Consider the following 72,089-nt stretch of genomic DNA (forward strand, 5'->3'; position numbering starts at 1 on the left):
CTTTGAAACCAAATATCTAGGCATGCTTTTAGTCTAGCAAGGAAAGTTGTAATTAAAATTATGGCCACTAGAAAATTGGTCAGTAAGAACTATAGAGAAAATCATGCTCCCTCTCCTAAACTGGCAAGTTTGACTTATCAGCAAATGGATGAAAGAAGAGAAAAGGGACTAGAATGTAGTGATAAGAACGCATTCTACATAGATAGTGAAGATGAAGAAGATAAAGAAGATAAAGAAGTGGAAGCTTCACAAGATATAGAGCTAGAAGAGACCAAAAATATTTTATCATGCATTAGCCAACATCAGTACTCAAAAAACCTTCAAGATAGAAAATATATCGAAAAGAATAAGGTAATAATATTGATGGATTCAGCTAGCACCCATAACATCATCGATTGCAAATTGGAAAAACTTCTTAATTTCTTTGTATATCCAAGACCAGAATTTCAATTAATGATTGTAGATGGAGGCGCCATAAAATGTTCAGGGAAGTGTCATAATATTAAGTTGAAATATTGGGGAGGTACTTGTTGGTTACTCCCATGATTGCAATCCAAATGGTGGTGTTGATGTTGTATTAAGGGTCTAATGGTTACAATCATTGGGAATAGTGGCCCCTTTCATAATATTTTTCTCAGAAGAAAAGGAAATTGAGCTGAGAGGTATCCAAGGGAAACCCAATAAAGTGATAACCTCTAATAGCATGAAAAAAATTCTAAATACAAGACACCAAGGAATAATTACATAATTGTGTTCACTATATATTCAAACATACAGTCTACTGGATCTCCAAAAAGTTGTCAACAATCATTCTCAGTTATTTGGAGAGATGTTTGAGGGTCTTCCACCTGCCCAACATCATGAACATGTTATTCATTTGGAACTTGGAAATGTACAACCTAACATTAGACCTTACAAGTATCCACATGCACATAAGAATGAGATTGAGCATATGGTTTAAGAATGTTAGAGGTAGACATTTTTTCAACCTAGCCAAAGTGATTTCTCTTCACCAATGGTGACGGTTATCAAAAAGGATGGTTCATGCCATATGTTTCCAAATTACAAACAGCTCAACAATGTGGCAATGAAATATAAGTTTCATATTCTTGTCATTGATAAATTATTAGATGAATTGCATGGAGCAATTTTCTTTACAAAGTTGGATTTTCATTTTGGATATCATCAAATCAGAATTAGGTAAGAAGATATTCCCAAAATAGCCTTTAAAACACACGAAGATCAATTAGAGAAATTTTAAGGTCTAAAATGGGCCTCAAAGCAAAAATGTACAACCAAAATCAAATTTATAAGAGCCATTAGGATTCAAGATGATGATGTTAACCATGGGGGATGATTCGCCAATTTTGGAGTAAAAAAATAAAAAGATTAAAAAAATACTACTTTTTGAACTCGTATTTTCAACTTATTTTCCTATGGTTTTACTCAATTTTTGAATGGGAGCACTCATTGGATGAAAAAAACAATGTAAACTTTGAAACGTGAACTATAAACTCAAAATGAGAACTTTAGCCAAAAAAACCCCAAAAAACATGAAAAACAATGCTAAAACGAAAAGTGTGTACACTGGACCGATGCTTTTTTTAGGGTTAATTTTCAACATATTTAAAAAATGGCAGTAAAACCAATTTTTTTGTGCAAAAAACAATTGTTTTTTAGGAAAAAAACACACTAATGTTTTTGGTAGAATAACATTTTTCTTTTCTGGGTATAATTTCAGCATTTTTTAGTAATGACGATAAAAATAAAATAATGGGATCTAAAACACCTTAAAATTCCATTAGTTTTCATCCATGTTGTTAAACATATAATAACATGACATTAAAGATCGCTAAAATTATAATTGTTTTCAACCATAACATTAAAGATACAAAAAAAAATTGGAAAACTTTCAACCATAGAATTAAAAAACTCTAAGTTTTCAACACATCTAAACCATGGCATTATGAACAAATTACATGACTAAATTAATCAAAATGTCAATACTTGAAGATTGAATGAAACATAAATTATATATCTAAGTTATAATTTGTTGCATTGTAGATATTCTAAACAATAAAAATCATCATAATTAAAACATATAATCCAACAAACATAAAAATGACTCATAACTTCATTTAACACCATATGGAAATCAAAATTTTTATTTCAAGATACGATGCAAACACCAGGTATATAAACTATCTTAAACAGTTATTCAAAATCACTCATATTTGTTTGCACACCATCAAAATTCACATCTTCAGATAAATGACTGGATGCAGATGAAGATGTTCCATATTCTTCTCTTTCATCAACTAGTGCCCCATCTGATTCCACATGCCTGCCCATCATTTCAAGCTTCAAAATTCTTCTGGATCTACGACTGGTTTCGGCAGACTCCCATCTCAACATTGTTCCTTCTGGTAACAACCTCTTTAGAATATCTATCGTCTTGAAGCGAAGAGTTCCTCTCTTTGTTAAATTGTAGTCATAAACAAGTATGTCAATATCCTCCAATTTTAAGAGGTATGTGCCTCGACGATTATATTTGTACCCTTTCTTTTTCTCTTTCGCCAATTTTTTTTATCAACTACCATCTCTGGCTTGTACACACCATTGAATGGGTGTGTATTTGTGGCATACCAATGTACTTCAACACCTGCAACATCTTCGTTTTTTGTACTGACCTTTATAACCTTAGCAATCCAGAATGGATAGCCATTGGGATCTCTATCTACTAGCACTCCTATCATCCAACCCTCCTTAATATCCTATATTGAACCCCTGTGAAGGTCTTTCATGGCTTCACGTTGTGCACGAGATCTTCTGGAACCAATATACATTTCTCTTTCCTCTACCTGTAAAGAATTAATAATACCTTGAGATTGTTGTTGTTGAATAATGTTTCTTTCCTCATGTTCATTTGACACATTTTGTGGCCAAATAAATGGAGTTTTCAAAGGTACATGATAAAAATAGGTGGTAGATATTTTTAAGCCGAACTTAGTAATTGTTATTGTTAATGTTGTTATAATGTATTTGCGTATGTATTTTGTTGTTTTGGGGTGTTATAGCCTAAAGGTCAAGGGACGTTATGTTTTAACCATGAATGTATCTGGTAATAGAAATCAATATAATTAGGCACCCCATTCATTATTTTCTAGTGTATTATGTTTATATGGATGATTTCACTTAGGCTATGGTCCATATGTCATATATGGTTTAATGCTTATCACTTGTTTGTGGTTTCTTTTATATGAACAAAAGTTGTATTCCATAGTTTAGTGAATCTATAATGAACAGTAGTTAATCATATGGTTAATAAGATGATTGAAGCATGTCACTATTGTGGTTTTCATATTGCTTAAGCCTTGCAGACCCCTTATCTTTTGGTAAACACTTTGGATGGGAACCTTCCCTTTCATGAGGGATTGAAAATGGCAATGAAAACTACAACTCCTTTGTTGGATACTTTGTAAAACCCTAACCTTAGATTGAGCCAACAATGAAGGTAGGACCATGCCTCCACCTTCATACATGTCTTTGCCTTCATAAATAGGAATTTCGCATTCCTAATTATGTTTATTTAGTTAATTATAGTTAGGATAGCACATCAACACAAAAGACAATTCAAGACATTACATATTTTTGTATTCATACCTTCTCTTTCCACATTAAGAAGCAAAAGAGGACAAGGAATAAGAGTAAATTTTCAACCTAATTTTAGGTGTTTACTTCTGTAGTTTTTGTGTTAGTGTACTTAGTACATCCATAAGATCATTCATTAGCATGCTTGCTCTCGGGACAAGCTGCCTCCTCTCTCTTAATTTGTTTTGTGTTTGTTTCATATATTTTAGTAGTTGATGTGACAAGTGTGATATTTAATTTTTCCATTTTAACAAAGTGAACTTTAATATATTAATGTGTGCTATTATTATATTTGTGTTGTGGTAACGATTTTTGTTTCTTGTTTGCCACTTTATCACTTTACATATTCAAGAAAATCTAAATTTTAAGATTAAGGGTTGTAAGGAGTAAGTAAGAAAAGTAGAATTTTAAGGGCATGCAAAATTAGTTAAATAGCCAACAATTAAATGATGATTTGCACCACATTCTTGGCCAGTATCCATACCCTTGGATTTAAATAACTTATAACGAAATGAAAGATATCATTTGGTAATTCCTCTCAATCTTTGCATAAAATTTACAATGATTTATTCACTAAGTGATTTATAATGCCTATAATTAAGTAAGAACTTCCCACATACTAAATGTTTTAACCCATTTTATTATGGCTAATCAGAAACCTTTAGAAAAGATGCACCTCTTCATATAGTAATTAGACCCTAATCCCCATTCATATCTTGCTTTGATTAAGTTTTTCAAAAAACATTTACTCTCAGCTTTCCTTTTAATTTGTTATTAATTCATTTGAAGAGTAATCATTGTTGGAGCTAATGTGTTTATTTTAAGTGGATATTTGTTCAATCCTTGATACTCCAAAAGGGACTCTAAAAGAGCGGCATGGCTATGGTGGTATTTAAAAGGGACAATCTTTTGAGACCAATTCATCCTACATCATTGGTTTGTATTACTATATATTTTGATCAATTAATTTAATTATTTATTTTCTTGTTTGAACAACCCTTGCTCTTTCAAAGAGAAAGGATCTATTCAATCTTTCAAAGTTGAACATGTCATATAGGCAATTTTTTGAAGTTTAATATGTTTGAGGGGGTTTACAAGTTGATATTTTCTAAGACTATTCAATCTTCAATCTCATGACATTTGTATTTTTCGAAATGTTTTTTTTTTCTATGAGAAATATTTTTATATTCCATGAGAGAAATATACATGGTTCGGTCCTTGAGAAACTGCTCAAACAACAAACCTCAAAGTCGTTACAAAAATTATTCATTGTAAGCACAACATGTCACATATATGAATTGAACCATGGTGAGGAAGATAAGCCGCCCAAGATAAACCCAATTGACATATCTTTTGAAATGCTTGTTAAGAAAATTAAATAATAAATAACCATTATCAATCAGTTGTTTGAAAAACTAATAAACCCATCATACATAATATATCCTTAACAAAATAATTTTCATAATATATTCTACATTTTACAAGATTGGTTTCCATAATAAATATTAGTTGGAACTTTTCAAGAACTACTTTCAACCAAGTCACAAAAACTTGGCTTTTGCAACCAGGAAAGCATCATTTGTATTTTAGGAACAATTCAAAGATTTTATCCATAATAATTCTTACACCTTCGAAGTACCTATGAATCCTTGCTTTCTCTAATTCTTTGCCCAAGGTTTTATCCATAAGGATAAGTAAGGACACCCATGTCTCAAAGCACTAGATTTTATGAAGAAAGATGTTGGCTATCAATTACTACGCAAAGATTTAAGAATCCCTTAAAAATCTTGGCCCTAGTTGATTAGATATTTTGCAATGTTGAATTTCTTGGCCACTGTTACTCTTAGGATGATATTCTTTCTTGACCATTTATCTAATATTTCCTATGGTCTACCTTTTTAGTATACATAGCATTCTACTTAAAAATTAAAAGATTCTTCACAATATGTTTCCCCACATTTGATAAGTTCGGAAAACAAAGGTTTACCATTATTGTCTAGAAAAGAATGAAGTGCCCATTTACTTGGGATTCATGCCAAAATGTTGAATTTTTTGCTTTGCCTCACTTGCATCAAGCTTTTGTTTCCTCTACTAAGTTGATGTCACACCCACTACCACCACCAGCCCCAACCCCCATGCTTCGTCTTTTTTCATGGATAAAACTATGTACTTAACTCTTAGCTCTTACATGGTGAGCAATATTTGGAGACTTTTAAATGTCTACATTGTAGGTTACAGCATGATCAAGGATGTTAGAATGCAAATCCGCATAGATGTCCTCAATTGTGCTTCGTCTTTTCAAAATAAGGTTCTTACAGTGAATCATTAACGTCATTTTTATCCTCTCCATTTCTAATTATGATGTCACTATCTTTAGTTATTCTCTATTTAGAAATGCATCATATAGTGCATCATAGCACAAAAAAGTTACATGTTGGAACAAAGAGAAAAACAATATAACAATAGGAATACAAGGAATTTCTCATCCTAGATTAGCTAGAATTTCTAGCATATGAGCATGTTCACCAATAACAAGGGATCCAATATATTTATAGGAAAATTGAATTTGGTTTTAACAAGAAAAGTCAAATCTCACTTAAAATGCCTCAATTCACCAAGTTGAGGGGATGGTTGCTCATGAAAAAGTGCATAAGTTGAGGGGATGGTTTCTCATGAAAAAGTGCCTCATAACAATATTTGCACAACAATCAAAATGGATGCTGCATTTTCCACATAAATACTTGTCGTCATTCCTAATTATCCTAGTGTCCCTAGAGGGAGGCCGTTTCCAAGAAAACAAGGCAATTAAAATAAATAAATAAATTTAGCCTAAAGCCATCCCCAAAATGTTGGAGCATCTCCAAAAAAAATGGTCAAATGTTTCATCCTAACCAAAAGTTTCGCATGGAAAAGTTGCAACGCCAACTTTTTGAAGCACAACTTTGACAACCAAGCCTTGGTGGATGATAGGCCATCCCAATACTTTGAGATTGAAAAACAAATATATTGACACCTCCTTAACCAATGTGCTTCAACACCCCTCAGCCCCAGATTTTGTTCAAGCATGGTACAACTTCAAACATGTCATATAAATTTATAAAGATCCTTCACCACATAGATGTAGAAGAGGTTCCAACTATTACTTCTCTAATCCCTGCAAATTGGAGTTGAACCATGGAGTTTCATTTTTAAAAAGTGTTCAAGAATCTACAATGCCTCATACATGGGTTTGTATGAAGGATCTAACTTTTGAGCTCGATTAAGACTGTGCCTGGTATGTCTCTGTGGGTGTTCATGTTCAACAAATCCCTCTAATAGAAAAAGCCTTTATGGTGAATATGTACCAACAAATGTATTCTTTGAGAAATGAAACGTCCAGAAGTCTTGATGCCAAAGCCCAAGAACCATGCAGCCCTTCAAATTGCCATATGAGATAATCACAGAGAACATGCAGCTTACAATTTTTTTTAGCAATGTTGAACTTGAACGCATAAAGGCCTTGGCATTACTAATTATATTCCAGATTTGAGACGGACTTTTAATACCCTAAATGTGGTGAGCAAAAAAAGCACAATGCAACGGAGGTGGATAGTACTTCGATTTGTTATTTTGCAAAGTTAATTTTACCTTCCTGGTATTTGCCATCATGTGAAAAATTTCAGTGTTTTTTATCTCAAGTCTTTAGCTAGAACCATCTAGGGTTCTCTTCAGTTAAGGTCGAGTCTTTAGAAAGGCTATTTTCCTCTATCCTTTTGAGCCATTTTCAATCTTCTTGACCAATCTATAACATGACCTTTAACATTTTTTTAAACTAATTCTTAACTATTGTTTTGTGTCTTTTTATTTCAGCTTGCAAAATGTAAAATGTTGAAACAAAACCTTGAATAGAAGTGATTGAAGATCAGCTTGTGATTTGAGAAAATTAGCATATCTTGGCTTATTATTGTGAAGGCTTTCCTTTTCCTTTTCTTGTTGGTCCAAGTGAGCTACTTTTTCTAGTTTTAAATCTACTAAATTACAAGTTGTCATGAGCTCCTCCACATACTCTTTACAAGGATCTCTGAAATAGAATTCCCCTTGTTTGTTCTTGGATTGGATTTACTCTCAGGTAAACTCAGGTAAGGAGCTGAAACGATCGATGCCAATGGTTCATCTCAGAAAATAAAAGCTTCTTTCCTGAAAAATACTTTGAGAATAAACACTCCTATTATCACATGAAGACAAACTAATTGCTTTGAGATGAATTTATGTATCATGAATGCAATATGACTTCATTAATAAAAATAATTTGAACCATTAACAGTGTTGATGTCACCTAAATTTCCTTTGATCCAATGTAGGCCTTCTCCACTTGCTTTTGAGGAAAAATAAAGGCTTTGGTAACTTCTACAGTTGGAGTGATGAAAGAATTAAAAAAGTGAATGATTGAAAAAGATAGGGTGGTGGATGACTAACCTAATCAAAATCACTCAATGCTAGCATCCTAGTTAGACTAAATTGTGATTTAGGTGATTTGAAAAACAAGTGATTGTCATTAATAATGCAGTTATCAAACAAGAAGGAAATGTGCAGAAGTAAACATTTCTTCGTTCACTTTCACATAGTTACACAGAATAAGAAAGAAAACATCTAATCTCAATTCCCCAGAATCCCAGTGCTCTCACAAAATCGAGGTGGCATGGATAGGACGCTGAAAACAACAGTGGCATGGCAATTCAGAACAAAGAGATTGTAAACACAATACAAGCTCACACATACTAAAAAGACGCTTAAAATAACAGAGGCATGGAAATTCAGAACAAAATGACACTAGTTAGACAAAATTAAATGCTTGCAGCAAAAAGCCCATGCAAAACACCTCTGCATCCCAGTTACCACACTTGCATCCAGGTCCCACTCCATCCTTGAAGCAAAAAACAAAAGATGAAGTCAAAGATAAGCAAAAGTGAAGAAAAAATAACAGATATTAATGTGCTGATTAAACCAAGATTATGAATAATTAAAGGTATGCTGTGCAAATTTATTTTTTCATCTTTTGGCTTCTATACAGCAAAGTATTCCAAGACACAATGATAAAAAACAATAGGGTAACCACAGTAATGGACAACAAGAATCTAAATCACATACAAAGTCTTGAAGCAAAAACAAAGATTGCTTAAGACAGGCAAACTAGGTTGGAAATTGGGACAAGACCCTTGGTCAAAAATTGTCCAAGCTAATGGGAATGTAGATCTAAGGCAGGAAACTAGGCATGTGATATTGGACATTGAGCACAGGTTAACTAACCTTGCTGCACAAGGTAGAGGCCAAAAAATGAAGCAATGTCAAGTACCTTGAGAGTATTGACGTTGGACAATTTGTTTTCAGATTGGAATGTTAAATTTTCATGAAACTCTGCAACTACGGAGTGAATTACCGAAAACTGAAACCAGCTACAGAACCTCCTAACAACTTATAAACAGCAGAATAAAAACACAGATAAAAACACATGCCCAAATTGACACACCTTTTTCAGGAACCCAACAGGGAAAATCTGCTTGCTTGATGTGGCTATTTTATTGATTGTCCTTGGAGCAATTGAATCTATTACAAAGAACTATGTTTCTCTTGAGAAAGCGTTCTGCTTCTCTCACAAATCTCATCTAATACAATTGATCTAGGCCTTCCTTGATCACAACTTGATCGTGGTTCCTGCACACAATTGATCCTTCTACTGCCTCCTTGACATGCTCTGCAAAACCTGCTGTCTTGCCTCAATTTTGCTCCTCCTTGAGTCCTTATCCCTTGCGCTGATCTCGTATTTCCTAGCGCACTTCCATGCCTTATTTCTTAGCACACTTGAGCTCTTATTTTTAAGGGCCTTGGCTCCTTTTTGTGCACAACCAATCAGCTCCTAAATCCTCGTGCACTTGTGATCCTATTTTTTAGGACACAATTCTTGTGCTCCACAACCAAGGCTTTCTCTCACAATCTTGTGAGCTTGCTTTGTCTCACAACCTTGTGCACAAAACTCGTGAATTTACTTGTACCTCCGTCCTTCCTTTATAGATTCGATCCATGATAAATTAGGCTAGTTCAAATTTAGAACTCAAGCTCTGATAGCGAGTTTCACTGAGAGTGTTACTAGCTCTCCTTCCAATCATTAATGGAATTGTCAAACTCGTGCTCTCTTCAATCAAAACCGGAGATCTAAGTCACTCTTCCTTCAATCAACGCTGAAGACCCAACTCGTTCTAACTAAACTCTATCTACCAACCAATCCTGTAGTCAAACAGATGAAGACTTCCTCTTTGCTGAAGCTCCAACGATAAACGCATGAACTCGTGATGATTATTCCCATAAACTGGAAATTAACTCACCACCATTGAAGTCTATCCTATGAACTCACACTCAAACTGGGAGAAGGACATATCGAGGTCTTCACTAGCTAAGGCACAAGCCATAAGACCTTGTTACATTTTCAACATGGAATCTAGGAAGACAATGTAGAAAGGGCAAGCACCTTAAACATTTGTCTTATCACAATCTAGTGTAGCCTTATCACCTTTTTATTGATGAAAAACTTTAAATTTATGCAAGTTTACATTATGGGTTTCATGCTCCAATGAGGGTGACAAGTGAGTAAAAGCTTGGTTGTGATTATACTATGTTTGTTGATAGGTGGTTGTCATTGATGTCAACCCAAGCAGCACCAGGAGCTACCCCGATCTTCCATGGCAAATTTGAAATGGAAATTCATGGAATCTTGTGTCAAGATCCTTCTAGATAGATTTTCCTCAACGAGATGTTTCCGTTGATATATGGTACGCCTCGTGGTCCTCTTGGTTTAAGAGAAAATTGAAGTTGAAGTGGAGGACCTAGTTTTGTGGGCTAAAACCCCAAGGGTAGAGACATGACACCTTAGTCACCAATGGTTGTCAATATATGACAGAGATTCTCATCATAATCTGACCACATATAAGTTGAATAACTTGGAAATCCAAAAGTAGTAAACCAATCATTGACTTCACACTCAGCGAAGACCATATGCACTAAGTCAATCATTGACTTTAAATTCTAGTGAAATTAAAAATATTTCTAGGTAAGATCTTCAACACAAATATTAAATAAAGAAGAATCATTTTAAGAAACATATTTACTAAGAAGTATCCCTCCTATCTTAGAGACCAATATCTCTCCCTATCTAGCACACATCCTCCCTTAGCATAATTGTAACAAATAAATTTATTTTTTTAAGGTTACGGCTCCTTAAATCCTAACTAGCGTAATTGCAACAAATAAATTCAATTTTTTAATGTTATAACTCCTTAATTCCTATCTAACCGTCACACCATAAAGCCCTGCCTAACCAATAATAAAAGGAAGACTAATTCCTCACCAAAGGATAGATAATTGTAGAAACATAAATAACAAGTTATTCATGTAATTTTCGGCCACCCTCAAGAATTATTAACGCAGGAATCTAAGGTAATTGGGGTTCGGTCTTTTTTAAAGTTTGGGTATAGTTATAATACAGATCATCTCCAAGGAAGAGCGAGTTTATACTCGCATCATCTAGGCCTTTGTTTAAGATTGTATGGTACAGGATCAACGTCTTTGGACCTGGTGATTACATCAAGCATTGCAGAAGGAAGCGAAACATTTCAGAATTACCTTTTGGATTTAAATATGTGTTTTCTCAAGTAAGGACGAGTTCATAACCATGCTTCCTAGGTCTCTTTTCAAGGTAATATATCAACAATTTCAGACCTGTTAATTAAGTCCTTCCTAGGTCTCTTTTCAAGGTAATATATCAACAATTTCAGACCTGTTAATTAAGTCCTTTAAGGATCGAAGTTCAGCAAATTCAACACATTATCTTCAGAACTTGATTATTTGTTTTCAGAACCAAGACGCCTAAAATTGTCAAAGACTCATATGTTTAATGTCTCAAATCAGTTTTGATTACTTAAGATTGTTTAGAACATTTTTGTCTTAAGTTTGAATCTGGTATGTCCCAAGAATTTATGTTTGTATAAGGGTGTATTCTCGGAGCGTGTTAGGGTTAGTTTTTAGGTAAATTAAGGGTTCAGAGTAGGTCTCTTTAGGTCCTGTTTTATATCAATGTTAAAAGGGGCTAAAGGTTAGGTCAGCCCTAGAAAGTAAAGGCTTTGTTCAGTCTGTCAAACTTGGACCAGTGAGGAATTCTTTCACTGGAAGGGTTGGACCTGTTGCATTCATCTATTCAGGTAAGTATTGCAGTAGTTTTTATTTTGTTTGCTTCAAATCTAGCATATGTTCTTATTGCAAGTAGAAGTGAGCACACATCAGGTATGTAGATTTTGTTTTGATAATTGATCATTCAAACAGCCTCTTGATACACTTCATTTGTCATTTAAGATTCATATTTGGGTTCAGGTGTTTTTTTGTGTTTGGAAATTGGTGTTTTGCTTGGGCATACTTTCATATTGCAGGTTCAAACAGAATTCAAGCAGTACAACAGCCTTGAGCAGTGGATCAGTGGCATGAACTTAAGGTCAACCAGTGGCATCAAATGAAGCAGTGAAGGCTGAGCAAAAGCATTACAGCAGTGGAACATCAACAGCAGTAACCCATTGTCTTGTACAAGATATTTACAGCTCATAACTTCAAATTGAAGTCTCTCCAATTTAGCTGACAACTAGACAAGGTCTAAACATCAAAGAGCAGAAGCCAAAGCCATTTATCACAAGCAGTGACAGGAGAGAAGTAGAGCCTTAAGGTCCAATATCACTTGCAGCAGTCCATCATTCTTGACCACCTTCTACTGCAAGCTTCATCATCAGCATCAAGGATAATCTGTACAGCAATTGTCAAGTCTTGTAAGCATTGTAAAAATGTGTCCTAGAGTCCTTTTGTAAATTGAAGTCAAACATTGTAAAAAGTTTGTGTCATTGCCTAGAGTTGAAGAAGGCAAATTTGTCTTGGGAAAAAGGGTGTTGGTTTGAAGTTGGGACAAGGGTTCTTGTTTTGTCGGGGCAAGGGTTTAGGTCCTAGTGTTATTGGTCAGTCAAGAAAATTATTTAAATATCATTGTAACGTGGATCATTGTCCCTGGTACGGAGGCCACACTTTCTGTATTCAATTTTTTGTCTTTAGGGTGGTAGGGTGGTGCTAGGCAGGTGAATGAAGTCACCTACAGGTTGAGGACTGTAAACACTTCAGGGTGCTAGGGTGGTGCTAGGGCGAGTTGTGGCTCGCTAGGGTGTTGGGGCATCCATTCAGCCAACTGCTGATAAAACCAGAGCGTTGGGGCGTCCTTCCAGTGGGAGCTGGAAAATAATGTTTTTCTAGAGTTTTAGGAAGTCGCAGTTTTTTTCAATTGGGGCTGAAAATTAAAAAACTTAATAGAACAGCATTCAGTGGTTTTTGACCCGGAGGGGATTTTCCACCTAAAAATCTTGTGCCTACTGTTTCTATTTTGCATTGTTGTTTACTACTCTTACTGAACAATAATAATAATAACCGAAGATTAACTAATGCTCTGAAAAGGTTTAATAAAGTGCTAATTGCTAAGAAATATTGATTCAACTAATGCTCTGAAAAGGTTTACTAAAGTGCTAATTGCAATGAAATATTGATTCCCCCCCCCAGTATTTCCAACAATGTTGTATCCTCAAAGGAGCAAAACTTTCATTTGTTTGCCTCATAACATGATTCTAAAATCAACTTTCAATCCATCTTTGATCCTCTTCCATTGCATCTGAAAATTTGTCAGACTCTAAGAAACCTTTGTTACACTCACTCCTGCATATCATCCACTATTCTAATATTGGGACTAAGGCTTTAAAGCTAAGAAGCCATCAAAAAAGGCTGACAAAGTTCTTGTAAATAAACGCCAATGTTATTACATATATATATCTTTTTTCCACATAACCATCTTGTCTACAAAACACTCTTTGACTCTGTGATCACTCATGAAATGAATCAACCTCTTGTGAACATGGGTGGGACTAAGGCTTTAAAGCTAAGAAGCCATCAAAAAAGGCTGACAAAGTTCTTGTAAATAAACGCCAATGTTATTACATATATATATCTTTTTTCCACATAACCATCTTGTCTACAAAACACTCTTATTGGGATTGTAACTTTTTGACTCTGTGATCACTCATGAAATGAATCAACCTCTTGTGAACTTGAATTTAATGGTTCTATCCTCATCAAAAATCTCACCAATAAAATTTTACAATTTCAAGTGCATGTAAAAAGAAAATATTTGCAGTGTTTACCCTGAGATTCTTAGTTCATATGCAATTTGTCAAATGCTCATGTTCCTGCAGTTTAATTTATCTTTTGAGAGTTTGCAACACTGTCCCGTGTAAAAGCATCAGAAAACCAAGATCTACTGGTGACAACAGGTTGAGCTCATAAACTTTGGAATTATATGTACAGCATTGAGCTAAACAATGAAACAGAGATGTTATAACTTAATCTGTGTATATGATAGTGAACTTAATCAGTTTATATGATTGTGAACCTGAATGACACTACTGTCAGCATGGTGAGAAGGACAAATAATAAATGCACTTGAATTTCACAAATTCGAAATCTCGCAACTATTTGACAAATATCGGGCAATCCTTGCTCCAGAAATTCCCATAAATCTTACATTCTCTCAAGTAATTTAATTTCTTACAATATTTTCACAAAATATTTCTTTTTTTAAATGGAGATACAACGTGAGTAAACTTCATGGCCTTCACCTGTGTATGCTACCAAATCAAGCCTCCTGTACTCGACTCTATCCTGAATTGTAAACACATCCAGATACAGCAAGTGTCAACAAACATTGTTGACACTGGCTCCAAAGATATCTTGTCTACTTGATATTCAACCGAGGACCACATTTGGAAATGGAAGGGATAAGAAATTGATAAATAACTCCTGTTATTTTGCCTCTAGATGATGCCTTGGCGTAGTCGTAGACGTCACTTAGAAGTACCATACTGTAGATCTAAATCCCTCCGAGGTAGCATCAGCTAACATCAGGATCAAACAATTTCATTAAGATAATCAAATCACATGCCCGTTAGCTGTAGCTCAATCGAAAATCTGAAGTGCGCATATGAGTTTGTCTCCGAGGTACCCCAATTTCACATGCATTTACTTTTGCAGCGAAGCGTAATGAACAAAGAGATTCATTCAAGGACTTTGCATCAGGAGATATGTTAACAAACATCAATGTCTTTGAATCTCCACCCAGGCAAGGCTGCAAATGTCATGCAATTTGAAGCGATTATATATCAGACAAGCATAGGATTTGAAGCAATTACATATAATAACAAACAGATCAGTCATGAAAGATTAACACGTGACAACCTACCTATTTGAAGATATGTAAGTTTGATGCAAACAAACAAACCAGAAACTCTGATCATGTGATACAATAGCAAGGACCAACAATAGAAAGATGATAGCTTATTAAAAGTGAACAAAGGGAGACAAAGCCTACTTGGAGAAGATATGTAAGTTTTGAGTTCCTGTATGGTACATGCTGCTCCCTGTTGGCAATTGCAAGAATTACATCTCCCAGACATGCCAAACTCTTGTTAATAGACTGCATATAGAAAGATGAAAAAACAAATCAGTCAAGCCAAAGAACAGCATTTACAAGACACTCCATACAAAAGATCTGTTTGGTTATTGCTTAATAGTTAAAACCCATCTAATATAAAAATTTCTTAAATGATCTAATCGAATATGGCTTCCCATATCATATGCCACTATATTTAGTAATAAGGGCAACGAGTCAGATTTTATAATGTGAAAGCATTTTAATAATTACTATGATTTCATGTGTCAAAAAAGGGATTAAATCATAGAAAACACATTTTTCTTTCACAATAATCTGATGGCTAGTCAATTTGAAATATTCTGTTCCATTATTTCATGTTTCAACTGGACAAAGGAAGAAATGGAAAATTTAAATCAGGCTCAACTGGACAGAATATTTGATACACTCTTACAATTGCTAAACAAGAGATTATGCTGCTTTGCACCATTCATTTATGGAAGAAACCAGTAGAGACAGTATAGAATGGAAAACAGTGCCCAGGATGGCCGTCATTTCTGTTCCACAGTCCCTAAACTGCCTGACATTTCTCAAGCTCTCCCTGGGCCCATCTCCTATGGGATAAATGACTTTCTCAAGAAACAGATATTTCAACACAAACCACAGAAATTGAGATTAGAAAAAAAAAATGCACAAATTAAAGGAAAGAAACCAAGCCCTTACAATATAAAATAACAGTTTTGGGTTCATTCCTCACCTGCAAACAGTAACCAACAATAATAAAATAACAACAACAAAAAAAATTGACGACCACAATTTTAGCTTGCAGAATTCGAGGGTTGCACTTTGTCCTGGTGGGTTTGACGCTACAAGTTGTGTCTTGGACAAATCACCATAAAAGTAGATATTCAGAAATGGGCTTAAATTTGTCAGATATTTTGTTCTCGATTTTTTTACATTTTTCCAGTTTTATCCTCTCCAACCACCAACACAATGGAATAGTTCAGCAAAAGGAACAAAATAAACACCACTGTCCCACAACAGACTCCATCAAGATAGTTTTGGAAACCTCAAGGGCATTAAAAGCTAGGCTGTGAGCAGCTACAAAAAGAGATTAGATCGTTTTATGAAGATGGCATGTGTGGCTTGTAGAGTTCAAGGGCTGCACTTTCTGTTGAAGGGTTTGAGACTGTGGGTTTGTCCTCAAAGAGCAATCTTGGAGCTGAATACCCACTCAAATCATATGCTGGATGAATAACCAGCAAACTACAGATTTATTCATAACTGGGGTTTGCATTTCGGGTATTCTTCACTTCATTTCCTTATTATTACATTCCATGGCTTTAGGCTAGTCACACCAATTACCACCAGTACAATGGAAAGCTCCAGCACTCCAACAGATTTCATAAAAAAAATGCACGATCGTACCAAAACAGACTCCATCAAAATTGTTCTTATATGAAAAGATGGCATGGACAGTAATGTTTGAGCATTTCATTAAGACAGCATTTGTGTCTTAGATAATTTGAGCCTTGACGGCTGCACTTGTGTCTGACAGAGCTGAATAATCACTCAAACCACATATTGCACAATTCAGCAGTAAACTAGAATTCAGACTAGCATTTTGAGGCACTCTTAAGTATTTTTTGCATCTGCTGAGTTTTATCCTCTCCAATCACTAATACAATAGAAAGCTCTAACATCTCTTCTACAGCTTCATAAAATACACACCTTACCATCCAAAAACAAATTCCCTATGAAATGTATAGTCCTTTTTGCAACCTTAGAAATCTGGATCAATGGCAAGAGTCAAGAGGCATTTATGTGGGGTTGGGATCCTGGGAAGAGGGAACAAACAAAAACCTGTGATAAAAAACTTAAAATCAGAAAATGCCTTACTAGTAAAACATTTCAATGAACTTGTAAAAATAAGAGAAGATACTTGTCCTAACCAAACTGGAATATAATGAAACCCTGCTAGTACCAGAAGTCACCTGTGCCATTGTACTATTCCTCAATGTCCGCTTGTCTGCCTATAGAATGTACAGGGTAAGTATAATATATTTACATGCAAATAGAATGAAATTCAATGTGTGCGGCTCTTATAGCGAGGAGATGGTCAATAATTTAATAAAGCATACACCAACAGCATATACACCCACTAGTTATGTGAAAATGATGAGAAGGCTGACGTTGAAGCAAGATTGGATAATATTAGACTTAGCTGGAGGGATTTAGAGAATTCCATCGTATCAGAGAATTGGACATCTATTAATTACCAATCAATCATTACTATATCAGTTTCTAACCCAGGTGGATCACTGGGTGATAGTTTTGAAATTTCATGACAGGATGGGAAGGTAAAAGCTTGTACATATTTGATGGGCCTCTCTTCCTGGAGGTAATTGTGGGGGAGGAAAGGATAATATGATGCAAATTATAACAGATAGTATTCCTTATTACCCACCAAAAGTGGGTAACCCATAGGACAAAATAATTTCTCCTCCCTGGACAGCCAGCCAACCAGCAGCCCTATTTGATCAGCAAATAACATGATGCCAAGATCCTCCACTTCTTGCTCTAGTCAGATTTCTCTCTCCCATCTGGCATTCCTTCTTCAAGGAAAGTGGGTCATCCATCAGCAAATACTTTAACCATTTTGCATGTGCTTTCACTTAATGTTATGGGCATACTAATACAGATCAAGGGGGAACTGGGTGATTGACCAATCTTGATTGTATTCTTGTTCCCTCACTTCACCTGGGAGGTTAACCTTTGACTCTAGTCCAGGGGGACCTCCTCTGAAGCCTTGGAGTTTTAGGAAGGACACTGCTAGGGTGGCATTGATTGTAGAGTGTCCCAGACATTCCATACCACTTTCCATCTTTTCCTCTAATTCATCTCCATTATTCAGGCTAGTGGTCATTGGTCATTGGGATTAGCACCCTTTCATCCTCGTCCTTGAGTTTGGGCCAGAAAACTTTGACTTGGAGGTTGATGCAGCTAAAAGAAAGCCAAAAGCATAAGAAAGCCACAATGAAGGAAAATAATAAAATGCAAAAGATGGCTGGGACATCTGGTTAGCGCGCAGGCAAAAGCCTAGCATGAGCTCTACCCCCCTCATTAGCCATCACCCAATTACTCAAGCACATGATGCTTCATCTATAAAAAGAATGCTTATATTGCCCCGACAGTGATGAGTGATAAACTAACTCATCCTTAAGGGGTAACAATGAAAAATCGAAAAAAGAAAGCTTTGGCTCCTGAGCTATGCACCCAAATCAAAGCAAATCATAGAGAAGTAAAATGCACACCATAGTAGTGAAGAGAAAGCCAAGGAAAGTGGTATAACTCATGCCTCCACAATTGCAACCTCCTTATATCTATACACTCAGGATGTCGGACCTCCATTCGTTGGTCACTTGGCTATGGCACAACACACACAACTTTTTCTCTCTCCAACACACAAAACTTTTTCATTTATTCGTCAAGTAGGTTTTCTCAAGCACATCCAAAGGTTGTCTCAACCCCTCTTAAAGAACTAAGTCATTTAGGACCAATGGAAACAATGGAAATCCTCCATGAAGAAAAGAGTCATTTAGGACCACATCATAAGGAGGGCCATCCCTTCAACTCTTGCCTTGCTTGCCTTCAAAACATGTAGAGCTTGCAAGATCTTTAGTAAGCACCAAAGATATTTTTTCCTCCCTGGACAGCAAGCCAGCCCTATTTGATCAGCACATAACATGATGCCAAGATCCTCCACTTCTTGCTGTAGTCATATTTCTCTCTCCCATCTGGCATTCCTTCTTCAAGGAAGGTGGGTCATCCATCAACAAATACTTAAACCATTTTGCATGTGCTTTCACTTAATGTTATAGGCATACTAAAACAGATCAAGGGGGAACTCAAGGGGGCATTGGATGATTGACCAATCTTGATTGTATTCTTGTTCCCTCACTTCACCTGGGAGGTTAGTCTTTGACTCTCATCTAGTGGGACATCCTTTGAAGCCTTGGGGGTTTAGGAAGGACACTACTAGGGAGGAATTGATTGTAACGTGTCCGAGACATTCCATACTTACCACTTTCCATCTTTACCTCTATTCATATCCAGTATTCGGATTAGTGGTCATTGGTCATTGGGATTAGCACCCTTTCATCCTCATCCTTGAGTTTGGGCCAAAAAACTTTGACTTGGAGGTTGATGCAGCTAAAAGAAAGTCAAAAGCATAAGAAAACCACAATGAAGGGAAATAATAAAATGTAAAAGATGGTTGGGACATCTGATTAGCGCGCAAGCAAAAGCCTAGCATGAGCTCTACCTCCCTCATTAGCCATCACCCAAATCCTCAAGCACATGATGCCTCATCCATAAAAGGAACTCTTATATTGTCCCGACCCTGGTGATTGATAAACTAACTCATCCTTAAGGGGTAACAATGAAAAATTTCAAAAAGAAAGCTTGGGCTCCTGAGCTATGCACCCAAATCAAAGCAAATCATAGAGAAGCAAAATGCACACCAGAGTGGTGAAAAAAGAAAGCCAAGGAAAGGGGTAACTCATACCTCCACCATTGCTACCTCCTTATATCTATATACTCGGGATGTCAGACCTCCATTCATCGGTCACTTGGCTATGGCACAACACCTCTCTCCAACACACACAATTTTTTCTCTCTCAAACACACAAAACTTTTTCATTTATTCGTCAAGTAGGTTTTCTCAAGCACATCAAAAGGTTGTCTCAACCCCACTTATAAATCTAAGTCATTTAGGACCAATGGAAACAATGGAAATCCTCCATGAAGAAAAGAGTCATTTCGAACCACATCATAAGGAGGGCCATCCCTTCAACTCTTGCTTTGCTTGCCTTCAAAAAAATGTAGAGCTTGCAAGATCTTTAGTAAGCACCAAAGAAAGTCAAAAGCATAAGAAAGCCACAATGAAGGAAAATAATAAAATGTAAAAGATGGTTGGGACATCTGATTAGCGCGCAGGCAAAAGCCTAGCATGAGCTCTACCCCCCTCATTAGCCATCACCTAAATCCTCAAGCACATGATGCCTCATCTATAAAAGAAACTCTTATATTGTCCCGACCCTGGTGAGTGATAAACTAACTCATCCTTAAGGGGTAACAATGAAAAATCTCAAAAAGAAAGCTTGGGCTCCTGAGCTATGCACCCAAATCAAAGCAAATCACAAAGAAGTAAAATGCACACCAAAGTGGTGAAAAAAGAAAGCCAAGGAAAGGGGCTCCACCATTGCTACCTCCTTATATCTATATACTCGGGATGTCAGACCTCCATTCGCTGGTCACTTGGCTATGGCACAACACCTCTCTCCAACACACACAACTTTTTCTCTCTCCAACACACACAACTTTTTCATTTATTCGTCAAGTAGGTTTTCTCAAGCACATCCAAAGGTTGCCTCAACCCCTCTTATAAATCTAAGTCATTTAGGACCAATGGAAACAATGGAAATCCTCCATGAAGAAAAGAGTCATTTAGGACCATATCATAAGGAGGGCCATCCCTTCAACTCTTGCCTTGCTTGCCTTCAAAAAAATGTAGAGCTTGCAAGATCTTTAGTAAGCCCCAAAGACATTTTTTATCACTATGTTCAATCTTCTCATTGTGCACATTTAGAAATAGACTCTACAATTTGGTCTTCTTATTCTCGACAAAAGTGGATTGTTGATTTTGGCGCTAGAGTTGGACCATAGTTTTAAAAACCGGAACCGTTGACTGGGCCGGTCCACCTAATAAACCGGGTTTCAAACCGGAACCGGTCAAATCAAGAATAGTCAGATCTCAATGAGCTGGTCCTTAAAAAACTACATGAAATAATTAGTTTTTAATAATAATAAAAACTATTTTTTAAGATTTAGAACCATGATTCCAAACTAATAGAGACAAGTATGCAAAGTTTGCTCATCTATATACCATGTAAAGGTGAATATATCAAAATAGCACCAAGTGCAATACATATCAACAACAAAATACATAATCAATGAGGCTCTAAATGGCCTCTAGAGTCTGAAAACAATGATATAAGCTATGGGGCCACTGACCTACTACAAGTCCACATATCAGTGATCAACAACATGATCACTCCTCATCATGATCAAACTCATCACCACTACTAGACAAGAGATCATCGACACGAGCTACATAAATAATATGGCTCGGAGTTTGAGGACTCCTAAAACTCCTCTACAACTTTAGTTGTGGTAGTAGTAGTAGTAGCAAAAATAGACATCAAAACTACAAATCATTGATCAACAGGGCCACTCATGAAACTCACCATTGATTCAGCGCTACTAGAAATGGGATCATAAACAAGAGATACATAAACATCATCTAACTCAAAGTCTTGAGACTTGGATTGCTCAACCTTATAACATGATAGAAATTGAAAAGGTTTAACATGCCTAACCAATGATTTTGGTTTGAGTGAAGGGTTCATTTCCTCAACCTTATAATGTGGTAGAAAAAGATTAGCATTACTAATCAGTGGTTTTCCTTTGAGTGAAGCGTACATTCTTGTTAAGGCCATGGTAGAGGAGTTCAATAATCAATACCACCAACATCAACAAAGTTCAACAATCAATGCCACCAACATCAAGGTTCTTAAAGGGCTTCGTGCTCTTAATCAAATGCCAATCTCATACCCTCAAGCATGATAGAATCAAATGGAAACATTGCAAACCCCCAAAACCATGAAATCCTAAAAACCATTAAGTCTGTTGAATATAGAGTGAAATCTAAAATTCTAGTTTCTCCATATGAAATCCAATGAGGTCGAAACCACTCTCAAACATCCTCAGTCATTTCATGGTAATGTTAAAAATTTAAGTAAAAGGATGAAAATGAAAAATAAAGGAAATGTCACTTTTACTTTAAGAATTTAACATTACCATTAATTGTCAACATTGCTAGGGTTGAGATGTGTCAGGCAAATGAGAGGGTAGGCATGCTTTTCTTGGAGGGACTATTTTTGGAGAAAACAACCCCAAATTTCCCTCTAAACAACTTCAAAACTCACAAAACTGCATTTTGTAGGGCCTATAGCTGCCCTAGCAATAAAGATGGAACCGGCTAGTTTGACCATAAACCAGTTGGTTCCATCATAAACCAACCGGTTTGGTCTGGTTTTTTGTGAAATTTGGGTGAAATGGACCCTTCAACCGGGTTTTTTGGCCAGTTTGACCAGTTTCCAGTTTAAGCCAACTGATTTTTAAGACTATGAGTTGGACACATGACCAAACAAGAAACTTCCTCTTAAACTACAAATACTTGGATTGTTCATTCTAGAGCTCAAAACACGACCAAACAAGAACACTTAGATAGTAGTACAATAGAGAGTGTATGTTGGTGACAATTTAGCCACACAAATTGTAGGCTATGGTGATTTCATCATTGATTCAACTATGTTTAAGGATGTTCCAAGTGTTCCAAGTGTTGGACCCAATCTTCGATCTCTACCACAGCACAAATACAAATAAAAAGGTGGAATTATAGTTGAATTGATGGATTATAAAAGATATGAATATGTTATGAATATAAATAATTAATAGTTAATAGTTAATAATGAATAGTAAACAGAAGGCATGTCTCTAAGGACATGACTACTCGTGAAGGGGCACCTTACCTAGCATATAAGAACAACACTCACTTGTAAACATATAATGTCATGTTGTTAATTTTAGCAAACAATGGTATGTTCTATGCTTTAGAGCAATTTTACTTCAATTTATTTATTATCCCAATATCAATATCTAGATTAGCAATCACATCAACATGATAGTAAAATGCAGATAGAACATAAACATAAACAGTAGAAGACAAGTCAAGACTAGAGGACACAAGATGTGGCACTAGCCAGGGAGAAACCCCAATGTGGGGAAGCCCTTGATCAATTCTTCTTATATTCTTCAATAGTTCAACAGAGAGAGATAGTTTATTACAGCAAAAGAGCCCTAACTAGAAAAGTCAACGTTGGTCAACAAGGTAGATTCCTTCCCCAATTTAGCTCGATCAAACCCAATCAACTTCGGCCTCCAACAACAAGTCTAATCAGCCCAAAACAATCCGAAAAATCCAGTCAAAATTGGTCAACAAAATTCAACCCTACGGCCAGCCCTAGTACAGTCAACGTTGGTCAAAACAAAGGTTAGGTTGCCTCGATTCTTGCGCCCAAATCTGCGGCCTACTAGGACAGAATTCTTCCATCCAAAACTGCACTAAAACAGGTCAATGCTTCGACAACGCGGCCCAAAACAACCTTTTGGAAATTCAGTCAAACCTAGTCAATGCTGAAACAGAAAATGACCGTCATTTCCTTCGCACGTGTGGAGAGAGAAGCTGCCCAGATATCCCTACCCAATCAGATGAAGAGAGAGATGTGTGAAGATGAAGTGTGTCCAAATGAGGATGAGGCATCATGAATTTATAGGCTAACATTGAGGATGAATAGACGTGATTGTTGGGCTTCTGAGCCTACACAAGTTTGTTGGCCGACCTTGACAATTTGTCCATAATCAAAATAAATTCATAACTTCATTTGTACATGTCGGAATCGAATGATCTTTAGATCAATCCTACACCTCTCGAAGAGAGGAATCCAAGAAAAATATCAGTTGTCATAAATAAGATGACCTATGTGGAGTTTGGCCCTAGTTGCCAATTTTAACACATGTACATTCAACATTCTTATATAAATATATTACTCATCCTATGATGGACATTCTTATATTCTAGATATTCTGAATATCCTATTGCGTATATGTATTATGAACCATGTTCATTACATTGGTATCAGAGCTATTTGACCCTTTGGTTGCTCAATCATTGCACAGAGCTAGTCTGATCCGACCTTTGGCCATCAACACTTCGTCAAGTTCAGTGCCATTGCAATTGAGCCTTGTAGCCACAGAAAGCTTTTGGAGGGTCTCCATTTTATCACCAAGCCTCTGGCCATTAGAAGATAAGAGAAATATATATAAACACAAAAAATTAAGAATAAACAAGAGGTTGCACCGTAGCCAGCTGCAACCGAACCAGCCGACTACTAACGAGTTAGTTTTCTCTTGCTACCCACTATTACCGCCATCTAATCTGCCATTATTGCACAACACTATTATATATAAGTGATTCAATTGCGAATTCTCTGCACAAGATACCGCCAAGAAGAAAATATTGACAGTAGAGAGAGGAAACGCCAGAGTGAGCATCAATTTCTTCCCATGAGTTGTCCATGCAAATTTGTGCAAACATTTGTTGCCATTACATCACCACCTTTTTGGCTTACCACTATCATTGCAACTTTCTTAGCAATTAGGTAAGGCATAGATCGAAAAGATCGTTTGAAGAGAAGAGACCTATACTGTTTGGTTGCTAGTAGTCATATTGTGGTTTCTTTAGCTAGTCGTTTCATTAAATCTCAAAACAAGGTATAATATTATACAACTTAACATCTTATTTACAACATATGATGAACCACTCAATTTGTTATTTAAAATATTAAATAAGGCGGACTTATATAAGTGAGTAAGACATTTTAATATTGAAGTGGGGATTCAAAAGGTGACTTTGGAAAAAGTTATTATTAAAAGTAATTAAAATTTCAAAAAAAAAGAGTGTGTATTTAACAATTATTCAAAAATAAAATAAAATTTAACAATTGATTATTAAAAAAAATGGGAGGAGTATATTAACCTTCTATAAAGTTAAAAATAAGAAAAGGGAAAACCAATTAAAGATATACAAATTTTATTATCTACATAATAATAAAAAAGGGTGAATCCAATGTTATTATAATAAATATCGTTGAACACAAAATATAGTCAATCATTGAAGAAAAAAGGATGGATTATAATCCAAAAAGTTAAAACGAACGAGGGAAGATTTTCCTATCATGGTCTTCCAATCACAGATTACAAATTATTTACATCAATGGAAAAAGATTAATATTGTTATCAGCACAAGCGACAAGGAAAATTACATCAATTTTAATTGGGGAATTAGTTATCAATTCCAAAGCCAAATATAGATGAAAGAGAAGCTATTTTTGGAAAGAATGTTGAAAATACTGAGAGCGGGGATGAATCAGTGTTTCTTTTCAATTGTTATTTTTACCAGTTAAGATCACTTATAATTAGAACACAAAATGAACAATGATAGAATAATAATTTTATTAATCAGAAATGACGAGGACTCCAATCCTCTTTTTACAATAAATTGAGTACAATAATAATTAAGGCTCCAACCATAGATGAAGACACCAATCTCCAATCCACCAAGCTCCAACCTGTACTTTTCCAAGCACCAACTTGGAATTCACGAGGCTCCAACCTCTAGGGCTCCAACCCTATCTTCCCAAGGCACCAACCTTGTCTCTATGAGGCTCCAACCCTCTCACTGGTACAAGCTCCAACCTGATCTTCTTGAGGACTCCTATCCTCTATGGATCCAGTGCACGGCTTTAATTCTTCAAGATAAGATCAATAGTTCTTCAAGGCTCACAATATCTTTTGCAACCAGCCCTGACAAAAACTTCACCTTCAACAATGCCTTCAATCGATCTTCAAAGCACTTACCTCATTAATGACAACTTTGTCTTCTTAGAACGTGTCTCCACAGCTCTTCATGTTACCCAAACCAAATTCTCCAAGGTCACCTCATGATGGCTTCAACGCATCATGGTATCCAATAATGTCTCCAAGATCAGCTTCAAGATGTCTTCACAAGGTATTCAATAATGCTCCAAGGTATCTTCAATAACTTACTCAAGTTTTGCACCAAACAATTCTTTAAGTGCTTCATTACGTTTTCAAAAACTGCCAACCATTGTCTACAACAGATCTGCCCTCCAAACTTCACGGGATCTTCAACAATGCTTTGGTAATGCTTCTCTTCAAGATGTATATAGCCCAAACTGTCCTCAAAGGCTACTCCAAGTACTGTTCAAAAATATTCCCAAGGCAGCTCCAAATGTCTTCGAGAATCAGCTTCTACAAATCCTCAATAGTGATTTCAAATGTCTACAATGACCTGCTCCAAGATATTATCCAAGGTGTTCTTCAAGATTCCCTTCAGTTTGTTCCAAGGCTGCTCCTATAACCTAGGCTTCAAAACTACTTTCAAAGTGTTGCTCCAATGCCAAGTCCAAGATCAATCTTCAAATTACACTTCAAGGAGGTCTTAGGCCTTAGGTCTAAGCTATCTCCAAAAACCAGAGAGTACAAGTCTGAGTGATTGTCCACGGAACTGTTCTTGACATATACCACTAGACTGCAATCCTTCTTCAGATCCTAGCCAACAATCCGCGCTATTATAGGTGATCGTCCCTCCTTAGGTGGTTAGACTGAGTCTTTGAAATGAGCGACAGATTACTAAGTCCAGACACTTCACAAGTTCATTTCTGGTTCGAACTCTCCATTTACTGTAGTATAGTCCGAGCTCCCAACAAACACAGGTCTGAGGTATGTTGGATAGTCCGAGGGTATACGTATAAGTCTCCACAAGTTTGAAGGATAGGTGATAGTTATTTGTAGTTTGAGTTGCTATAGGTAGATAGACTTCAAGTGATTTTCCATTGCAATCACATATCCGAGCCTTAAATGAGCTCCCACAAGAGTAGTATGAGGTGTAGTGTAATTACTCCACATGTTTGTTGTAGTCTGAGTTATGTTAAGATTGTTCTTTGTCCCAAATCCGAACCTGCAAGTATTAAGGTTTGTTGTTGAGTTTCCTTACACCTAATCAACCAAAAAGGTATTTGCCTCAAACTGTAATGTTCTTCGTTCTTCTCGGCCTCAATTCTGCTTCAGTGCCTCTTATCTGTGATCTTCAACGTATTGATAATGAGAAGGATGAGTTCATTCTTTTATTTATACTAGTTTTGAGACCTTCAATGAATAGACACATCCCTTGGACAAGGGGTATGAGCCTACACAAGTAGGCTTGGGCATTTTGACAGATTTTAACATGTAAATTTAAAATTGTATTTCTCTTTAATGACAGGGAATTTTAGGGCATATAAATATTCATTGTAAAGATTTTGACCTTCTCTACAAGCCGGTGAAGAGAGCTTTAAAAAATAATCTCCCCATGACACAAAACAATATATATTTTTTTTGTGTGGTTGTTTGTCATATGAGACAGATCTTGGGAATGCCTCAAATCCATGAGCGCTTATGTAGGGGCCTTCCATAATTGCTCTTCATTTTCAAGGTTAGTTAGGCATTATAAGAGCATCATTCATATGTGTAAGGCTCCATATGCATTTATTATTTTTCCATGTAAGTAGCATATGTATCTAGAGTTTCATATATGCATTTAGGGTATCATTCATGCATAGGCTTAGGGTTAAGGCTTCTTCATTAAATAAGGAACAAGGACTAGGGCATCATGAGCATCTTCAACAAGGCTAGAACATCATATAGAGTGAAGGATTCATGATGTACATGAGGCATCTAGGGTATACACTTATGATTAGGGTTTCGCACCTAGGGTTTGCCTGAGGTTAGTGTAACATCACAAGAATATTTGCCATCTCCAACAATTTCATATCGACATCAATGACAACTTTGACCAACAAAGGAGTACAAAGTTAATGATTTACAAGTGGCAATTGATCATTGTCAATGTATATCTCAATTCAGAGACCTAACTAACTATGTATGAAAAAAAATCGACATAATTCTTGGTTTAACTTGGTTCAAATCATTGGGTACCTTCATATTAAACACAGAAAAGAAGTTTTTAACTTTTCTCGATAAAAAGAAGGTGGGGACACTTTAGGACATTACATGAAGTCCAATTCGATAATCCCTTCATCCAAGGACCTAAACAATATATCAAATATAATCCAATCAAGACAATCAACAATCAATATCCAAAACACAACAAGAATTTAATTAAGTCACTACATAGAAAAACAAATAAAATTCTCACTTGAAAGATCACAGTCAAAAACTACATGCGCAAGTCAAGAAGGCCAAAGCTACAAAGCAAAAATTATAACAAAAAAGTAATGTCTCGAGAAATAATTCAACGAGAATCTATCAGAGAAGGAAGAAGGAAATGTGTCTAAAAAACCTTAATCAAAGGTTATTATAATGAATCAAGTGTTTAAAAGATAAGAAGTTTGAATCTCAAAACAAAGTTGACTAAGAAAATGAAGAACTCTTACATCTCAGAAATCACAATCAAAATCTAGTCATTCAAATTAAGAAACTTAAAAATGATAAGAAATCATTGGAGAACAAATTAGAAGAACTCATGACAAAATCAAAGTCTTCAAATGAAACAATGCAAGTTGAAGAAAAGAGAACAAACACTAATACAAATAATATCACAATTTAGAAAGATCTTAATTCAATTGAAGTGAAGACGTATTCAAAGGTTGTACTTCAAACGATGGAGATTTCAAGTGAAGATCCAATGATTAACCAAGTTATTTCCATACTTAAAGGAAATCAAATACATCAAGTAAATCAGGAAATCGCCACAAATAGGATAAGGGAAATTAGATCACAAGAACTCCTTATCGATACCGAAATCATAAAAGTAGATATCTCAGTCAGTGTGCATATCCTTATCACTCAAACCAAAAACAAGTGACTTATGTTCCCAATAATATCAATGTGACTATAATCCAATCTTATGATAACAATTCATCCCAAGTTTCAAGTAATTGCAAGATAGACAGAAGATTAATTTCGGATGGTTAGATCATTTCACAGTACAACAATTGTGTACCACATTCAGAAGTTCATATTGTCTTGTATCGTCGAAGATGTTAGTTCTGAGAATTGAGAAAGACGAGAAGACATTCCAAGACAGAGAAAAATATCAAGCATTGCCATCAATACGGTTTGAGGACAAAGCTTTTCTAAAGGGGAAGGAAACGTTATGAATACAAATAATTAATAATTGATAGTTAATAATGATTAGTACACTGAAGAGGCATGTCTCTAAGGACATGACTATTTGTGAAGGGGTACCTTACCTAGTATATAAGCAGGGCCCTCACTTGTAAACATATCATATCTCTTGTACATTCAACATTCTTATATAAATATATTACTCGTCCTATGATGGGCATGCTTATATCCCAAATATTTTGAATATTTTGTTGCATATAGAAACCCTGTTCATTAAAGAATAATGATTCGAAGTAGTTTCCACCAAATATTGTAACAAATTTGATCATGTGTACAAATTGGTAAAGACTACCCCCTCAAAAAGAAAGTGGGTTTTATACGGTGACCAAAATCAATGACATTAGTACGCTATGGCACTCATGTCTCAATCAGTGAAGCACGACTCTTATAGGACACTTAAAGACTCACGAGTCTTCATGAGTCAACTGTCAAAACAAGTCTAGAGGCCAAGACTCACCCATAAGACTCAAACTCGCCAAGACTTGTCCAAACTCGCATAAGAATGTATTCGACACGTGGCAAACCCAAGAAAATCCTCCTTGACTGAAATTTATTTTTTCATTTTTTTAGATCCGATGGTGGGAAGGAAATGTTGTATTGGCACCCCCCTTCCTCCCTCTCATTTCTCATTCACTTGTCATTTGACTCAGCTCTCATTCACCGAGTGTTGACTAAAGGAGATGAGTGACTCCATTGCACAGTGAAGGAACTCTTGCTCCGTTGAAGGAGGCTTCAACAGAACTAGCTTCATCACAACCAAGTACCAAGTAGGCTTCATGAAGTTTGATTATTTGTTTCAAAAAAATATTCATTTCCATTCTTTTTGTTTCACTTTCAATTTTTTTTCCCTCTCTAATTTGTTTTAGGCCTTGTGGTTCAGTTTCTTAGCCTGTGCAATTGAGAAAACCACAGGGCCAACAAATTTGTCATCAATTAAAAAAATTTAGTTTAGAGCTATATTTAATATTATAATTTATATTTTTCCTCTTCTAGATTCCATGCCACCGAAGGGTAGTAGAAAGCCTCGTGATTTGGCATGGGCACATTGTATTTAAGTCCATTCCTGGTGATGACCACCAAGTCAAGTGCAATTATTGCAATGCCACAATGTATGCAAGGAAACATACTGAAATGCCACCTAGCTAAAATTCCTAGGAATGGTGTTGAACCTTGTGATCATTGCCCTCCAAAAGTTAGTGTTGAAATGGCAGCTTCTTTGGATGCCATTGGAGAACAAAAGTCTAAAAGGGAAAGAATGAAGCTCGAGTTTTCTAGGATAGGTAGATCTCAAATAGCACCACCGAATCAAAGTAATGTAACTACTCTTCAAATGTTGTGGCAAACAAGAGTATAACCCCTCATTTCTTCCTTGCTCATACAACCCCAAATTCTCAGCCAACATTGGAGAGTTTTAACGAAAAGAGGAGAAAAGACGCAGATATGGCAGTGAGGAGGTTTTGGTACCATAATAGTCTTTCATTCAACTATGCAAAGTCTTGTTTCTAACATCCCATGGTGGATGACATTGCAGGTGTTCGCCCGGGACACAAAGCCCCATCTTATAATGCATTTAGGGGGAAAGACCTAGATGAGGAGCTCGAGTGTGTCAAGGTACAATTGGAGAGCAATAAAAGTTCATGGAAATTTACAAGTTGCACAATTATGTCTGATGGGTGGACAGATCATAAGGGCAAAACAATAATAAGCCATGTTCCTAAGATCCATTGATGCATCTGCACATGTAAAGGATGCTTATTTGATTTTTATATTGATAATTGACGTTGTGGAGGATGTTGGGGTTCCAAATGTTGTCCAAGTAATCATGGACAACATGACAAATTACGTGGCAACCAAAAGGTTGCTTTGTGCCAAATATCTCGCCATTTTTTGGACTTTGTGTGTTGCCCATTACGTAGATTTGATACTGGACAACATTGGGAAGTTGGAATGGGTGCAAGATATTGTGCAAGAGTGCAAACAAATTACCAAATATATTTATAACCATGCTTGGGTGTTGAACCTTATGAGGGAATTCACAAAGGGTGAGCTTACGGTTTGCTACAAGCTTTCTTTCCCTCCAAAGCCTTTTGTACGAATACCAAGCTTTGAGAAGAATGTTTTGTAGCCAGCAATGGTTATTTTGGAAAGATATCACAAAACCAAAAGCATTGGTTGTGAAAGCATATCTTCTATGTGATAGTTTGTAGGAGAAAGTCATTGAGATTGTCAACTTCACTGAGCCCCTTATGAAAGTCTTGAGATTGATGGATGGAGAGAAACTGCAATGGGATATATTTATGAGTGCATGGACAGGGCCAAAGAGGCCATCATGATGTTCTACAAGGGAGATGAATCTAAATATCTCCCTTTATGGGAAATTATTGATTCCAAGTGGGACCAGCAGCTACATTCACCATTGCATGCAATGGGAGCATATCTCAATCCTAGCTTATTCTATAATGAGGGGTCTAACATTCAAAAAGATCTTGAGGTGAGGAGAGGTGTGATAATATGCATTAAGAAGATGTTCCCAGATCAAGATATTTAGGACAAAATCAACATGCAATGAGATATGTACAAGGAAGCATTTGGCATGTTTGGATTCAGCTCTAGCCAATGTCTCAAGGACAAGAAAATGCCTTGTAAGTGCAAATTGTTAGAACTTAGCTTGTAATTTTGCTAGTTCTCTTTTATATGTTTGGCGTTGCAAACTAATAATCTTTGTTGCTATATTTTTACAGCTCATTGGCTTTGAGGCACCACAATGACAAAAAATCCGTTATGAAGGTTCTGAGTCAACCCTGCAACGCTTTTGGTTGTGAGCACAATTGGTCGGTATTTGAGTGCATCCACAACAAAAAGAGAAATAGGTTGGAGCATGATAGGTTGGGAAAGTTGGTTTTCATCTAATACAACCTTTGAATGCTCGCAAACTACTGCAGTCAAAGGATCTGGATCCAATTTTATTTGATAGTATTGATTTAGAGTATGATTGGGTTGTGGGGGAGGAGAGTCCCCTTATTTGAGTTGGCTTGATGAAGAAACTAAGATCTCTCTAGTTTGTCATCTCAAATGGAAACTCCAAATACACCTACCTCACAGTTCGCTTCAGCTTTCCCATGTTGGCACCAGCTCCTAAAGGGCTTTATTCCAGGGGTAGTTGTGCTTGAGACTCAAGATTGTTATGAGAGTATGACTTATAATTTATGACATATCTATTTGAATTTTGAACTTGCTGCCATTTTTTATTTTGATTATGGAATCATGATTCACTATTTAAACTTTTTGTTTATAAAAATCAAATATGATGTTGTATTATCATAGCTATGAGGTGATGTTATGAATTATTGCATATATTGTGATTTTATGACTTATAAGGATTGGAAATGTCATTAGTTTCTCTTTTGTGCTTAAAATTTACCATATTTTAAGTTTTTTTGTATTTTTTTGAGTCTTAGACGAGTCGTTCCCGATTCTTATACGAGTCGTTGGGTCAACAGCCAAACTTGGAGCCGTATAAGATTCGGACTCTGCTATTGACTCGAAAACTTGTATAAGAATCGGGAACAACATGTATAACACTCGTATAAGACTCAGCAAGCCAAAAAAAAAAAACCTCAATTATGGTAAATTTTAAGCACAAAAAAAGAAACTAACGACATTTTTCAATTCTTGTAAGTTATAAAACCACAATATATTAAAGAATTCATAACATCATCTCATAGCTATGATAGTACAACATAACATAATCGAATTTTGTAAGCACAAAATTTAGATAGTGAATAGGAAAAGGAATCATCATTCCATGATAAAAATAAAAAATGGCAGCAAGTTCAAAATTCAAATACATGTCATAAAAAATAAGTCATAGTTTCGTAACAATCTTGAGTCTCATGCAGACTACACCTAGAATAAGCCCTCGAGGAGCTAGTGCCAACATGGGAAGGTTGAAGACACTATGAGGTAAGTGTGTTTGGAGTTTCCATTTGAGATGGCAAACCAGAGAGATACTCAGTCTCTTCATCAAGCCAACTCAATCTGGGGACTCCTCCACAACCCAATCAGACTCTAAACTAATACTATCCAATAAAATTGGATCTAGATCATTTGGTTGCAGCTATTTGTGGGCATTCGAAGGTTGTAGTAGATGAAAACCAACTTCTACAAGCTCCCATGCTTCAACCTATTTCGCTTTTTGTTGTGGATGTGCTCAAATACTGACCAATTGCGCTCACACCTAGAAGCGCTGCAGGGTTGACTCAAAAATTTGATGGAGAATTCTTGTCATTGTGGTGTCTTTGAGGCACAATCTATCCACCAAAGAGCTATAAATAACATAACAACAAAGATTATCAGTTTGCAACGCAAAACACATAAAAGAAAACTAGCAAAATTACAAGCTAAGTTCGTCTTCTTGTCCTTGAGACATTGGCTTGAGTTGAATCCAAATATGCCAAATGCTTCCTTGTAGATATCTCGTTGCAAGTTGATTTTCCCCTGAATATCTTGATCTTGGAACATCTTCTCAATGCATACCTTGACACCTCTCCTCACCTCAGGATCTTTTTGAATGTTAAACCGCTCATTATAGAATAAGCTCAGATATAGATATGCTCTCGTTGCATGCAATGGTGAATGTAGTTGTTTTAGCACCCAGGCATGGTTATAAATATACTTGGTAATTTGTTTGCACTCTTGCACAACATCTTGCACCCACTCCAACTTCCCAGTGTCCTCCAGTATCAAGTCTATGCAATGGGTAGCGCAAGGAGTCCAAAAGATGGCAGGATATTTGGCACAAAGCAACCTTCCAGGCGCCACATAATCTGTTGTGTTGCCTGTGATTACTTCGACAACATTTGCAACCCAAACTTCCTACACAACCTCAGGCAACAATGTAAAAATCAAATGTGCATCCTTTACATGTGCAGATGCACCAATAGATCTTAGGAACATGGTTCCTTTAGGGTAAGCTACAACAAAATGTATTATTGTTCTACCCTTCTGATTTGCCCACCCATTAGAGATAATTGTGCAACCAGCAAACTTCCATAAGCTTTTAATGCTCTCCAAAATTACCTTGACACACTTGAGCTCCTCATCTAGGTCTTTCTACCTAAGTGCATTAGAAGATGGCACTTTGTATCCAGGGCCTACACCTATAATGGCATCCACCATGAGCTGATAAAAACAAGACTTTCCATAGTTCAATGAAGGACTATTATGGTATTAAACCCTCCTCATTGCCATATGTGCCTCCTTCCTCTTCTTTTCATTAAAATTCTCCAAGGTTGGCTAAGATCCTAGAGTTGTACAAGCAAGGAAGAAAGGAGAGGTTATATTCTTGTTTGCCATAAGAGTTGAAGAGGAGTTAACTACACTTTGATCCAGTGTTGCTATCTAAAGATCTACCTATCCTAGAAACTTCAACCTTCATTCTTGCCCTCTTAGAATTTTGTTCTCTAATGGCATTCAAAGAAGTTGCCATTTCAGTGGTGACTTTAAGAGTGCAATGATCACAAGGTTCAACACCATTCCTAGGAATTCTAGCCAGGTGGCATTTCAATCTGTTTCTTCATGCATACATTGTAGCATTGCAATAATTCCACTTGACTTGGTGGTCATCGCCGAGAATGACTCGGCCACAATGTGCCCATGATGAATCACAAGGCTTTCTACTAACCTTTGGTGGCATGGAATCTGGAAGAGAAAAAAAAAAACATAAAATTATAGTATTAAATTTAGCACTAAATTTATATTTTAAAATTTAATTTTTTTAATTGATGACAAATTTGTTGGCCCTGTGGTTAAGTTTCTCAGCCACACAAGGCTTGTGTGTCACTGAAAAACTCGACCACAGGGCCTAAAACAAATCAGAGGGAAAAATATTTAAAGTGAAACAAAACAAAACAAAAAATGAAAGGAAAACAAAAAAAATGAAACAAATAATCAATTTCATGAAGCCTACCTAGTTGTGATGAAGCTAGGTCTGATGAAGCCTCTTTTAGCCTCCTTCAACCTCCTACAAGAGTTGCAATGTTGTCACTCGGCTCCTTAAATCAACACTCAGTGAATGAGAAATGAGTCAAATGGCAAGTGAATGAGAAATGAGAGGGAGGGAGATCCTTATAAAGTGTTTCCTCCCTTCCATTTTCCCTTTCCCTCCACCGGATCTCAAAAGAAACAAAGAAAATTTTGAAAAAATCAAATTTCAATCAAGGAGGATTTTCCTAGGTCTACCACGAGTCCGATACGAGTCTTATGAAAGTCATATATGAGTCCATCAGTCTTCGCAAATTTAAAGGAGTCTTGGCGAGTCTGAGTCTTGTGGGTAAGTCTTGGCCTCTAGACTCGTTTCGGCATTTGACTTGTGACGACTCGCGAGTCATATAAGGGTCGTGCTTTATTGGTCTTTGTATTAAGCCTTTTGAAATTAGAATCTCATAAAGGGGTGGAAGGCCTCAATTTCAACCCTTCATTATTCCCCTCGACTATGTCTTAGCCTCAACGGCTTCATCTCATAAAGGTAATCCTTGGCTTCAAATTTTGTTCTATAGCATTTATCGTGGCATTCTTCTTTGATACTTCTGGGTCTCAAATTAGGGCTATACTTGCGGCAAGTTTAAGCTTCTATGGTTGAGTCTTTATTATATTGTTGGGATCTCTCTTTTATGTTATCTAGGGCCATCTTCTTCTATTGTGAATGATAGCCACCCCTTGTCTCGCCTCTATGCTTTGAATCCTGAGTTAGACAAAGTTACCTCATCCCCAGTCTTGTTCTTCCTAATTCTTGCTCCCCTATTAGTTTCCACAATTTCTCTTTGGATCGTCGAAAGGGTATTTCTATGATAAGTATCATCAAAATGCTTGCCCATTTCATTTTTTCTCACTAAGTTTTGGGTTGGTCTCTATTCTGAGATGGGTGGTCTTTGTTCTATTTCAAATGGATTGGTTGCACCTCCTCTTTCTAAGGATTGAGTTCTCCTCTGTTCTTTATTGGGTAGTCTACCATCCTCCTTTCTTTGACCCTCAATCTTATACTCATTCCTATTAGAGAATTATGCCTCAAGGAGGAGGGGTTCCAATGGCAGAAAGGGTTGTCGTAGCTCTAGAATACCAAATACCATGCCTAGATGGCAGCAAAGCATTCTGATGATAATTACCATAAAAATACCCCTCCAATGATCCAAAGACAAATTGAGGAAACTAATAAGGGAGCAAGAATTGAACAATGGCTCATAAGGGTAGAGGAGTCGAATGGCAACTAGGTCTGGAACACATGTAGCACAAGAACACAGCATACAAGGTATATGCAAATAGTTGACATCTATGGGCAACTCAAGACAATTATGGGTAAAGTACTAGTTGAGCGATCAAAAGAGCAATAGAAAATATTGATAAGAATGGATGATTGCAGAGACAAATCAAAAGGTTGGGCAATAAAGTCACAATGCTTGCAAAGAAGCTGACCAACATGGAATTCACATACTTGGACAAGGAGACAAGACCATCGGACACAATCTAGATGGACTATCCTGTTGCATAGAAGTTGTCCATGACATTTGTGCTTACGTTAGTTAGTCATATTTTTGTTGAAAATTTTGAACAAAAAAGCTATCAAGCCTTCATAATAGTGTAAGAATTCCAAGACTTGGACAAGGAGACAAAGCCATTAGAGACAATCTAGGTGGACTCACCTGCTACATAGAAGTTACCCATGACATTTCTTGTTATGTAAGTTAGTCATATTTTTGTTAAAAACATTGATCAATAAAGTTATCAAGCTTTCAGAACAAAATGTAGCTTGTTTAGTAGACAGTATTTGAGAAGCTTTATAATTAATTTTAAATCATTTAACTTGGAAAAAAGTAGTAATGTTATGCTACTGGTCTGGTTTCCCTTCTAGTAGACCAATAGGCATGGCATGACTATGTTATGTAATATTTTTTTTATCTGAGTTAGCTATAAATCAATACAATATGCAATAATGAACTTGTACTCAAAACAATGTCTTATCTCAAGTTCTAAATATAAGCATATTGCACAGACCTGGATAATAAACTATAATTTGTGTTAAGTGAATAAATGTGTGCACTTTCTCAACAATCTGTGACCACGAAGAGAACAGTGCAAAATCAAAGTTTCCTTCCTTGCAAAACAAGCACAATAGAGTGTTACAAAATCATGTAGCTAAGCAATTGTCCCAAAATTTAAAATCGGAAATTTTGGGTTACAAAAAGGGAAAATTTTGACCGAACAAAAAAAAACAATGTTACACATAAATGCATCTCACAAGGTCGAGAACATGCACCCCTTGCCCCTGGGACAGAGAGGTGCCTTGCAAAGCATTTTTGGCACACCTCTCTTTCGGCATAACTCCATGAAACCCCCATCTGAAATGTTTCATTGAGTAGCAAGATGTGTTTCACAAAAAAGAGAGGCTTGTGTTTCGAAAAGTGGGACTTGTTTCAGAAAAAGGAGGGGGCTTGTCATTGTCCACATTTTTTTCTATAAGTATAGAATGTATTTAAAAAATAAAACACACAAAAAAGGTTTAGAAATAAAACCTACCAAATTACCCAATTTAATTCACCTTTACCTATACGTCACACATATTTGACATTTACAAGTCAATTAACTTTTGATTTAGATATGAGAGTGAGTTGTAATTTGCCTTGGTTACTCATGATAGTGACTCTAACTCAAGTATTGACACTCCATTGATCGTCTTGAAACCTTCGTAGAATAGATGGGTATAGAGGACTAGTAAATGGCATTGATTCCTTGATGCTCATTTGAAAGTGGCAGCCAGGTTAGGTGGGGCTGAAAATTTTGGCCCATGGAAGGAGAGGATAGTTTTGCTGCTTGAGGAGTTTGAGTTGTGGAATATTGTCGAGAAAGTAGTACAACCACCCATTGATCCTATTCAATTGATAGACTGCAACAAGTGCAATGTGAAGGCTAAGAGAATCCTTCTTGATGTGATTAAAGACCAACTTATACCCCATGTGTCAAGGAAGAAATTTTCCTACAAGATTTGGGATTCCTTGATAAAACTTTACCAGAGCACCAATGAAAACAGGAAGAGGGTGTTATGTGAGAAACTGAGAAACACACCAAGATGACCAAATTGACACAATGACCTCATACCATACCAAGATCACACAAGTGAGAGGTGTGTTGGCTGCAGTGGGAGAGATTATTCTCAATGACCAATTGGTCAGGACGACACTGAGTGGCTTCCCCAAGGAGTGAGATGGATTCATAGATGGTATTGTGGCCAAAGAGCATCTCCCAGATTCGGGGAGAATGTGGGATGATTTCATTTAGGAGAAGATCAGGAGGAATGCCAAGCGTGGCAGTCAGCATGGTACGGTGGACGAGGAGGAGAATGTTGCCCTTGTAGCTAAGGGCAAGAAGTCCAAGGGGTCCACGAGGGGGACCAAGCAAAAAAGGAAACAGAAGATGCAAGAGAAGTACATGAGCAAGGTGAGATGCTTTGTTTGCCAAAAATTGGGGCATTATGCCCTTTAGCGTTGTCCCAACAAGAAGGGAAAGAAGAAGAAGGGTGTTGCGGCATTAGGCGAAGTGGATGAGTTTTCCACGATATTTGACAAGGTCTTTTCCTTAGTTGTCAGTGTTGCCACAAATGTCACATCCTCTAGTGTCTAGTACATTGACATCACATGACAAGGGTCAAGGAGCATTTTACAGGTCTTACAAAGATGGATGTAGATCTAGAGGTGGTACCTGGAGATGACTCCAGGCTCAAAGTAGTTCACATTGGAATCGAGTCCTTTCAAAGGGAGTCACACCCTTGGAAGTGACAGAGGTCTTATATGTTCCACAGTTGAAGAATATCAATGTCCACTACTGAGGACAAGAGGTTTGAGGAGGTGTTCTGAGATGGACAAGTCCTTATGTATCCCAAGGGATCCAGTTACACTTCAGCGAGACTGATTTGAGTCTACCATGGGAAACTCTACAGCCTACAGGTTCATGTTTCATCCTAATAGAGCGTTCGTTTCAACCACCAATAGTAGTGATTTGTGTGAGTTGTGGCACAAGAGGATGGCCCACTTGCACCATGGGGCTCTGAGAGTATTGAGGGAGATCGTAACAAGATTCCCAGAGTTCAATACAGAAGGCCATGATGTGTGCAGGGGGTATGCTTTGGGAAAGTACACCAAGACAACTTTCTCAAAAAGTGATAGCAGGCCAACCGAGATACTTGCTTGATTCACTCTGATGTGTGTGGTTTGATGTCTTCCATATCTTTGAGCAGATGCGAGTACTATGTTACTTTCATTGACGACTACTCCAGAAAGTCCTAGATCTACTTCATGACGTCTTCAAGAAGTTTCAAGAGTTTGAAGCTCTTCTGGAGAACTAAACAGGGAAGAAGATCAAGGTCTTAAGGTCCAACATGGGGGTGAGTATATTTCCCATGAGATGAAGGATTTTTGTGCTAGAGTGAGCATCAAGCGAGAGTGGACAGTTCCTTAAACCCCACAACAGAATCGGGTTGCAGAGAGGAAGAACATGGCCATAGTTGCGGCAGTGAGAGTCGTGTTCCATGATCAAGGGCTATCATTCTTAATATGGTTTGAGGCATGCAACAGTGCAATGTATCTGCAAAATAACATTCCACACAATGTTGGGGAACAAAACTCCTGAGGAGGCTTTTTATGGGAAGAAGCCTAAGATTGAGCATTTTATAAATTTTGGGTGCCTGACATATTCACATGTCCCACTGAGGAGTAGAGGACAAAGTTAGAACCCACAATCGAGAAGGGAATACAAGGAGACCTTCAAGGTTGATCGCATACATATAAATGCACAGAGGAAGGTTGTTGTGAGGCGGGATGTGAGATTTGAGGAGAGAGCCTTGAGGAGATCACGAGATATGGATCAAGTAGAGCAGCAAACTCCTTAGCAAGGGAGTACACCACAATGTATGGGACCATCAAGTACAAGTTCATAGGGATCTGGAGGATGGCAGGATTCTGGGGCGGCAAATCCACAAGTTACATAACACAAGCGATAGGATCCCCGAGTACAGGTACACCACAATCCACAAGGGCATCAACATCAGGGGTACCAATTACAAAGGAGGATATACCCATCCCAGTAAATAAGGCTACTTCAAGGAACAGCAAGCCTAAATGACTTCGTGATACCTGCAGGAAGGCTAGGAGATAGTGGGAAAGCCCAAGTGGTCAGTGAGGGATTGAAGACCACCAGAGCGATTTGATGGCTATTTGGCTATGGTGAGTAGCATTGTCGAGATCAAGGCATCTAGCTACAAGAAGGTTGCAAGTCAACAGGTATGGCGAAATGCCATGGTGGTAGAGTATGCTTCCATCATGAAGAATGATGTGTGGGAGATAATGCCAAGACCTGAGGGGAAGTCAGTGGTGACTCTCAGGGGGCTCTACAAGATCAAGTATGTTGTGGATGGCAGCATTAAGTAGTTCAAAGCTCAATTTGTGGCTCGGGAGTTCTCACAGTTAAAGGGAGTTGACTATGAGGAGACCTTTGCACCAATGGCTAGATACACTTTGATTAGACCAATGATCTCCATTGCAGCAAAGATGGGTTGGAATATCCACCGAATGGATGCGAAGATTGCTTTTCTCAATGGGATCATATAGGAGGAGGTGTATATCGAGCAGCCACAGGACTTTGAGGTGCATGGGATGAAGTCTCACATATGCAAATGGAATAAGACTTTGTATAGGATGAAGCAAACGCCAAGAGCGTGGTATTCACGGATTGATTCCTACTAGCAGCAGATGGGTTTCGAGAAGAGTGATGCAAATCCGAACCTCTATTACATTGTAGTTAGCAAGGATCCACTCATTCTTGTATTGTATGTAGACGATCTATTGATTACAAGAGAGGAGAAAATCACTGAGCACTGCAAGAGAGACCTTGCTACAAAGTTTGAGATGATCGACATAGGACCAATACTATTTTCTGGGGTTAGAGGTTTGGCATATCTTCCTAGGCCATGGCAAGTACGCATATTGAGGAGATTTCATATAGAGGAATATGACCACCAACTAGAAGAAGTTGCATGCTTCCAATTCCAAGTTAGTAGATCCCACTTTATATCGCCAATTGATCAATTCATTGAGGTATTTGGTCAATACCAGACCAGATATTTGTTTCACAATCAATACATTAAGTTAGTTCATGGTGGAGCCCAAGAGGGTGCATTGGGTGGTTGGTAGCGAAACATGTGTTGCGATCCCTGCAGGGTACAGTGGATTATGGATTGGACTATATCCTCGGGCATGGAGTCAGGTTGATTGACTACACAAACTCAAATTGGGAAAGCAGTGCTAGTGACAAGAAAAGCACATCAGGATGTTGTTTCATGTTGGGTTCGACAGTAGTGTCATGGTTCAGCAGGAAACAAAGATCAGTGACACTTCGTTCTGCAGAGCCAAAGTATATGGCAACTAGTCAAGCCAGTTGTGAGGCCCTTTGGCTTCATAAGATGTTTATGGCTTATTTGGTCAACAGCTGAGACCAACATTAATCTACTACGATAACCAGAGATGTCTCAAACTCACGGACAATCTAATATTTCATGACAGGTCAAAGCATATCGAGATCAAATATCACTTGATCTAGGATTATGTTCAGAGAGGAGCAGTGAAGCTAGAGCATATACTACAGATGAGTAGGTGGCCAACATTCTCACCAAGTCCTTGCCAAGGGGTAAGCATGTTTATTTCAAAGACAAAATGAGAGTGGTGAGAAACACTTTCCTTTGTAAGAGGGAGTATTAGAAAATGAGTACCAAGGACAAGTGTTCCTAAGGCTTGGTGTCTAGCCTAGGAAAGAGAGATTCCTAATTTGACCCCCTTAACTTTATGGGTTTTATGAGAATAAAATCAATGACTTTATGAGAAATAAAGTCATAAACTGACTTTATAAACATTAAGTGACTTTATGTTATAAAGTCATAAAGTACCCTTAAAGTAATTAACGAAAAGGGAACTAAGGGGAAAAGGTGTCTCATGGGTCAATGAGAGATTAGATCTCCGCCTTTGATCTAATTGGCTAAAAGATATAATCCCAACCATTAGTGTTGGTAGAAAATTGTCATTGATGTCAAAGGACCATAAACAGCCCCTGAAGTAAATCAAGATTTTGGCAGATTGGTTCAAGGAAAACACAAGAATGGATTATACACCATCTTGTAGTTCTCGTCGAGACCTTTCCAACAAGCTATAGCTTGCCTTCTAAATCCTTCCGGTTGAGGAGAAATTATTTTTTGAAAGCGACCATATGAAATCCGGCCAGCCTAAACTTTAAGATATATCTAGGATCAAGTCGGCCCCATAATAGGCCTCTTCATTTTGTATATATAGCATAGTCATGGGAGCTTAAGGAGCATCAATTCATGGCATCATCTAATCAAGGAACTCGGAGTATCTAAGGCAAGAAGAGGTCTGGAGCAGACCAAAACTAAGGTGATATGAAGAGCAACGATGAAGGCTAAAAGGGACGAGTGTTTCTAAACTAAAGAACAAGACAATGATCCGTTTTTTGTGGGATAATTAGGCTTTTTCTAAAGCAGATTCCTTCTAAGGCAAGCTTAATTCGAGACTGTGAACAAGTGGCACAATTCGACCTCCCTGAGGCACAAACATTGAATTCCTAAGGCCTAAAGAATAGCCCTTTCTAAGATTGATTTTTTGGCTTTCTTGAGGCAGATTGTGAGTTGGATTTAGGTCACCTCTATGACAAATTAAATCTTTGATTTAAGGCAATTCTAAAGCTATCTCTGATCCAAATCTGAGGCAAATTATTTCACACTTCCTAAAGCTTGTTCTCTGTAACCTTTTTACATTTCTTGAGACCTATTGCGACCCAGAACTAAGGATTAATTTTGGCCTTGTTTAGGGCAAAATCTGAAACTGGTCCAGAGGTATAATTGAAGTTGTTCTGAGCTCCTCACTTGAGGAAGTCTAAAACTGATCTAAGGATCACTTGAGGAGTTGATTGAAGGTATGAATAGAATCTATTCTGTTGCATTGGAGGTCAAAGTTACAGTGGCATACTTATTGGAGAGAGATCTAAAATTGAACATGTTTAGGCGAAGATAGCAGTGATTGAATATTGTTGTATTTGAGTCATTGTCCCTAGTACGGGCTCCCAAGAGGTTTTTGTTTCATCTTTTATTCTACAGGGTGGCAGGGTACCCTGTGCTAGTGATGGCAGGGTACCCTGTGCTAGTGAAGGAAGTTGTGGCTTCCTTCAGGAGGTTGTCACCTCCTTCTAGTGGGATTTGGTAAAATTGGGGTTGTAGCCCTTCGATTTCTAGCTGGTAAATCTAAAAGTTGTAGCTACTTCGCTTATAATATATCTCTTGTTCCTTTGATGTGATGTCATTAGTTAATGGTTTTAATACTAAATTGTAAGAAAAAGTGAAATACTAATTCACTGCCCCCCCACCTCAGTATTTCCAACAATTAGATCTTAGGGTTAGGTTTCTCATCTGGATGAGGGAACAAAAGGTAAAGGGGAGAAGGCACCATTGGCACATTTCTTCATGACAGTTAGAGAAGAGAAGCAAAAGAGGTTAGGAGAGCAATGTTAGAGGAGAAAGGATTGTATAACAGAGAAAGGACAGAATACATAGTACAGCAGCAAGGAAATCAGCTCACAGTTTAATGATAGGAGGGGACTCGAATCCCAAGAGATCTTCCTAGTTATTTACCCGAGTACCAACACAATTTTCAAGGTAGTCTGGGCTACATTTATTGTGGAGAACAGGCACAAAAATCTAGGGACTAACAAACGTTTATTGTTGTCAGGACTGGCTCAAAATTCGAGGGTTTTGGGCCACAGTTATTGCAATCTAACAGGACAGAATTTGAGGGACAGTGTCGCATGAATTTCAAGACAGATAGCATGAATTTCAGTGTGAGTTGGACGTGATTTTGAGGCTCCTGAGTGAGATTTCAAAGGGAATTGTGCACAGAATTCAAGAGACTAACAAAGAGTTAATTGGCACAGATTTCTAGGCGGAAGGAGCACAAAAATTGGGGTAGTCAGTCAGGAAGTTAAAAGAGCAACTACAACACATTCTCCAAGGAAATTCAGTGCACAAATTTCAAGGGAGATAAGTAGAAATTATTGCTATCATTTAATGTTGTAAATTTCTCTGATAATAAATAAAAATATTTCCCTCTCTCACCGGTTTTCCCTTCAGCGTTTTCCTAGGATCATTGGACCAAAAAGCACTATGTTAAAATATGTGTTTCATGTTATAGCAAATATTCATGTTTAAAAACAACATAAATCTATGTTGGGTTGGGCATTAAGCTGACGTGATTACTAAAACTGAAACTGGGTTGGGTCTACAATTTTCTACATGCCTCTCAGCCTAGAATCATCAACTAGATAGTGGTAGAATTGGCAAATTCATCTAGAGATGGAAGAGGAGGTGTTCCAGGCAGTGTTATCAGAATCAGACCGGTGATCAAATCGGTAAACCCCCCCAGACCAGGAACCAGTCAGAACTAGACCAGAACCGGTAACAAAACCGGTCAACCAAAAACACACAAAATATTCAAATTTCAAAGAAAACCATATATATTCATGTGCATCCATCTTAATCAATACCATTTATACACAAATAAGCAAAATTTCTCATTTATAGAGCATGTAAGAATGCACATAACCAAAATAACACCGACTGCAATCCATCTTGGAACTAAAATACATCAAAAAGGAAAACTTATATGGCCTCTAGCATCCAAAAAATATCATGCTACAACAAATACCTACACATCATCAAAATATTTGTCTATATTGGAATCTTCATCATCGATATCACCCTCTAAGCAGTAAAATAAGACAAAAAATGCTTAGCATGTGAAATCAAAATTTTGTTTGAGTGAAAGGTACATTTTTAGTAGGATCATGATAGAGGAGTTCAACGATCAATGCCACTAACATCAAGGTACATAGAGGGATTGGTGCTCTTGATTAAATGCTAGTTTGATACCCTCATACATGATAAAATCTAATGGAAACATTGCAATCCCCCAATCCTGAAATCTTGAAAATTTGTTAAGTTTGATGGATTTTGAATGAGATCTAAAAGTCTACTTTCTACATATGAAATCCAATGAGGTCGGAACCACTCTCAAACATCTTGAGTCATTTCATGTTAGTGTTGAAAATTTAAGTAAAAGGATGAAAATGAAAGATAAAGGAGAATGTCACTTCACTTTAAGAATTTAATATTACTATGAATTGAATAGCAATAGTAGGGCCATATGTTTAAATATTAGGCACCTATTGTCGGCTAGTGCCCAGCGAAGACTAAAATTGAAAGAAAAAGAAAAAAACAAAACAAGACCTGCTTATTGCGTCCTACACAGCGTTACCACACCGAATCGGCCAAAAACAGTTCAAGTCACTGGTTCGAACCGGTTTTTGCCTCAAAACGGGCAAACCGATCTAAATCAACCAATTTGATCCGGTCTTGATAACACTAGTTCCAAGGTTAGCAGCTCTCTCATAAGAAATTTTATATGTTTTTAGATGGGGCCTCCTAGGGTGGTAAGTGTAGAAAGAATCATTTTCAAAAAGTTTGTTTTGAATGGGGGCCAAATAAGGCAACCAATAATCAGGGAGAGGCACTTGTTTTATATCAAGGGATAGAGGTTCTTAACCCAAGGCAGATAAGAGGGTTAATTGTCATTGGAGATTTAGCAATAATCATTAGACTCCTGCATTAATCTTTTTTGTCTAATGGCAATCTAGAAAGGCTCAATTGGTGAATTTAGGAAGTGGCCAACCACTTTGAATCCATACGCTTTTCCAAGTCGTAAAGAAAGGAATCATCGAGCTAAGTGTTTGGCCAATGAAGCCTCATGCTTGGGTTGTGGAACATTGAGGACAAAATGGGGTATCCTTCTCCCCGATTCCTTAATAAATTTTGTTAATTCCTAATTTAAAGTTACAGATGCCATCATATAACCAAGCCACGGGGCACATTGAATTAAGATGGAAGGCTAGAGTTCGAAAGGCATTACAACCTCTATACCATTGCACAATTCAACCTTTATGCAAAGCAGCTCTATTAATTCAGTTTTAATGTAACCCCAAACTATAGACATCCTCAATTCATTTCTAGTGTTATATCCTTAGAGGTGGTAATCTTGGCAGCATCTCTCCCCAATCCGTGTTCAAAGAATTCTTCAAGGTATTGCACGGCTTTGCTAGCTAAAACGGTGAGTAGCTCTATCAGTTTCGCAATTGTTCCTCTGTGTTCTTTGGTTTCAAATTGGCAAAGGAAGTGTGGTTCACTGAGGATAATATAGAGGAAGACTTGAATTAGGGGATTCTTGGTAGTTTTCTTTAGAGATTGGAAAGTATGGCCAACCATAACTATCCAGGGCGATGCACCCTTTATGAGATCAATGACATTAGTCGTGATCATTCAAAGACAAGAGGTTCTTTTTGCAAATAACAAGACCTCTATTTTCACTACAACGGGAGAAATTCAAGTTGAGGAGGTAAAGCATAGGAGTGGGATTGCAATTATTGGATATGATACAGTAAGGAAACGGTGTGTGTGTGTGTGTGTGTATATATATATTATGACAAAATAAAAATTCTGTATCATCATTCATCTTTTGGTCTTTAGAATCTAGATGTTGTATTTAAAAATACATAATCATCATCATGAAGTCAACATAAACAAATCATAATCATCAATTCAGCATAAACATTGTCATCATAATTCAGCGTTGGCATTTAAAAAACATTAAAAAAATTAAAATATCACCAAAAACTTAAAAGCAAAATCATGTTACTAAATATTACATGTTAGAACACCTAAGCAATTTTTATCATTTACTAGTTACATTTACAAATAACCTAACATGCAATGATTCCATAACAGTGGGTCAAGCCTTTTAATAAAGAAATCGGATGAAAATGTCACAAGTTAAATGTTTAAGGCGATTACACGGCGGGCATTGTTCGAGTGTTGTATCCATGTGCTTGAAGGTTTGAAACAAAAGCAAGTGATGTGAGGGCCTGAACCTTAGGCCTATAAAAAATATTTTAACTTACCTAAAGGATTTTAAAAATATCTGCAGATCAATGAAGAATATTTGCGATGTCTTCAAAATAATGTGTTCCACAACCCTATTTTGGTTCCACACAAAGGAAGCTTGCCACCAACTCTACCAATGAATATTTCAAATTGTTGTATAATTTAATGAAACCCTAAAAAAATATTTCAAAACGTCAAACTTGCACTTGTCTCATTTAAAAAAAAAAAGTAGACATTACCGATTATGAGGTTATGATGTCCACAAGTGTTTCTATCACTCTGCTTTTCAGTGTCTCAACTCCCAAGTCCTTTCAAAATTGATTTTAGAAATCGAGTGGTAGGCGATGAATTATATTAAGCCTTCATCAGGCGATGAAATAATAGATGATCAATCCATTTTTTTATGTTAGTTGGTTTCCTATGCTTGGATGGACCTTTTGTGATGCGATAAACTAATGGTCGTTACCCAACACAACTCTAATATTAGATTTGGTAAGTCTGGGTTGTTGAGTTGATAGTTCCATTCAGCATTGTTGTCGATGATGACATAGATGCGATGATTTTTATCTTTTAGGAATTCTTTAAAATACTTCCACGCCTCTGACATACCCTCTCCAGCAATGTCTCTGCCATAGCATTGGCATATACCTCCGGAAATGGATCATGAACAGATCCAAAAAAATTTAAAACCTCCAAAAACATTTCCAAACCCAATCCAGAATTTCCAAAATTCTGATATGGTTCAAATACATTTTGACGACGTTTCACGGCGGATCGTACACAAATCATACCGGTTTCTGTTCGAAAATGGGGAACGACGTTTCAACCAATTTCTCCTGACATTTATAGTAACTTAGTTGGTAACCCTATTAGAAGATTACACTACATCCCAGTAAATATTTCTAACTGCAGTTGTGTAGTATGGTTCCTTGTTGCATGTCAATAGCTAGTTGCAGTGAGAATTTGTTTCAACTACGTGGTTCGCAAAGTAACATCCACCACTCCATGAGATATATCATATTTATGTTCTTCAGGCAAGATTATTTATGTTCTTCAGGCAAGATCATTTCCATTTGTCTTGTCCTTTTGATTTCACATAAACCAATTTCTGGTCAACATTGACTACCAAGTAACCATATGTAATATCAATTCATATGGTCCAACTTCATTAACACAAAAGCTTCAAAAAGTTATATCTTTCAAGCAAATTGCAAATGAAAGAATGCTAAACAAGGATTGAAGTGCACTTGAAAAACATTTCAGAGGATTGAGGACCAGGTCTTGGGCTTGTTGAATCAACAATGTGGAAAGAGTTCAAACTATCATATCTTTTGTCCTCTTCCATTTCGCCTTGAGTGTGTCTCCACATTTATCTTTTACTTCCACAAAAGGTCCATCATTGAATATCCCTCATAACATAATAAGTACCCCTTTATTGGCATTGCACGCTTTCAAGCTCTTTTCATCGAATCAATCCAAGGAGAAAAAGTTGGCCAGCTTTCTAAGGCCTCTTCTCAGTTGCAACTTACGGGTATTCACTGATCCTCTACCAATGTTTCACAAAGTAACATCCACCACTCCATGAGATATATCATATTTATGTTCTTCAGGCAGGGTCATTTCAACTTGTCTTGTCATTTTGATTTCACATAAACCAATTTTTGGTCAACATTGACTACAAATCAACCATATGTAATATCAATTCATATGGCCCAATTTCATTACCACAAAAGCTTCAAAAAGTTATATCTTTCAAGCAAATTGCAAATAAAAGAATGCTAAACAAGCATTGAAGTGCACTTGGAAAACATTTCATAGGTTTGAGGACCAAGTCTTGGGCATGCTGAATCAGCAATGTGGAAAGAGTTCGCACTATCATGTTTTTTGTCCTCTTCCATTTTGCCTAGTGTGTGTGTCTCCACATTTATCTTTTACTTCCACAAAAGGTCCATCGTTGAATATCCCTCAGAACACAATAAGTACCCCTTTATTGGCACTGCACTCTTTCAAGCTCTACCAATGTTTCATTTCTCTCTAGATGATCCTCCTCATCTTTTCCCTTTGAAGATTAATATTCAGATCAAATTTGATATCTACAAAGACATTTGATCAGACTACTTGGCTCACTCCATCTAAACCTCTTAGTCAAGTTTGTTTTGTATACTCAAAACATTTTCTACATATTTCATATGGTCTATGTGTTGATCCTGACTACTTGCAGCATCAATGGCCAAACAGCTTCCCTCTCAGACAACTCAGAGTATGTTTAACATGGCTGCACAATGAGACTAATTGTCACAACCCTAAGGAGCCCAAAATTTGTAAATTTGTTCCCTTTACATAGTGAAAACTGTTAGGGTATTTAGACACTTACAAGTTAGTTAAAATCAGCTTGATATAATGTGTCTTTTAAGTAAAAGTGTGTTTCTTTAACATGCATTAGTTGCATCGTACTCCAATGGTCACAATATGTTCCAAACATAGAGTGATCCAATGACTCATTCTCCTCGATACTAATGGCCATTGATCCATGGCTTAGCACCCAATAGGTCCATGATCTCTATTTAAAGAGCATGGACGGTCATTCTTGATGATCAATTGTGAGAAACACTTTGATGTACATATTTTTCCTTTGCATTATTATTAATATTGCCTCAAGTGGCTATGTTGGCTGGGGCTGTGAAATGTTTATCTCTTAGAGAGTTTAGACCACATAAAAATAATGCTGTTATGATCTTTGATCTGGTTGTGTGAGTGGTTACTTAAGGTCTTCATCAGCTGTGGAATACCCTGTTTTCCATAACAAAGACTGAAGGGCACTTCACTTTCAGATGCACAATATATTACGAGATCAGGAAGAGGTTCCAAGACACAGCGAGAATTTATCTACTGTATTGAGAACTTTTTCAAAAATGCACAGCCCTGTTTTCTTAGAGAGATGGATACCTTCAGGTGTAGATCACTCAAGTTCAAACGAGCCTGCTAGGTTGATCAAATCCTGCTTCCATTATTTCTGCTATTAGGAGTATGGTACACTCCATAGTCACTTACACTATCCACATGGATAGTATTAGAACTCCCGGACACTATTCCCTTGCATGAGTTGCTACTTTTTGGATCCAATAGACAACAATCCTTGAAAGCTGCCCGTACTGAACTCTGTCCAGCGCTCAGGACCACTATCATATTACCAACATTTCACCTCAACTAAGAGTTCTTAGCCCTAGATGCTAGTAGGGAATTCAATTCTGCCACAGTTGGAAGTACTTTGATGCATTCAAGGATTGCTTCACATGTTATCATCACTCCAGAGTCCAAACCATTAATGAGGATGACTTCTATGGGACATCTTCAAGGAGCACTTAGGAGCCATTGATGCAGAAGCTAATTCTAATGAAGAAATCCTTCTCTTTTTCTTCTGAAAATATCTATATTAAATGATAGGCTACTTTTTGTCTTGGCTGTCTATTTCTTTACATTTTAGGTTTTACGCTCTTAGGGTCTACATTTTTGTTACCTATTTTGTTTTTTATTTTTATTTTATGGAGGACTCTCTTCTAGCACTCCTGTTACCATTGTAACTTGTTAATATACTTTAGTCCCCTTGATCTATTTTGGTTATTATACTAAATTACTGGCATTTCTTTCTTTCTTCATTTATTCTTTATGGGAAATATTAAATACATCAGTACTAGAGAAAAATAGGGAGAGGCATTAATGACATTATAACCATAGCCAAATAGTGTGAATGGTATTACAAACTATATATTTTGGAATCATATGAAAAAATTTTCACTCTCAGTTTCAGAATGATAAGTAGGAATAGGCAGGAATGCTATATAACATAGTTTAACCCCCATCCCAACCAAGGCATATAGGGAGATATAAATACACTCTACATTAGTTTTAATGCAATTACATATTCAAATGTCGAAGTCATGCTTTTTATTGCATTGAGAAAACTGAAAAACTTTACCTGAGGCCTGGCTTGCCATAAGAGGGTAACATAATGATAAGAATAGTAGTTAAAAACTTAAAATAAGGTTGCACTTGCTTTTAGTTTGTGAATAGAATATTCATCAAGATACAAACCTGAGTTTCTTTCAGGCGATCTCCAGTAGAGCCACTACGGGAAAGACGTTCGCTTCCAGCCAGATCAATCAGATTCAGAACTCCATGCACTTGTTGCTCTGTGCTCTACAGAGATAAGCATCAATGCTTGATTATGATGATAATAAGAGCTAGAAGTTCCTCATAACAGACTATTTCAATTATAAGTTCAAATAACCATTCAATACAGGATAGGTACAAACCTCATTTGCTCCTAAAATACGCAACGTGAAGACACAATGACTTCGAGAAGACTGTTCATTCATTGCTGTTTTGCCCACTGACCTAAGAACAAAAATAAGCAGCTTGCTAAAATGAGTATGTGACTTCCCTAAAAGTGCTGATTTTGAAAAAATATGTGTAGGCCAGAACAAAATCAACATATATATATACAATTTAGAGACCCTCATTCAATACCAAATGCTTCGAAACTACCTTTTGTCAAGGACTTGAGATCACTGAATGAATGATAAAAAGGTTGCAAAGTATCATCACCAAAAAGATAAAAGGTACCCTTGTTCACAAGTGATCACTGTTATGTCTTACTTTTTGGTTTGCCAAGTCATTGTTCAGTCCAAGACATGTGACTTTGGTTTGTTCCAGTCACAAGTCACTACTGCCCATATCTTCCTCATTTTCAGGATCATCTCAACTTTATCTTGCAATCTAGTATTTATCCTTTAAGTTCTCTACTAGTAAGTCATGCAAATGCAATCCACATGCATTGGTAGCTAATTCAAAACTTTCCATCATTCCTTTCCCTCTTCCATATTTTTCCACCCCAACGAATTTTCCAGTTATAACTTATGCTACATAGAGGCATCACTTGACTATAAACCTATACTACTACTGACAAGTTGAATATCAGCGCGCACACACACACACATATATAATTTAGTGATCCTCATTCAATACCAGATTCTTGGAAAACTACCTTTTGTCAGGAACTTGAGATCAGTGAATGAATGATAAAAAGGTTGCAAAGTATCATCACCAACAAGTGAAAAGGTACCACTTGTTCACAAGTGATCACATGTCACTCTGACTTCGGTTTGTTCCAGTCACTACTCACTACTGTACATGTGTTCCCCATTTTCAGGATCATCTCAATTTTATCTTGCAGGCAAGTATTTATCTGTTAAGTTATCTACGAGTAAATCATGAAATCCACATACATTGGTAGCTAATTCAAAACTTTCCATCATTCCTTTCCCTCCTCCATATTTTTCCACCCTAACAAATTTTCCAAATATGCTACATAGAGATCACTTGACCATAAAACTAAACTACTACTGACAAGTTGAATACCTAAGTTGGTCCAAAAATCAAGGCAGTTAAGTTTTTTAATGACAGGTGCCAACACTAAAGACCAGCAGTTTTACCATGTGCCCATTTTCATACAAACACACCTGATAAATATTTAATCACTGATTAGATGTATCGCAGTAAAGAAATCCCAGTTTTTATTGACAGGTGCCAAAGCCATCTTACCAATTGCCAGTTGTCATGCACACAAGCCTGATGAATATTTAAACTTTGACTAAATGTATCAGTAAAGCAAACCCATGTTGAGCCCATCATACCACAACTTTACTGATCTTGCAAGCTTTGATAATTCACATAATATTATAGATTTGACAAGATTTAAACTGGTAGGTAAGATAGTATACATCTAACAAACATACAGAAATACACTGAAGAAAAGAAAATATAACCACTTGCAGGTAGATAAAAGGAAAGCCATTTTCTAAAAATAAAATGATCAAAATGATATGAAGAACAGGTTTTGATATAGATATATACCTGCTCTGAGCAGCCTTGTGTAGAAGGGAAGAAACCTCATTCCAACTGGTGACATCCACTATGGTCAGATCTGACACAAAACTGTTGCCATTTTGGTCATGTTTAATAGTATATTGCTTTACTGGAGTGCCATTGTCAGAACGAGGTCCATCTGCACTGCCAAATTTACTGGTAACTAAAAGATCTCGGATAGTTTCATTGTATATCTCCAGCATTGATGCCTGAAAATAAGGAAGACATCATGAAATTTAGCATGAAATGAAAGTTGCATCCACCACAACTCGTTTCTAAATAAATCCAAAGAAACAAAGGGTTTTTCTTTAAGTGTGTTCAACAGCACATTAAGAATGGAAATTGAGAAGTCAACCTGCATTCTGAAGCTCCATCCTTGAGAAGAAAGTGTTTGGCTCGTTTTGAAAATCTGCTCCAAAGATCTTGGTATAAGTCCTTTGTGTTCAAGAAAATCTGGATTACCAAGCATCGTGTACGTTTTCCCAGAGCCCGTTTGTCCATAGGCAAAGATGCAAACCTGCAAAATGCATTCAAGAATATATTATCAGTAGAAATACAATATATTGCATGGGCATACCCTACTCAACTGTCTCAAATTGATAGCATCTGAAGATATAAAGTGGCTTGAGACAGAGCAGCCACACAACAAAATTCTAGGATTAAAAAAAATAGAAAATCAGACAAAACAACCCTACCATATAGATAGTATTCAGTCTTTTCATTCCACTCTTTCATGACGATCTCATACAAGCCACTTAATATCAAACCCCAAAGTTCATGGAATTTATACTGCCCATGACACTAACTGTTGATTTATCCAAGATACCCAACCGTTATTGTCAAGATCATCATGGCTTTATGGCAGTGTTTATATTCATTGTTTGAGATTTTATCACAAGGAAAATCTTCATTAGAGCAGACAGCAACTTATACACAGAAATGCAAGAGAAATGATAGTTTTCAATCAACAACCATAAAAGGTTGTGCACATTAGAGTTGAGCACAGATATACATCCTAACACGAAATTACAAAACCCCTGGTGCATTGGGACCAGGGGCACAGAAGAAATGCAGAATAAAACTAAGTGTAGGAGGAGCCCCACAAGGTATATCTTTCAGCAACAGGTATACAACATTGACCGTCTTGGCCGTCTGTAGCCTTGTCATCCTGTAATTTCAAATGGAATGTACAAAACATACAAGAAAATATGTTTTTGCTTAATAAGGAAAGCCGTATAAACATTCGAAAAGATAAGCATACCTTAATACAGGTTTAAATAGATTAATTACTCTTTTTCACACAAGTTTATGAATTAATTAACACAGTAAATAAATTGATTATGTGAAAACGACACTTGTAAAACCAACTTTTATGATTCAATTGCCAGAATTGCTAGGCACCCATTGCCACCATTGTGAATTTAAAGCAACCCACAGAAGCAAACAAAATAGAAGGCAGTGAAAAGATACAAGTAGAAGTTAGTAAACTATGGGATATATTAAATTTCTTTTTGTGCCATGTTCTGAATAAAACCTTCAGCCATATAGCATAGATTCATAAATTAGCATACAACCGCTTCCAAATACATTAAAATTCACGTATGCCACCTGAAAATAGGTGCATTGGATACCATATGAAAATAGTCATATTTGAGAATAGATACTGTGAGTAAATATGCACAATACAACAGACCAAACCCAAATAAATATTGTGAGTAAATAAGCACAATATAACAGACCCAACCCAGATAAACAATCTCATTGAAATATGTGTTAATGCAGTATTGCCATGCTCTCAAAGATCAATTACAGTGGACAGAAAGGAAATTTGTCTGATTTGCTGACAATTAGGTAGACAACGTGCTGTTTCCAGATGATAGAGCCTGGCCACAAGCCCGTCTGGCCCTAATTTATAGAAAAATATCTATGTTATTTCAATTAAAATAAAAAAATTTACATCTTTAAAGTTTCTAGGAAGTAAAGGCTATAAAAACATTGAACAAGTAGGTAAATGATACAGCTCAATCATGACAGATATTTTGAAGATTGTTTCTAGATTCTTTTTCTAAATATCCAAGAGTAAAATTTTGCCTATGAGCATCTTGAAGAATACAATCCCTTGTGACAATCAGAAAACAGGTTCTCCGAGGAAGATGCGAAAGTATGGATAGAGGAAGGAAGGAGCAAATTATATAGATTTACCTTGTATCCATCAAGAGCACTTTGAACAAGCTGTGAAATCTCCACAAACACCTCCTCTTGCCTGGCATCATGGCTAAATACCTTGTCAAAAGTAAATGAATGCTTCTGCCCTGAAATGACAGGAGTGCGGGATAAAAAATTGTTTTAACAATTGAAAGGGAGGCAAGTGAGACAGTAAAATAAATCCTAGAAATATAGGTTTTGATACCAGAATGGCAGTTTACCAGGACTCTGTATCAGATCAATGCCCCGACCAACTAACTCAGTCGATGTAGGATATAGCACAACCGAGGGCTCGCCAGCACATTCATCTTCAGGTAATAATGGCCTTACCCTACAGAAAACTCTTATGTTGCCTTTGAGTTCCTGACACATATTCAGTCAAACAGAGAGAAACACAGTTAGCACATGTTAAAGCATTCTAGATCAACTCTACCAAAATCAGGCAGAGGTATATGTTACCAATATAGTGTTGTGCAACTTCCTCCGTAATAGCTCTCCTTCAAAAATTTGAAGATCAGCCTCTGAAAGGCGACTTTGAAGTTCCTCTACGTTTCGATTTTGCTCAAAACACTGTGTTTTATATTGCAATGCCGATGACTCTGCAATCTGTTAGCAGAGGCCATAAGTACATGCTTGACATCACTAATTCTTCCGCAACATGTTACACATGCACCAGAATATTTTGATTTTATACAGAACAATTATTGTTACTTTACAATATCCCAAATTGGCATACCTCTAACTTCTGATTTGCAATGTCTAGCTGCAGCTGCAAACTTCTTATTTTTTCGCTCTGGGAGGAGAAACTCTCCTGAGACAAAAAGCATCTTATCATTCAGTTTTTAATGATGGCGTGTTATAAAATGACTTGAAGAAGGCATTATGATTTTTCCACATGTCTGAAATATCTTGGTTAGTCTTCCTCATAATATAAAATTTATACCTCCAAATATGTTGTCTTGTTTGCAAGCTGTTCCAACTCCGCAGCAGATTTTCCAGTGCATTCTTTGTACTTTGCTACCTCAACAGACAACGTCTGGAGCTGAGAAGCCTGCTGGTCTCTCTCATCTGTAACACGTTGAAGCTCTCCACGGAGACGGTCATTCTCTTCTGCAAAGGTTTTTTTCTGCTTTTGAGCCTCTTGCAGTGAAGCCTGGATACAAAAAGTTCATCACTGCTTTGATCTTTGAAGCAGCACAATATGCTAATATTGCTGATGTAAAAGAGAATTTTATGGACACCCATTTACCAATACATGACTGGGGCACCTGAAGTTAAGAAGCTGATATTTCTTTATTAGTGTTAAAAAGTTCAGTTTATGTAACCTCCTATATGTCTGCATGTAATCAGACCACAAAATGAACTAGGATTGTCGCACAGTACACACTGGTAGATGATAAGTTCATCTGCAGTGCAACAACTTCTTAATCGAAGTCAATTAGCAGATTAATATGAATAGAGATTTTAATCAGAAGTTTTGTTGTCCAGTGTGATTGATAGTCATATTGTTTATAAATATCTCTCAGAGAGTAAGTACCTTTGAGTTGCCCAAATGGGTAGGATCCATTGGTAAGGAGCAAATAATTTTTCAAGGGTAGGATCCATTGGTAAGGAGCGAAGAATTTTTCAAAAGTGGACAAGGTTCAATTCCCATGAGAGCTGTTCCTGGAGCCTTGAAGACCTTGTGACCATGCACACATGTGTGATCAAATCCCACACCCATATCCTTCAAATTTTAGGCCACAAGGATTTGCTCAAGTGGTCCTGAGCCAGACATGAGTCCTCTCAGCTGGTGGGAAGTTGTGGATTTGACTCTCTGGAGCCCCTTGGAATTAGGCACAGTAATCAGCGCCAACGATTTACCCCATTTACCATCTGTGAATCACGGGAAGTACTCGGCATGGTTTTCCATGGAAAAGGTTGCTTTGAGATCCCTGAACTAACTTTCAGGGCCATGTCTAGAGACCAAAAGTCCGTGGAAGAGGTAGCTTTGAGAACCCTGAACTAACTTTCAGGGCCATGTCTAGAGACCAAAAGTACAGTATTCATGACAAAAGGCAAGCTCAAAGCAAGTTACTTCCTAGAATGACTATCCCAATGGAAGATCTACGAGTCTTACAATAAAAAGCACATCAGAGTTCTCTTGTTTGCAGAAAGTCATACTCACTTTAGTAACACTGAGCTGGTCCTGAACTGCAGCAGAGTAACCTCTTAAGCTACTGAGAGTTTCCATCATAGTTGATTTTTCTTTCTGTATTCTAGAAATGGTCTCTGCAGCAGTGCCAGCATCACTCTGGAGCTTGCTGTTATAATGCTGCAAACTAGTATTGTACTCTTGTAATCGTTTATTGATATCCTGAAGTGATGCCACCTGTCCCAATGACAAATGCTAGCCATTATAATCAAGATATAAAAGACATGGCACAAAAATACAGTTCAAGTGAGAACAACCAAAGTAAAATTATTGCAAGGTATATGTTTGTGGAAAACAAACCACTTAGCTCATACCTGCTGATTTGCACTTGAAGCCTCTTGCTGCGCTTTATCGCGTTCTTCTAACAAGTAAGACTTTGCTTTTTCTGCAGCTTTCCGAGCTTCTATGTCTTTCTGCCGAGCTCGAATGCTTTCCTGCATTGTCAAAGAAACGGTCCAAACATATGGTTAAGACCTCAAAATACAGCAAGCCAATGCTAGGAACGAGGGCAAAAAATAAGCATTGAGTTGGACTCCGGATAAACTCGGAAGTTGGCTAGGGAAATTAGGAAGTTAAAAAAACACTAAATTGCAAAACAATGCAAATTTTCAATAATAAAACGTTTTAGAATTGATAGATAATAAGCCATACTACAAAATGCCATGGGATCTAGACAACGTACAGGTTTGTTGATTGTCTGTTCTTAGATTGGATCAGGAAAACAGGTCAAGTAAGCGTTCCTTGTTTGAATTTTTCTGTGTTTTTTATAGGCAGCCAGCAGAGTCGGACTCATCACTCAGGCCAACTGAGTTACTAACATTTAACCTGTAACTCTGGTTCAAGACAAACTTGGAGGAACTTATTCACTCGGTTTCCTAAAAAAGCAAAGTCCGATGTGGAGTCGATTCTGGGTAGGAAAAAGATGGGTAACAACACTGCAGCAAGTTGAATATGATTGGGGCTCTAGCTTCTGTTGATTGCTAAAATGCTGAAACCCATTCTTATTGCGTTTCCACACTCGCATCTTTTGCGATAAAATGCTTTAAAAAATTATTAATATACAGAACTCAGTAATTTTCCAAACAGAGATAACCAAGTACAACTCCAAATCAGAAACGAACCTTACACTACAACACAACTACTTAACTCCCGTAACAAACTTGGCATTTCAGGATATATGGATAAGGACTTCAAACCTCTTTATCAGCTTCTGTTTTCGTAAGTTTTTCTTCAAGAGAGGAGCATGTTTTCCTCAGTTCAGAGATGGTCATGCTTAGCTCTTCGTCCTTCTTCTTCAGCGCATCCTCTGAACAAAACCCTCACATTCTCAAACTTGGTGACACAATCAAAAATCAACAACACCCTTCAAGCACTGACTTTCACACTGCACATAGAAGTAAAATTAAATAAATGCCACAGAAAAACCTGTTTCCTTGCGTTCCCTTCTCTCGTTTGACAACTCGTTTTGCAGCTGCTCTTTCTGCAACACACAACCCTCTTCCATCTCCTGGAACCAGCGAATGCAAGCTCGGAGTTTCTTGATATAGTCCGTCATTTGCTCACATTTCCCCTGTTCGAACCTCAGATCAACATCACACAAACCAAACCCCACACAAGCCTGACATTCAAAGACTAGCTGTAAATAACCTAAACCAGAGCCTACCTTATAATCGAACTTAGTTTTACCCTTCATCTTCAAATTCAAGAGCGCCTCGACGTCCTCCTTAGAAAACTCGGCCAATTCATTGTTTCCGTTGGAGGAGCCGCTGGGAGTAGTAACGTGACTAATATCGCCGGTTTCTTGCCCCATATTTACCACGGAAAACGCATGGCGAATCCTCAGCTTCGGGTCCGCCATCACTCCAGCAGCGAGCAGATCACGGCTTATCTTCTGTCGCTTGTCACAGGATATTTCCTCATGGTTTTCCTTCCTCTACATTAAATACATATACAAATCCATCCATTCAGCCCACACTCTAAGAACTCCGGCCATCTCAGAAAGTATTTTTAACCAAAAAAAAAAAGAGGACACATTCCACATCGAAAACAGCGCAGGTTCGAATCCCGCCACAAAATCACAAAAATCAAGACATACACAACCAGCATTGCAGATTTAAAATGCAATAAAGTACTTGTCCAGAAACGGAAAATGCAGAGGTCCGGTAAACAACCTTACATTACTAGGGCTTTTCTGTACACCGCCGCCTGGAGATTTGATCTGCCTTGCGCCGGACTTCATGCTCAAAACTGAAACTTATAACACCGTTTTCTTGGCCATTTTTGCCTTGAATTTGTTCAATTTTTTCACAGCCTGCGGGTCCCTGACTTGCGTTCTAAGCTTTCATCAGCTACCGCTGCTCCTCTAGCTTTCCGGTATCGATATCGACAGCAAATTTTTCTCTTCTCCGTTCTTCTTCCTCTTCTTCGTTTTGTTTAGTCTATTTTGTATTTTTCCCTCACCATCTCCTTCGTCGGCTGTCCCTTTGCATCCATTTTCAAATCTGACTCCAGCTTCAGCTTTCCGGGTAACCACGGTCAAAGAAGGGTTAGTTTCCAATTAAATATAAAAGAAATTGTGCCCGGGAATTAAATAAAACTAAATTGTTGAAATGTTATTGTTGTTTCTGGTTTAACGGTCACATCAAATTGGTGGTAAATTTATTCCAAATTTAGTTTTCCTTGAAAAAAAAATATGATGTGTATAGGAGATTGACTAAAATTGACCATGACCCTGATACTCACCCTTTTCCATCGTTGCTATCTCACCTTATATTTCACAGCTCACCTAATCACTGAATTTCCTTCTTTACCCTTTTTCTATTCACATGACCCACACCACTACCATTATTAAAAGCTATACTTTTGAAAATTAAGTTCAATGGGGTATTTCTTAAACTCGACGGATTTTTTTTTCTATTGTTGTGCCCGATGAAACATGTTCTTAAAGCTATAAAATCTATTAATAAACTTTGCTATTTATATATATATATTGTAGCATTTAATTACATAAAGTTTATTTTAAATAAGTTATTAAATGTATTAATAAATTTTGCTATTTAAAATATATATTATAGCATTTAATTATATAAAGTTTATTTTAAATATGAATATTAGATAATATTATATTTTAAAGTAAATTGTGTTCAAATAAGAAAGAAATAGAAATAGAAATAGAAAAAAAAAAAAAAAGAAATAGAATAACAGTGATGAGTCAAACCGACATTCGCGGATAGCAGCCAGAGATGGCTGTCCTCACTGTTGGTTTGACACCTGAGTTTGATAGGTTTTGCCACCTTCGGAAAAAAAAAAAAAAAGAAATAGAATAATAAATTAAAAAGTTTAAATATAGAATCATGAGAGTTATAGTAAATTGTTTTATTTATAGAAAGATTAATATAATGAGGATTAGTATTACTATATTAGTAAATGTGGATGTTATTTGGTATTTGATAATTTGTAAAGTAATTTTATAATTGTATGAGGTAACATGAAAAGGTTGACATGGATTTAGAGATGCAAGGTAGTTAATATTTAAAATTAAATTTATTGATGTAAAGGATACGAAGAGAATATGCCAATATTTTTCATTTATGATTATAAGATAAAAATTTGGATTAAAAGAAAAATTAATAAGAAGACTCTTATTAAGATGAACTTGCAACTATAATTATCCTTGTTTAATTGTTGCAATTATAATTATCCTTGTTTAATTGTTCTGTGACAAAACGGAATATGCCAACATCTTTCATTTATGACCATAAAATAAAAATTTGGATTAAAAGAAAAATTAATAAGAAGACTCTTATTAAGATGAACTTGCAACTATAATTATCCTTGTTTAATTGTATAGTGAAAAAACAATGCAGAGTTAAAATCAATCTATGCATTCTAAAAAAGTGATCCATTTTTTTCTTTAGATTATGAAAATAGAAAATGTGTTGGTCCATATGGCTAGCTCAAGTGGTTGCTTTCAAAGCTCGATTGTGAATAGTTACCTATTAAAACTTGTGATTTCAATGAATCTCTGCAAAATTCTAGACAAATAAGATCAGAAAATAAACCAGAAATTTTTCAAAAAGTTTGATAAGTAAATACTCCCTTTATTATGGATGTTGCAGGTGAATATAGAGAATTTTTTCATTAAAAAAAAAAAATCAAATAAATTAATATTCCAATTAATGTTGCCAAAAAATTGAGGGAATCAACGTGTTAAACAAAAATTAAAGAAAAGAGGACAAGACATCAAAATGCATGAGGACAAGACATCAAAGTGCATGAGGACAAGACATCAAAGTGCATGATCCTTATGCAAAAGAGTCAAGAATAAAAGATCATTCAACCAATTGTTGTGTATAGAGTCACGTATGAAAGAGATGTGTAATTTATTTTGTGAGCAACATGTAGCTTTTGAAAAAAAAATAAGAATAAAAAAACTCAATATCACTCATAAATAAGACATTTCATAGCACCGAAAGGTGTAGTGTGATGGATGTGTAATTCCTTCCTAATTCAACATAGTTGGCACAGAATATTTAAAAAATATATTTAACATAAAAAGACATTTCAATAGAGGTCATAAATAAAATGTTTCATTGCCCCAAAAACTACTTTCTACCACCTAACATGGGGGAGATAGAAAGTTCACAAGTGGCATTTAACAAATATAGTAACAACCAAAAAGACATTGCAATCTAGTCCATAAATAAAATATTCAATGTCCAAGTTACCTAAAATAATTATATATCCATTTTTATATAGAGATAGGATACATTAAGTGAGAACAAAACGTTTCTCATTCAATAGATAGATACTTTTTACTTCCTAGTAGTATGACGGAGATGTATAATTCCTTCAATGGTTAATATGAAATTGACACCTGACATTTAAAAAATATTAATAACAAAAACATTGTTTCAATTTAAGATCGGATCTCTCTGGACTCCAAATAAATTTGAAATTAAGACGGATCGAAACAAGTAATTAACATGCCAATAATATGTTAATCAATTCAAAAAAACATATGTCTTTCATATTTAACATAAAATTAACACGTAATATATAATAAATCCATAGTAACTATAAATTTATCCTATTAAAAAAATCAAATATTTTAAAAATAAACTTTTATTTATAATAATAATAATAAAATTACATTTTAATACAATATATCTAATTTGAAATAAATTTACAAAAAACCAATTAATAACAGGTCTATTTTATATAAAAAAAAAAAAAAAAAAATATACAAAATATATATATATATATAACTTGAAATCAAATATAAATTTTAAAATATTTATATAACTTATGATTATTTTAAAAGAAATATTTCCATTTTAACTCATCCCAAGAAAATCAAAAAGAATTGGACTTCTCTCTTCTTCACTTTTCTGACCTAGAAGCCATGGGAGAAAGCCCACAAAGAGGTCTTCCGGATCGATGCAGTCTTCGCGGCCCACCCACTTTACCGATACGTGAGTTCGGCCTATAAGCGCTTGAGTCTCCTGTCGGCAGGGGAAAAATGCATTTAACTTCTAACCATATAAACGAACCCTCAAAATTTAAAAATATTTCTTTTAAGTATATATAAGATATGATGTTAATTTTGTTTCTATTCCAGTTTTATTTTTATGTTAAGAGGGTATAGGAATTATTCTGTTTATAATTAATAATATAGATTTATTTTAAATATAGATTTAACATGAATCGAGAGATCTAATTTCTGAATTGATATTATTTAAATGTTTTGTATAATTATCCGAATGTGGGTGATAATCAAGTCATTTAAGGTGATTAGACGGTCGGGCGGCGGGAGGACTGGCCACATGGCCGCCTGCATCTTCCCCCATGCCAACTTGAAGGGCATTCATGGCACCTTGCAGGCGCCATTAAATGAGTGCTCTGGCCAAGACCTCACCATAATGCTCATAGCAATGGCCTCCGCAGACCATAATGCTATTCCTCCTCCCCTGCTCCACTGCGTTTGTCCTCCTCAAGCCGCAGACCATAATGCTATTTCTCCTCCCCTGCTCCACTACGTTTGTCCTCCTCAAGCCGCAGAGCCCTGCTCTCACACTATAACGGGAAGCCGTTGTTGGTTGCTCAGTTGTATAGACCTTGGCAACGGGTTTCACTTCTCCCACACCAGGCTCTGTAATTTAGCTTCTGCTCAGACCTCCTTCATTCACTCTCTGCGCAGTCATTCCACCAATCTCCCCATTGACAGCCCTGTTTTGAATCCTACCATGGCTCGCATCCGCCACCGAATGCGGAGCAGGAGAGGAGGCACTCGTGGAGGGAGCATCCGACCTCCTGCAACACCCAGCCCAAACTCTGTCTCCCCCTCCTCCTCAACTGACATTCCAAATCCTTATGGCTCCTTCTCTGGCCGATATCCCGACACCCACAGCGGTAGGGGAAGAGCTCAGCTCCAAGGCGCAGGAAGGAGGGATGTCGTTGTCCACACAGCCAATTTTCCCCTTCCTCTGCACCCAGCTCCCCATACAACGCAATTCCGTTTCCACAGCACCCTGCATCGACCTGTTATCACTGCTACCATAACCATCACATTCTCTGAAGAAATCGACCCACCGAAAGCTCTGCCTGAGCACAATGCTGAGCAGCAGAGGGCAGCACAAAGAAACAGATGCAATCGCAACCCAGGCAAACAGCAGCTCCACGAAGATGTTGCCACCCCGCATGACAAAGTGTTGGCTGGCAGTCAGCAAGTTGCTGAAGGCAGAATTGGCGACACGCAGGCTTCGGGAAGCAGGCTGGGAGACACGTCTGGACCGCATGCAGCTGCAGGCAGCTCAGCAGACACCAATCTAGCTCGGGGAGGCAGCACGTCAGCAGAAGAGGATGATTGGTACCAGTATGCGTGCCTGATTGAGGAAATACCTGCCCCAGACAACCTCTAGATTCGACACTTGGCAGCCAGGTGTCGCCCTCTGCCAGATGGATGCTTTTTCTGATGATTGGACAATTTCGGTTATGTTTTTTTTGTTCTGTTATGTTTATGCAATGTCTGATATGTTTTTTGGACAAAACTGATAACCCCTGCGTGGGTTTTTTTGCTTTTATGGACTGGTTTCCCCATTGTTGGGGCAGTCAAGGTTAGACAGTCATATTTTTTTATGAATGATGCTCAGCACTACTGAGGCCCATGCCTCACTGTAATTATACTTTGTCTTATATTAATAGAATAGTTTTACTTAGAAAAAAAAAATGTTTTATATAATTGTTTAATTTTTTTATTTTTAGATTTTAAAAAATATATATTTTGGTAGAAATGAGCAAAATACTTTGATGACGGACAGATACCCTTACACATCATACTGGGTTGTAGAATGAGACTCTTTTTACACATCATATTAGGTTGTAGGATGAACCTCTCGGATACCCTTACACATCATACTGGGCTATAGAATGAGACTCTCTTTACACATCATACTGGGTTGTAGAATGAGTCTCTCGGATACCCTTACACATCATACTTGGTTGTAGAATGAGACTCTCTTTACACATCATACTAGCTTGTAAAATAAGTATCTCGACTCAATAAAAGACTTCTTACTAAGTCATATATATTTGTGATATATTCATTTTACAAGCAAATGAAATATATTCTTAGTGATATAGTAACAGTGAAACATTTAATCTTAAATCTAGTAAAAATCACTCTACCAAATTACTAATCCACTATATTTAAAAAAAATATACTTGATTACCCATCCACCCTAATTAAATAAAAAAATTACATATCTCGATTATCGACTCTATCAATCTTTTTGTTAAATGTGAACAACAATTTAATTTTTCTTTTCTTCTTCTTCTACAATATAGAGAATGAATATGCCATAAAAACGTTGATGAAATTGGGCGGGATTAATTATTACTCCTATCTTAATCAAAGACCTTATCCAAGGTAGGCAACCTTGATATATCATTTGAGACATGATGGTGTATCTTTTTAATTATTATTAGCTAGTGCGTCTCACAGTGAGTGGCTGGGCTGGGCATATATTGTTATTTTATTTTTCCAAGCCACTAGGAATGTAAGTTCAAGCATCCATCCAAATCAGCAGGTACGTAAGTAGATTCCAAGATTGATTTAAAATGCTTTTGAGTATTATTTAAAAGGGGAGATAAGAAATGATATTAATAATTTAATTTTAAAGCTATAATAGGGTTAAATATTGGATTAACATATGAGTTTTTTTTTTGTTTTTTTGAAATAGAGAATTTGTTTTCTGGTAATGATTTGATTAATAAAATTTACAAAGATATATACAAGTTATTTTATTAAAAAAATTATTTTAGGAAAATTTAGAATAACGTTTTTTGTGTTAGTATGTCTAGTTATATTGTGTTGATAATGTAATAGAATTTTATGATTAAATATAAAGATTGGATCCAGATTGTATTTAGAAAAATGTCATATATTAATATAAAATTGTGATAAGTTCAATTTTGGTGTTTGATTTGATCATGATTTTAAAATTAGATAATAATAATAATAATAACTCAATTCCATATATATATTTAACGATATTTATAGTCATTTCATTTAAAATTCATTTTATATTTAATCATATAAAATATAAAAGATAAAAAAAATGATAACTAAAATTTAATTTGAATTTAAAAAAATGAAAATTATATATACACACATAATTAAATTTAAAAATATATTTTTAAAAGTAATAATATACTGAAAATTAGTTATGGCATCTCTTCTTTAATCAAATTATCCATTTAAAACAAATAGACCTAAAAACACTTTAGGTAATCCAGAAAAAAACGCTTTATGTAATGCAGATCTAATATATAATTAAAATTAATTTAATCCAGATCTAATATATAATAAAAATTAATTTTAGACCCTTTATTAAAGGAGAAACAAACTCCAAGAATTCAATATCTATAGTTGTCCCACCCAACAATAATTTTATAATTTGTCAAAAAGGTAGAAGAAGATATAAAGAGAAAAAGTCAAGAATCAAGATATATATACCTAAGAAAAGAGATAAATAATAAATTTTGATGGTTGGTTTATATGGTTGGAAAGTAAATGCAATTTTCCCTGCCGACAGGAGACTGTCATAGCCCGAAATCACGTATGGGTAAAGTGGGTGGGCCGGGAAGACCGCTTTGTGGGCTTCTCCCATTGCTTCGGAGAGTCAAACCACTTTCGCAAGAGAGTCCAGGTCATTAAAGTTGAGAAGTGAGGAGTTCTTTAATTTTTTGGGGATGATTTAAAACTAAAATATTTATTTTACTTATGGTTAATTAATTATAAAATATATAAATATTTTAAAATTTGTATTTAATTTTAAATAAATAATAATAGATATATTTAAGTGTTTAAGTCTAAGTGGTTTTTGGATAAATGGTAATTGGGTATTTTGTTAAGGTACTCCTTGATGTAAGGTCACTAGTGATATTTTGGACATGATGAAGATGTAGTTATGTCAATCTTACAAAAAAATAAATATTTAAGGATTTGAAGTATGTTTTAAAACTAATCTTGTTTCGTTAGGAGCTCGCTTTCTTTGGATCTACCAAGGGCCAAGAGGGATCAAATCACTTTTCACTTTAAAAGAGTTTTGTGTCTCAAGAAATTTATAATTAATTACAATTATAAATATAAATATTATTATTAATTTTATGTTTTTTATCAAGTCAAAATGTTAAAAATTACAACATCTCTATCACAAGGATCAAATGTTTACATAGGAATTAAGTTTACTTATGAATCTCAAATATAAAGAATTTTTTAAATAAAAAGTGAATTGAGGGGAAATCTTGGATAAAATATAATATTACAATATTATATGTTATCCAATATTTATTACCACCCCCACCCAATAGATAGTGGCAAGAGGTGGAGGGAAATACTAATTAAAATGTAACATTATTACATTTTACATCACACCTCAGCCTAAATATTACATTTTATTTTTAAATTTCAAATATAAAGAAAAAATTCCCCAATTGGGGTGGAAAAATACGGCCAGTTCAAGGCAATAATGAGATATGGACTTGCCCAGCACACGCCACACATCAAGGATATCATTATCAGGTTAACGGCGGCGGCTTGCAGAGGAGTACGCATACCAAGATGAGGAGCAGATCGAATCATGGAAATGGCAGGTGAAAGGATCGGCGGCGATCATCTGCTGCAACAGGGGCTAGGTGGCGATATTCATTTAAGAACCGAAGCAGGTAGAACGACAGATAATTGGAAACCTGGGAAGGTGGCGAAGGACAGAGGAGTTTGGCAGAGAGACTCGGATCATAGACTTAAACGACGTCAAAGCGATATGGCGGAGGGAGGAAGAAGGGAAAGGCAGGTGAAGGAGGGAGAAAGGAGGAATACCCAGAGAGAGCAGGAGCAAACAGCGGAGGAAACTGATAATTCCGGAGAAAGGGAAATGGAGATAGGGGAGGAGGAATGCAGGGCGAAGTAGGGCAAAGCAGCAGAAGCAATAACAGGGGCAGACCAGCAAAAAGAGGAAAAGGAAGGAGGCGTAGGGGACGTGGAAGATCTTGGCAGGCAGACCACTGTGAGCCGAAGACTCCGGCCTCGAACCAGCAGAAGAGGGGTCGTCGCTCCATTGGGCAGGCTGCGCAGGAGGCGGAGAGAGCTTACGGCAAAGAGACCAACGAAGACATCAGGAGGATTATAGACGCGTTGGAAAACAGAGTTCTAGACGAACCCTCCGATCCAGAAATGGAGGAGTGGAACACCTTGCTTCCGAATCCCGGGAATACGAGAGGGCGACTAACGCTATATAAACAGGCATTACACATGTATTGGGTGATGAAACATTTGTTAGCCAGAGCAATGGAGCAGGTCGCTGTTGAGATAACAGAGATAGCCCAAGGTTTGCCGGACATGAGGAAAGAGATGACCAGTCTGCAGCTCATGATACAGAAGCAGGACAACAAAATAGAGGAAATTCGCAGCATGCTGAAGGAGCTTACCAAAGTGAAGCATGAGGCGGAAATCAAGCGAGAAATCATGGTAGACTGAATGTCTTACCCAGCTATTTTTTGAATTTTGTGATAAGCTGTAGTGAACCAGTCTGTATGGTAGTTTTGTTATGTATCTGAGACTAGTCTTTAAGAGACAAAATGTAGATAGGGAACTGTTATGCTTTTTGATATGTTGTTTCTCAAAGTGGACAAGTGAACATTCTCAGACAATGTTTTATGAGAGACCAACAGACCCGGTTTCCCTGCGGGGCGGGTTGAGGTCTCGTACGTTTGTATAGTTTTAATGTTGATGTATATAATAGAAAAGGTCACACCATAGCTTACAAAAAAAAAATATAAAGAAAAATTATAATAAGAGGTGGACCCATTAAGGGGAAATATTAGGTAATATGTAATATTATAGTATTCTATTTTACCCAATATAACTTAGTAAAAAGTGGATGGAGTTGGGTAGAAATATTATTTAAAATGTAATAATTACATTTTTCCTAATATTTCCCCCACTTCTGACACAAATGCCCAACGCCAACGTATCCATAAAAAGGTTCTACCTTTATAGGTTACATGGATTCAACGTCAATTTCTACAGCTAATTATATATCTAAATATAACATCAAACTAAGATGAATCTAGGCTATTTTAATTTCCCTCTTAAATAGGTTATATTCCACATGAATACCATGAGTCAATACCATTGATTTTTAAAACCATGGTCATTTTTATTTTTCTTATTATTTAATTTTTGTAGGGCTATTTTTATTTAGTTATTTAGTTATTTTTATTTTATTTTCACCCAGTTAAATGTTTAGGCTAGATTACATTACACATTTCTAACAAAATATAGACAATAAATCATCATAAAGGAATTACATATATTCCCCATACACATTTTTTTTTTTTTCAATTACTTTGTCTCACTATATAAAGTTTGATGTAAAATAAAGGTGAAAATTGAAGTATTTTATTTATGGCTAACATTGATTTTTAAAATAACGTTATTCATTTTTTTTGAAGTAACTTTACACACGACATCTCTAGCATATACATATACTAGAAATTGCACTGAGAGGTGCAAAGTAAGCCCCTCAGGTGAATGTGGTAGGCAATAATCAAGTAAAATATATGGACAATGAAATACAATAGAAATTTGAGTTTCTATACATCTTCTAAAGAATGTAGGAGGAGGTTAGGGTGAATGTGGTAGGCAATAATCAAGTGAAATATATGGACAATGAAATACAATAGAAATTTGAGTTTCTATACATCTTCTAAAGAATGTAGCAAGAGGTTAAAGCTAAGAAGAAAGTTACAGTAACATAAATGTCCCAAAAGAATGGCATAGTAATGATGGTATCCCTCCACTTCCTACTCACTCCTCATCCTACGCTTTACCATATAACATTCCAGAAGTGGAGGAAGTACCAAGGTGGTATAAGAATCAACCAATGGGAAATATGAATAGAGAAAATGAAGGAAAAGAAATCATTTGCCCTCAAGAAGCATTAAAAATGGATCCATGAACTTCCTTATGCACTAAAAAGAAATGCTCATTTGAACATAACACTAGGCTCACAAGCATCTCTAGCCAAATTTGGGTACTCTATGTGAAGTTCCTTTGAAATTTAGGTATCTTTTTTCATTGTATAAAAACAATTTATCAAGCAATGCTCAAGTCATTTCATAAGTTAAAATAAGAAGCTTATAAAAGTAAGACTCCTTTAGCAGTCAATTTTTCCTTAAGACTAGGTGAGAAGTTGAGAGATATAAACTCCCTCAATTTTGTATTAAGTTATATAGGTATGACTGCAACCCACAATTGTTATTAATACAACTATAACAATTACTATAAAAAACACTCAACACAAAAACAACTAATAATTTTGACCACCTTTTTTTCATAGTTTTCATAATATGCTTATAGAACAATTTAGATCTCTAAATTTCTTTCCTTTTTTTAATAAAATTTTAACAACATTATCCTATTCATAATAATGATAATGAGGAGAATGACCATAATTCTCAATTTTTAATAATTATTTCATTTTCTCCATTATAACTTTAAAAAAAAATATTTAATATTAAGTCAACTTTGTTTTAAAATGTTTCCCTAAATTTAGTTTTTAGTTATTATTTATAAAATTGTTTCTTGCTTAATTTCTCTATTAATCTTCATGTTTTTAATCATTGGCTAGTAATGGGTAATGGAATTACCAAAAATATCAAGAATTTCAAAATTTTATGTAGTGTTACTTCAAAGCATTATGGATATGTGTTGATTTTTGATACCATGTTCAAGGAAGATGGACCACCCAATAAAAAAATGCTTCATCAATAGTTATTGAATGTTAGAAACATACTGCCAACTATAGGTGATTGGAGGCTATCCATAGCTTGCATTGATTCTTCTCTATATATTGCTACAAAGGAGTCATTTGATCATGTCAACAATAAGCATCATTTGAAATCCCTACAACAACGTTTTTGTGCATGGCATCATTGCAAGAGTAAAGAGCAAACATTTTCTATAGTAAGCAAGTAACAATCATAATTGTAGCTTATTACAATAGTTGAAGCGAGGGTTATACCTCAAAATCATGCACAAAGGCAAAACTCGCAAATGGGACAAGTTGTTAAATAAATTGTGTATAATCCAACAAGTTCACACCTAGAGCCTCCAACATATGTTTTAGCCAGATTTGACAACTATGTGGGGGTTACATACATGTGATTAGCCAAATTTGACAACTATGTGGAGGTTGCATGTGATGAAATTTTTCCTCCAAATTTTTTCATTGCATCGAATGGAAGAGGTAGAATGAAAAAAATGTGTTTGAGGGTTGTTTTCTCATTAATAATAATGATTCGTAAGTCTCTTTGTTTGACCTTTGGCCATATAACTATTGATATTCACTCGTCTTTAATTTCAACTTCTTTTCTTATATTTTCAACATGAAAAGTTCAAAAGGGAAGCAAATAGCAAGTCCTTGACCAATTCATTGTAAACCTCCAGATAAGATAGTCGCACAACATGCTCGCCATTGCGACTTCATTTCCTAAGCTTCACAAATAGATCCTCTAGAGCCAAAACCATCACCCTCAGATTCTTAACAACACTTAACATTATGTGTGTTTTCCCTACCCCTGTTGACCCGTAGAAAAATATAGATTCGTTTCTCCCTTGTAGAACAACCTCAATAAGCTTTGTTGTACTGCATATTCTCACCCCCAAGACACAAAATGTCCACAAGTTTATGCTACATTTTAAAATTCAAATATGCCAAGCATGAGAAACAGAGCAAAATGTGAACCAACATACCTAGTCATATAGACATCCTCTTGCTCTGCAACGTTAGGGAAGAGTGCATCAAATGCATAATGCAGGCCACAAAACCTCTTCAGTCCCAGGTAGTCAATCCCAGAAGCAAATTCAGCGAGGTAAAGGTCTGTGTTGTTAAAAACATGAAAATAATTGCAGGTAGCTGCTTCAATTTCTTTCTTGTAGAGAGGTCACACTCTAACATAAACCATAATTCTTT

General features: G+C 36.4%; 1 protein-coding gene across 5 annotated transcripts; it reads right to left on the minus strand.

The window, feature by feature from the left end:
• Positions 1 to 14,182: 14,182 nt before the first annotated feature.
• Positions 14,183 to 60,038, minus strand: LOC149219306 (kinesin-like protein KIN-14H). Of its 5 annotated transcripts, none has more exons than XM_089384314.1 (17): positions 59,729 to 60,031; positions 59,216 to 59,485; positions 58,978 to 59,122; positions 58,749 to 58,858; positions 57,867 to 57,986; positions 57,526 to 57,729; positions 56,302 to 56,511; positions 56,095 to 56,169; positions 55,818 to 55,964; positions 55,580 to 55,721; positions 55,356 to 55,465; positions 53,509 to 53,670; positions 53,142 to 53,362; positions 51,542 to 51,623; positions 51,321 to 51,425; positions 15,122 to 15,226; positions 14,183 to 14,878 (listed from the first exon to the last, which is right to left on the minus strand). In XM_089384314.1, exons 1-17 carry the CDS (start codon positions 59,789 to 59,791, stop codon positions 14,699 to 14,701), a joined length of 2,451 nt encoding a protein of 816 aa, XP_089240440.1. In that variant the 5' UTR covers positions 59,792 to 60,031; the 3' UTR covers positions 14,183 to 14,698. The 5 variants fall into 5 exon arrangements, with proteins under 5 accessions (XP_089240440.1, XP_089240441.1, XP_089240444.1 ...); XM_089384315.1 differs by having other exon boundaries at positions 59,724 to 60,030; XM_089384318.1 differs by lacking the exons at positions 14,183 to 14,878; positions 15,122 to 15,226 and adding exons at positions 16,601 to 17,044; positions 17,176 to 17,214 and having other exon boundaries at positions 59,729 to 60,037.
• Positions 60,039 to 72,089: the final 12,051 nt, after the last annotated feature.

This window comes from Pinus tabuliformis, chromosome Q, assembly GCF_031772625.1.
Source record: "Pinus tabuliformis cultivar Carrire ecotype Pingquan chromosome Q, CPIR1, whole genome shotgun sequence".
NCBI lineage: Eukaryota > Viridiplantae > Streptophyta > Pinopsida > Pinales > Pinaceae > Pinus > Pinus tabuliformis.

Coding starts and splice junctions, on each gene's coding strand:
- LOC149219306 (XM_089384314.1), bottom strand. CDS start 59,791: ATGAAGTCCGGCGCAAGGCAGATCAAATCTCCAGGCGGCGGTGTACAG. Junction 56,170..56,301: donor ACAAGACAACATATTTGGAG/GTATAAATTTTA, acceptor TTTTTGTCTCAG/GAGAGTTTCTCCTCCCAGAG. Junction 53,671..55,355: donor GTGCTCTTGATGGATACAAG/GTAAATCTATAT, acceptor TGCATTTTGCAG/GTTTGCATCTTTGCCTATGG.